The sequence below is a fragment of the Lolium perenne genome, chromosome 7, assembly GCF_019359855.2.
Source record: "Lolium perenne isolate Kyuss_39 chromosome 7, Kyuss_2.0, whole genome shotgun sequence".
Taxonomy (NCBI): Eukaryota; Viridiplantae; Streptophyta; class Magnoliopsida; order Poales; family Poaceae; genus Lolium; species Lolium perenne.
The window spans coordinates 164,469,456-164,541,544 of NC_067250.2; the positions used below are offsets into that span (position 1 = coordinate 164,469,456).

Sequence of the window (72,089 nt, forward strand, 5' to 3'; positions counted from 1 at the left end):
AGTCGACTCGCGCGGGCCCTGGACACAGCGATCCAGGTCTTCTATCGTTGTTGCGCGAGTATACGCGTTGGCGAAGTGCTGGATAAATGCGGCACGGGCTTTTTCCCAAGAATCGATGCTGTTGGCGGTGAGGGTGTTGAACCAGTGGCGATTGACGCCGTCCATCATGAGAGGCAGGTAGCGTGCCGCGAGTAACTCAGAGTGGCCTTGGATGCCCATTGCCATGGCGTACGAATCGATCCAGACTGTGGGTCGATGTGTGTATCGTACTTCTCGATGTCGCGGGGACCCTTAAACCTAGCGGGGTACGGCTCGCCTCTGATCATTGGCCCGAAGCAGGCGGGGCCGACTCGAGTGAACGCGCTTTGGCGCGGGGCTTCAATAGCGTAGCGGTCATTCAGCTAGTTTCGCGCCCACCATTCTTGATCGTTGACGATGTGGGTGCGCGCATCGACGGGTTGCCCATTGGCGGCGACCATCACTCGCGTGGGGCGCGGCTCGATTCGGTTGTTGGTCGAGTGGGCCGCACGCGGTGCTGGCGGTGGATAGTTGTTGGCGTTGGCGACTGCGCGGTTTGCCCGCGCCGGAGGACGCCGCGCGACTAGCGGATGTGCGCGAATAAAGTCGCCCTTGCGAGTCGGCGGCGACGTGTTGCTGCTCCAACGCCTTGGCGACCAGGGCCTTGGCGTGCTGGACAAGGATCGCGCCGTCTCCCGTTTCGGGGAGCCTTGCAAGAACGGCTTGGGCGGCCGCAACATTGTCAGCTGGAGATGAGTGTAGTGGCAGGCCATTGGCATCAACTTCCGCCCGAGGAACTTCAGGTGGTGGTGGTGGTGGTGGTGGCGGTGCTCCATGTGCCGCCCTATCGGCGGCGAACCGACTTCCTTCCGGGGCGTCGGGGTTCTGGACTCGGGCGATCCGAACTTCTCCGTCCGGATCGTCAAAGTTGAGACGCGCGCTGGGGAAGTCGTGCGCGCGGACACGCTCCATGCGTAGGCGATTGCGCTGCTGGCGATAGTGGGACACGGCTTTTACTTCGTCTTGCTCGAGGCGAAATTTCTGCCGTTAGGCGAGCTCCTTTTTCCTCTGCTCTTCGAGGGCCGCCCGGTGCGCCTCGATCTCGGTCGCGGTGGCGGTTACAGGGAGGGGGGTGGTGAAGGCGTCGATCGGAGGCTCCTCCTCGCCTCCTACCATGAAGACGGCGGTTGGGTAGCGGTAGCGTGGGGCCTCAACGGAGTCCGAGTCAGAATTGCTGCCGAAGAGGGAGAGGACGGAGTCGTCCTCGAAGTCGCTTGGGTGAGAGACCAAGTAGATGGAGTCTTTAAACGACGCCGTGGCGATGGAGCCGGCGGTCGGGGACATAGCGGTGGACCCGGCGACCGATGCCGTGGCGATGGAATCAGCGTCTAACGCCGCGACGCCGGAGTCGGCGGCTGGCGTTGCAGCGATGGAGTTGGCGGCTGACGCCGTGATGATGGGATCGGCGATCGGCGGCACGGCCGCCGAGTCGGCGTCGTCCTCCAAGGCTGACTCGGCCTCCGCGTACACCTCGCCGGTGACTGGGCGAGTGGCGGTGAGGAGTTGGCCCGGCGCGAAGGGGTCGTGCGATCGACCGGGGCGGGGCTCGGTGGGGTCGCTGACGCCGGTGAGCCCAACAAAGAGGTTGATGGAGCCGATCGGCACCATCCAGGCGTGCTTGAGGGGTGACGAGGCGGGCCGGTACGTGCTTGGCTGGATGTGGAAGAAGCTGCCGGTGGCGATCATCCTGCCGGAAGCGACCGGCCGCCGTACTGGCGAGTAGGGCCTCGCCGCAGCTCGGAGGCTTGATGTCCCATGCCCCACGGTGGGCGCCACTGTCGTGGATATGACCACGGCAGATGCTACAGGGGGTAGCACTTCGTTGATGTGAGGGCAAGGGAACATCGCCATCTGCGGGTCGAGGTGCAAGGGACGCAAGGTTTTACCCAGGTTCAGCCCCTCCGGAGAGTAAAGGCCTACGTCCTGCTAGATCTTATTGCTCAGTGGAGAATTACAATGGGGGGGGGGGGCTCAGTCGGAGTGGATCCAAGAGCTTACAGGGGAGATCGGATCTCAGATGTCGTCCCCTCTAGGGTTTAGCCCGGGGGTTTATATATCCACCCCCGGTCTAGGGTTACAAGGAGATAACTCCGAATCATATCAGTTGCTACTAATCCGGGATACATCACCCTTCTACAAGCAATCTTCTTATCCAGCCGTGCGGATCTCCTCCTTGGGTCGTCGGCCCAGTCGCCTTCAGGTCCAGTCGGCTAGGCGACTGGCGGTCTTCCTGGGCCTTCGTCCTTGTGGCGAGTGGGACTGGCGATCCACCCCCTATGGGCATATCCCCATCACATGATGAGGAGGGAGTAATTCTCCCCCGAGGCTGAGGGCTCTACCGTAGCTATGTGGTTCATCTCTCTCTTTGTGATCTAGTTGAATATCATCTATGTGCTACTCTAGTGATGTTATTAAAGTAGTCTATTCCTCCTCCATGATGTAATGTTGACAGTGTGTGCATCATGTAGTACTTGGTATAAGCTATGATTGTGATCTCTTGTAGATTATAAAGTTAACTATTACTATGATAGTATTGATGCGATCTATTCCCCCTTTCATAGCCTGACGGTGACGGTGTGCATGCTATGTTAGTACTCAGTATAATTGCAATGGTCTATCATGCACTCTAAGGTTACTTAAATATGAACTCCGGATGTTGTGGAGCTTGTTAACTCCGGCATTGAGGTGCTCTTATAGCCCTACACAATGAATGGTGTTTGTTATCCAACAAGAGAGTGTAGAGTAGTTTCAGTTATGTGATCAATGTTGAGAGTGTCCACTAGTGAAAGTAGGATCCCTAGGCCTTATTTCCAAACATCGAATCTCCGTTTATTTACTGTTCTACTGCATGTTTACTCGCTGCCATATTTATTTCAGATTGTTATTACCACTCATATTCATCCATATTACTTGTATTTCACTATCTCTTCGCCGAACTAGTGCACCTATACATCTGACAAGTGTATTAGGTGTGTTGGGGACACAAGAGACTTCTTGTATCGTGGTTGCAGGGTTGCTTGAGAGGGATATATTTGACCTCTTCCTCCCCGAGTTCGATAAACCTTGGGTGATCCACTTAAGGGAAACTTGTTGCTGTTCTACAAACCTCTGCTCTTGGAGGCCCAACACTGTCTACAGGAAAAGAAGCGTGAGTAGACATCAAGCTATTTTCTGGCGCCGTTGTCGGGGAACTAAAGAAAAGTTACACCACAAAGATTTCTAACTCCCACGTCAACTGCACGCCAGCAAGCTATTTTCTGGCGCCGTTGCCGGGGAGGTAAGGTAAAAGGTATTCACATCCTCCGACTACTAAGCTATTTCCTAGCATTGTTGCCGGTGTGTGAGTGCTCGAAGCTATTTCCTTTAGATCCTGCAATTGCATCTTTTTGTTTCTTGTTTTTATTTTCACTAGTTAAGCATAATGGAAAACAACAAAAAAATTAGTGAGCTTTTTAATCTTTTTCCTGAGTTAAGACATGAATTGTTTGATGCGAAAATTAAAAAACCTATGGAACCTTATTTGCATGCTAGTAGCAATGTTATTAGTATGAACACAATTACTGCTAATGCTATGGAGAAGTCTAAGCTTGGGGAAGCTAGTTTTTATGATCTTTTTAGCTTCCCATCTTTAGGGGAGAAAATTTGCTCTGATAATACTTTATCTCCCATATGCGATAACACTAATGATGCTTGTGATATTTTAAATCCACCTACTGCAAGTACTGCTTTCAAGATACCCATGAAAATTATTGAACGTGTTATGGATAACCGTTATGAAGGGGATGGAACTGTCCATCCTGGAGATCATTTACTGTTTTTGCATGAATTATGCGGGTTATTCAAGTGTGCAGGTATCTCTATGGATGAAGTGAAGAAGAAACTATTCTCTATTTCGCTGTCTGGTAAAGCGGCGCATTGGTATAAATTGCTGAAGAATAGTCATTCTCTTGGTTGGGAGGAAATTGTACCTCTCTTTTATTCTAAATTTTATCCTCCTCATGAAGTGCATACTGATAGAAATTACATTTATAACTTTTATCCTCGTGATGGAGAGAGTATTTCCCAAGCATGGGGGAGATTGAAGTCACTAATGCTCAAATGTCCCATTCATGAGCTCCCCCGTAATGTTATTATTAATAATTTTTATGCAAGGCTTTCAGGACACCACAAGGACTATTTAGATGCCTGTTTGGAGGGATCTTTCACAAGCAAGGAGGTTGAAGCTAGGTGGGATCTTCTTGATCGGATTGAGGAGAACGCTGAAGATTGGGAGAACGACAAAGGTAAAGAGTCAGGTATAAATTATGATTATGAATGCATTGAAACTTTTATGGATACCGAAAAAAATTCGAAATATGAGTGCTACTTATGGTCTTGACTCTCAAGTTGTTGCAAATCTTTATAAAGCTTTTGCCTCTCATTTTGAATTGCCTAAGAAGAATTTTGATAAGTATCATGAACCTTTTAAAGATGCTTGCATGAAGGATGAAATTGTTGTTAATGATTGCAATAAACATGTTCAAACTCCTAAGAATGCTATTTCCTATAAGCATGTTAATTTTTGTGGAATGCATAGACCTTGTGGAATTAATCAAATCGAAGATGAATATTGTATCCATCATATTAATGAAAAAACTAGAAAGTGGTCTAGGGCTCTAGATGATCTTGGTAAAAAAGTTTGTGACATCTATCCTTTTATTTGTGAATTTTGCCATAGAGTGGGTCATTTTAATTTTCAATGCTCCTCCAATGATAATTCGAACCCCATGAGTGCTGCAAATTTGTATTGTGATGATGAAATTACTCCTAATCAGCATGATGAACTTACTTTATTTTTGTGGTGTGAAGAGTTATCAAGAAAAATCTCTTTGTTACATATGAGTGATCTTGATATTGATGATGTCCTGCATGGGTGTCTTTCTTATTGCATTAATAATTGCCATACAAATGCTTACATACAAAATATTTTAGAAGATGACACGTTGCCAAAATATGATAGGACCGCTGTGTGTTTTGAACTTATTAATGAAAAGGAGGAATCCTCCCAAGTTTCTTCTATTGTTTCTGGAAATAAATCAGGTTATGTGGAGAAGCCTCCCTTCAAGCCTCTTCCTCCTAAAGAAGGGAACGAGGAGAAGGAAGAGAAGAAGAAGAAGAAGAAGAAGAAGAAGAAGGGAACGCAAAAGAAGAAGAAGAAGGGGAATAAAGAGAAAGAGGTAACGGCATACCCCCGCGTGTATGAGATAACGATAGGTAACCGCAAGTATGTTGCTCCTAATGATTATTATGATAATGAATATGAGTACGATGATCTTCCTATGCCCTTTACCTACATTAGTGATCATGATTTGAAAGAGCACACTACTTTTGATATTGAAAATCTTTGGGAAACTAATTCTGAAAATGATGATGTTAATAATTGCCATAGTATCAGTACTATCCATGCTTCCTCCCATAATGATATAGAAAGCTCTAAGCTTGGGAATGAGGTGTTTGAAAATCCTTTTGCTACTGATCATTATATGTTTGATACATCTCCTTCTAGTAACAATGATGGTATGGTCACAGATGAACATACTGTGAAAGATAACTATTCTATTTCTTATAATGACACTATGCCTCCAATCTTTGATGATTATTATAAAGAATGCTATGATATAGGTTATAACTATCCTTATGAAACTTGTCATAGTTATGATAGGATTGCCAAAAACAATTCCCTTAGTATGCAACTTGTTTACCATGTTCAAATTCTTGATAATAATCTTGCTCCAATTACTATTAATGAGAAGAACTCTTCTTATGCCAAAATTAATGATACTTTTATGCATATGAACCATGATAAGAATGTTTTAAGTGATGGTTATATTGTTGATTTCATCAATGATGCTACTGAAAGTTATTATGAGAGAGGGAAACATGGTTATATGCATCTTAATAATATTAAGTTTCCCCTCTTTATGTTGAGAATCTTGAAGTTGAGCTTGTGTTGCCTTCCTATGTTTGTCACTTTGTTCTTCATGAATTTGTTTATTCACAAGATTCATTTTCATAGGAAGTGGGTTAGGCTTAAATGTGTTTTGAATTTGCTTTTTGATGCTCTCTTTTGCTTCAACTCTTATTTCTTGCGAGTGCATCATTAAATTTACTGAGCCCATCTTAATGGCTATAAAGAAAGGACTTCTTGGGAGATAACCCATGCTTTTTATTTTACTACTGTTTTGTTGTGTCTTGGAAGTTGTTACTACTGTAGCAACCTCTCCTTATCTTTATTTTATTGCATTGTTGTGCCAAGTGAAGTCTCTAATAGAGGGTTGATACTAGATTTGGATTACTGCGCAGAAACAGATTTCTTGCTGTCACGAATTTGGGCAGGGTTCTCTGTAGGTAACTCAGAAAAATCTGCCAATTTATGTGCGTGATCCTCAGATGTGTACGCAACTTTAATTAGTTTGAAGTTTTCTCATCTGAGCAAGTTTAGTGCCCCAGAAAAATTCGTCTTTACGGACTGCTCTGTTTTGACAGATTCTGCCTTTTATTTCGCATTGCCTGTTTTGCTATGTTTGATGGATTTCTTTGTTCCATTAACTTCCAGTAGCTTTGTGCAATGTCCAGAAGTGTTAAGAATGATTGTGTCACCTCTGAACATGTGAATTTTTGATTATGCACTAACCCTCTAATGAGTTTGTTTCGAGTTTGGTGTGGAGGAAGTTTTCAAGGGTCAAGAGAGGAGAATGATATATGATCAAGAAGAGTGAAAAGTCTAAGATTGGGGATGCCCCCGTGGTTCATCCCTGCATATTTCAAGAAGACTCAAGCGTCTAAGCTTGGGGATGCCCAAGGCATCCCCTTCTTCATCAACAATTTATCAGGTTCTTCTATTGAAACTATATTTTTATTCGGTCACATCTTATGTACTTTACTTGGAGCGTCTGTGTGCTTTTATTTTCATTTTGTTATTCTCTGAATAAATTCATGCTTGTGCGGGAGAGAGACACGCTCCGCTCGTTCATATGAATACTGGTGTTCTTAGCTTTACTTTTAATGTTCATGGCGAAGGTTGAAACTGCTTCGTTCATTGTTATTTGGTTGGAAACAGAAAATGCCTCATATTGTCTTGAATAATTTGATACTTGGCAATTGTTTTGATCTCTCAAGTAGATCATGATTAAGCTCATGCACCATGTAGTTTAAACCTATTAGTGGAGAACTACCGTAGAGCTTGTTGAAATTGGTTTGCATGATTGGTCTCTCTAAGGTCTAGATATTTTCTGGTAAAAGTGTTTGAGCAACAAGGAAGACAGTGTAGAGTTTTATAATGCTTGCAATATGTTCTTATGTAAGTTTTGCTGTACCGATTCATACTTGTGTTTGCTTCAAACAACCTTGCTAGCCAAAGCCTTGTACTGAGAGGGAATGCTTCTCGTGCATCCAAAACCTTGAGCCAAAACCTATGCTATGTGTGTCCACCATACCTACCTACTATGTGGTATTTTCTGCCATTCCAAGTAAATACTTCGTGTGCTACCTTTAAACAATTCAAAAGTTATTACCTCTTATTTGTGTCAATGTTTTATAGCTCATGAGGAAGTATGTGGTGTTTTATCTTTCAATCTTGTTGGGCAACTTTCACCAATGGACTAGTGGCTTCATCCGCTTATCCAATAATTTTGCAAAAAGAGCTAGCAATGGGGTTCCCAGCCCCAATTAATTAACCTTCATAATTTTGCAAATAGACACTCCTCCATGGTATGTGAAATGTTGGAAGGCAGCCGAGGATTCGGTTAGCCCTGGCTTGAGAAAGCAAAGGTTGGGAGGAGTGTCATCTCTAAATAAAACTAAAATAAATAGACACTCCTTCATGGTATGAGATTATTGGAAGGCACCCGAGGATTCGGTTAGCCATGGTTTGTGAAAGCAAAGGTTGGAAGGAGTGTCACCCAAAAATAAAAATTTCATGGGAGCCGCTCTTTGAAGGTCTGTCTGGCAAGGGGGTTAGAGTGCCCACTACCATTCGTTGACAACAACAAACACCTCTCAAAACTTTACTTTTATGCTCTCCATATGTTTTCAAAACTTGAAAAGCTCTAGCACATGATTTATCCCTGCTTCCCTCTACGAAGGGCCATTCTTTTACTTTTATGTTGAGTTAGTTTACCTACTTCTTTCCATCTTAGAAGCAAACACTTGTGTTAACTGTGCATTGATTCTTACATACTTGCTTATTTGCATTCATCATATTACTTTGCGTTGACAATTATCCATGAGATATACATGTTGAAAGTTGAAAGCAACTGCTGAAACTTAAATCTTCCTTTGTGTTGCTTCAATGCCTTTACTTTGAATCTATTGCTTTATGAGTTAACTCTTATGCAAGACTTTTGATGCTTGTCTTGAAAGTACTATTCATGAAAAGTTTTGCTATATGTTATCTATTTGTTAGCAACTATAGATCATTGCCTTGAGTCACTTCATTCATCTCATATGCTTTACAATAGTATGATCAAGATTATGTAAGTAGCATGTCACTACAAAAATTATTCTTTTTATCATTTACCTACTCGAGGGTGAGTAGGAACTAAGCTTGGGGATGCTGATACGTCTCCAACATATCTATAATTTCTGACGTTCCATGCTTGTTTTATGATAATACCTACATGTTTTGTTCACACTTTATATCGTTTTGATGCGTTTTCCGGAACTAACCTATTGACGAGATGCCGAAGGGCCAGTTGCTGTTTTATGCTGTTTTTGGTTTCAGAAATCCAACAAAGGAAATATTCTCGGAATCGGACGAAATCAAAGCCCAGTATCTTATATTTCACGGAAGCTTCCAGAGAGCCAGAGAGGGACCAGAGGGGAGCCCTGGGGGGCCCACACATGGTGGCGGCGCGGCCAGAGGGGGGGCGCGCCCCCCTGGTGTGTGGACCCCCCAAACCCCTTCCGACTCCGTTTCTTCGCCTATATAAGTCGTCGTGACCTAAATCTTCGACACGGATTGACGAAACTCCAGAAAACCTTCCAGAGCCGCCGCCATCACGAAACTCCAATTCGAGGGACAGAAGTCTCTGTTCCAGCACCATGCCGGGACGGGGAATTGCCCCCGGAAGGCATCTCCATCGACACCACCGCCATCTTCTTCACCGCCATCGCTGCTCCCATGATGAGGAGGGAGTAATTCTCCCCCGAGGCTGAGGGCTCTACCGTAGCTATGTGGTTCATCTCTCTCTTTGTGATCTAGTTGAATATCATCTATGTGCTACTCTAGTGATATTATTAAAGTAGTCTATTCCTCCTCCATGATGTAATGTTGACAGTGTGTGCATCATGTAGTACTTAGTATAAGCTATGATTGTGATCTCTTGTAGATTATGAAGTTAACTATTACTATGATAGTATTGATGCGATCTATTCCCCCTTTCATAACCTGACGGTGACGGTGTGCATGCTATGTTAGTACTCGGTATAATTGCAATGGTCTATCATGCACTCTAAGGTTACTTAAATATGAACTCCGGATGTTGTGGAGCTTGTTAACTTCGGCATTGAGGTGCTTTTGTAGCCCTACACAATGAATGGTGTTTGTTATCCAGCAAGAGAGTGTAGAGTAGTTTCAGTTATGTGATCAATGTTGAGAGTGTCCACTAGTGAAAGTAGGATCCCTAGGTCTTATTTCCAAACATCGAATCTCCGTTTATTTACTGTTCTACTGCATGTTTACTCGCTGCCATATTTATTTCAGATTGTTATTACCACTCATATTCATCCATATTACTTGTATTTCACTATCTCTTCGCCGAACTAGTGCACCTATACATCTGACAAGTGTATTAGGTGTGTTGGGGACATAAGAGACTTCTTGTATCGTGATTGCAGGGTTGCTTGAGAGGGATATCTTTGACCTCTTCCTCCCTGAGTTCGATAAACCTTGGGTGATTCACTTAAGAGAAACTTGCTGCTGTTCTACAAACCTCTGCTCTTGGAGGCCCAACACTGTCTACAGGAAAAGAAGCGTGAGTAGACATCAACCGTCATTACTGTCAACCGAACAACCTCTACTTTTGGATGCATTATTGTCTCACAAAACGTCTTCTTCTTACTCTTCCACGGTAAGTTCCACATATGTGTTCTGGACCGCCATTACTGTCAACCGAACAACCTCTGCTTTTGGATACATTATTGTCTCACAAAACATGTGTGCTACAAACACATGTATAAGTGAAGGAATACTTCTTTTCTGATTAATCCAACAACACTTTGATATTCAAAAATATTCTGAGACAACCCTAAATTTTAGCCTTTTGTGTCAAGCCCATGCATTGCCATGGAAACAGAACATGAAAAATGGTGATTTCATTTTGTAACAAGCATGATGACTTATCCTTCTTACTAACACTAACCGAGGACTACCAACATTTACTCTTTCTGTCCTCTCCTTTCTACCTTTTAATCGGTCATGTCTCTGCTTTGATAGTGATTTATCACCATGTTAGCTATCTTTCCATAAGATAATGACACTTTCATTGTTTAAGTATGTCCATGACAAAAATAGATGTGTTGATCCGAAATCGATTCCAAAAAAAGTGCAACCACACATAATGTGAAGCAAAATAAATATACAATCTCTCATTTTTATACAATGAAAGATGTTTTAGTAAGAAAATATTATGTAAGTAGCGTATACAAAACTAGATTGACAATTTCTTGCAGTTTGTTCTAAAACCTACCATTATTCTGTAGGGTAGCCAAAATCTTGATAAGATGGCTTCAATAAACCACTTGACTTTCATGGACAATAAAACTTGACTTTCACGTTACACCTAATCTCCACCAAACATATTAGACTATCTAGTATCAAAAAAGTATTGTCTATATTCTACCTAGTGTATGCTCTAGCTAAACCGTTGCATATTAATGAGGACCATTTGCCAAAAGCAACCAAATCACCACCTACATAGGTGGAACTCAAATTTCAGAGAAATAGAATCAAAGGGAAATCAGTCCTATGAGGTGTACGAATATTGTGCATAATACCAACACTGAACTGCCTGCATAACACCACTTTGTATCTCTCTGCCACCTCTTTGACAAATGTCCGCCAAAACATTTTTCTCTTCTTCTGATGCCTCTTCACCTGCAAATCACATACCACATTAGTGGGTCACATATCCTGAGCTCACACCCATCAGGCAGCTCCCCGCAATAGAGATGCAATAACCAAGAGGACTGGACATACATACTTAACCTTTACATTTGCAGCAATGACTGTCGTCCACAGATATCACATTGATAGAATCTGGTAAGGAAATATGAAGCTTATTCTAGGAGCTGAGTTACATCTTTGAAGTATAAGACTTCAGTGGAAGTTATCAGTAATCATGCTAGTGCCTAGAAAATAGAGATTCTGGTACAAAAGTTATTCCTCCTAATCTACATGGTTGAGAACATTTTTGTTGAAAAGCGGAAACCAAAATTAAGGCCCTCAGAGGTATAATATTGTTATGTTGTAAACTGTAAAAGGTACTTTCATCCATTTATCTTGTAACAGTTGCTCCCTATTTTATCAACCAGTGAATCAGTATATTTCCTATGGCCATTGTTTAAAATGAGGTATTTTCAAAACCTAAATGCTACTCTCTTTTCACAAAAGGAAAAAAAACATAGTGTTCCTGCTCGTTATGCGCACACAATTGAACGAGTAAGTAATGAAAATAGTACTACTATCGCAATTTTTAAATAGAACCAGTGTGTCATTGAACATGAATATGGATCTCTCCTTTACCGCTGTTAGCAAATACCTATACCCTGGAAATATACTGATTCACTGGTGTCTTGGTTTTCTTTGACAGGGTAATCAGATTGCGAACTTGATGTCAGCAAGCTGGATATATGAGACACACACTTTACATAAACTTCATGAAAGCTTCTTTCATGGATCAGCTCTACAATCACGAACGCGATATGAACAGAAAGAAATCAAGTGGCGATGGGTTTAAGGTTCTCCCTATGCAACATAAGGTTTTCTGTAGGCGTCAAAAATATCACACAAATAGTAGTATTTTAGAAATCAATATAAGTGAAAGAACACCTTCCTCTGCATATGCAAGTAAACACGAAATAGCTTCAATAATTCATCACTCTGATAGTTCAATCTAGCAGAGAGCATTCCCTCTTAAAAATTATGGTATAACCTTCTCTGAGCAAAGAACACTTTGAGTATATGAGTGTTTATGTAGACATGCAGAGAGAAGATGTGGTGAATCACCTTTCCGGGAGTTCTCAAACCCTTTTCTTGAGCGTCGAATATCATAATGATTCCTTTGGTAAAACAAAACGCAGCTAGTCAAGAGCATGTTTAGCTGCTCGACACGTCGATCAAGTGAAGGAAACAAAATGGAAAATTGAAAAATAAGGAAGATAATAGTTGATGCAACCTGTCCTTGATGTTGCAGCAGGCTCCAAAATCTCAAGCTTGGCAACAACAATGACGATCTTTTCATCGGCAAGGCGGCAGAACCGGCAGAACACAGGGAGCGCGAACTTTACGCGTTCCGGCGCCATAGGGAGAACTCGTCCGAAGGGCGCGACCTCTAGGCTATCCCGGCAATGGAGAGCGAGCACCCCGGCAGGGGCAAAGCCTCCACGATGTCCCACCAACGGCCAGCAAGCGCATCCTCGACAGTCTCCGCGAGCAAATGCGCCAGCTGAGGGCTTGACCTGATGAGGTCTAAGACCCCGTGTGTGGCCCGATCTCGCGGATTGACTTCGAAACCAAGGGGAGAGATGGGAGAACGCGAGGAACACGAAGGACACGACGAACACGAGGAACTCCGAGACTCACGCACGCACACCAACCCGATACACCCGATGCTTACCTCCGTGGCTCGATGGACCACGCCAATAGAATCTCCGAGGAAGAGGCACGTGGCAGAATTCCCGGAGAGAGATTGGGGTTGGAGAGGAAGAGCTTGGTGAGGGAGAGAGAGTAACTTGTACTAGAATCTCACTCAACAAGATCAAAGTCAACAACCAAGGTGCCTTGATTACAGAGGGATGATACCCAAGGGAGACTAAGCTCAAAGGTAGGTTTGAGTTCAAAACAAGTCTAAAGAGCAAATGAGGGGTCCAGGCTACTTATATAGGCACACATGGCCAGCAAGGGCGAACAGGTACGCGAATGGATAAGTTAAGGCAGTTTGGTGGGGCATTCCCGTCAGATCCGGTTTGGGTCCGGTCGGACCGGGCCAGTGACCGGGCTGTCCGGTCCTGGGTCCGGTTGACCGGGCGCAAACCGGAAATCTGCGAAGAGTCCGGTCCTGGGTCCGGTCGTCGTCCGGTACGAGGGAGCTGCGCCGGTTTGCGCCCGGTTGACCGGGGCGTCCGGTTGTGGGTCCGGTCTGACCGGGTCCTGGACCGGCCAGCGTCCGTCTCTTCCTTGGAGCGCTTCGAGCGACGTCGGCTTCGGCTTCATGATCATCTCCATGTCCAGCTGCTTCTCTCCCTCCCTTGACCTTGGCGTCTCCTCCTCTCCGTGGTCTTGATGCGCCTTGTACCTAATGACACATAGCACGTCGGCATGAGGTAGCAATCCATCCAAAGGGGTACCAAGATCAAGGGTGGCGAGGAGCGAGTTCACCTCATCATGTAGAGCTTTGACTCGGGCTCGTGTCATCGGTCCACTTGGGGGACTTGTTGGTCTTGGTGTAGCGACGTCGGTGAGCGGGGCTACATCATCTCCCCCCCCTTGGGAAAGAGTCGTCCTCGACTCTTGCACCTCCTCATCTCCATGATAGGGTGACAAGTCCGAGACGTTGAACGTGTTGCTCACCAAGTACTTGGACGTCGGTATGTCGATGACGTAAGCGTTGTTGTTGATGCGTTTGAGGACCTTGAAGGTGCCATCTCCTCTTGGCTTGAGCTTGGAGTTGCGCTCATGAGGGAACCTTTCCTTCCGGAGGTGGATCCAAACGAGGTCTCCTTCTTGGAATATTCTTGCCTTCTTCTTGGCGTTGATGCGGTTTGCTTGACGAAGCACATGTTCTTGTATGGTCGCTCTTGTTTCTTCATGTAGTTTCTTGACGGCGGCGGTGCGCTTGTCGAAGTCCATGTTGATGCGCTCGTGGAGGGGTAGCGGAAGTATGTCGAGTGCCGTGTAAGGTTCGAAGCCATAGACGACCCTGAAGGGGCTCCTTGATGTAGTCTTGTGCTTGGCGCGGTTGTAGGCGAACTCCGCGTGGGGAAGGCACTCCTCCCATGACTTCAAGTTCTTCTTCACGAGGATGCGTAGGAGGGTGGAGAGGCTTCGATTGACCACTTCCGTTTGGCCGTCCGTTTGCGGGTGCGAGGATGATGAGAATAGGAGCTTCACTCCAAACTTTGCCATGAGCGACTTCCAAAGATAACTCATGAACTTGACGTCTCGATCCGACACAATGCTTTGCGGTACTCCATGTAGGCGAACAATTTCCCTGAAAAACAATGAAGCAATGTGTGAAGCATCGTCGCTCTTATGGCAAGGTATGAAATGAGCCATCTTAGAGAATCTATCCACTACCACAAATATGGAATCATGACCATGCTTAGTGCGAGGCAAGCCTAGAACGAAATCCATGCTAATATCGGTCCATGGTGCATATGGAATAGGCAATGGAGTGTAAAGACCATAGGGGTTGGAGGTAGACTTAGCTTGTAAGCATGTAGTGCACCGGCGGCAAAGGCGTTCCACATCTCGCTTCATCTTTGGCCAATAGTAGTGAGTGGATAGCATCGCGAGTGTCTTGTCACGTCCAAAGTGACCCATAAGACCTCCTCCATGTGACTCTTGCAAAAGCAATTTTCGAAGCGAAGACTCAGGAATGCAAATCTTGTTAGCTTTAAACAAGTAGCCATCATGCAAATAGAAATCATCCACTCCTCGCTCAATGGAGCACTTCTCAAAAATTGGAGCAAAGAAAGAATCGGAAGGATAGAGTTCTTTGATCTCTTCAAGTCCCAAAACATGGACATCCAAACGAGTAAGCAAAAGGGTGTTTTTGCGGGAAAGAGCATCCGCCACAATATTGTCCTTGCCCTTCTTGTATTTGATCACATATGGGAAGGACTCAATGAACTCGACCCATTTTGCATGTCGTTTGTTCAAGTTGTGTTGGCTTTTCAAATATTTCAAGGACTCATGGTCGGAATAAATGATAAACTCTTTTGGCCAAAGATAGTGTTGCCAAACTTCAAGAACACGAACCAAAGCGTAGAGCTCCTTGTCATATATAAGATAGTTGAGGCGTGCGCCATCTAACTTCTCACTATAATATGCCACGGGTTTGCCCTCTTGCATAAGAACACCACCAATACCAAGCCCACTTGCATCACACTCAATCTCAAAAGTTTTTGCAAAATTTGGAAGAACAAGAAGGGGAGCTTCGGTAAGGCGTTTCTTCAACTCATCAAAAGCATTTTGTTGGGCGTTGCCCCAAACAAACGGAACATTCTTCTTGGTAAGCTCATTCAAAGGGCAAGCAATGGTGCTAAAATCTTTCACAAAGCGGCGGTAAAACCCGGCAAGTCCATGGAAGCTTCGGACTTGACCAACATTTGTAGGAGTAGGCCAATTGTGGATGGCCTCTACCTTGAAAGAATCAACTTCAATCCCATTAGCGGAAACCACAAAGCCAAGGAAAACCAACTTGTTTTGAGCAAAGGTGCACTTGGGGAGGTTAGCATAAAGCTTTTCATGACGCAAGATGCACAAGACCTCTCTCACATGTTGCACATGGTCCTCGAGACTTTTGCTATAGTTGAGAATATCATCGAAATAGACAACCACACTCTTGCCAATGAGAGGTCGCAAGATGTGATTCATGAGGCGCATGAAAGTAGATGGAGCATTGGAAAGACCGAAAGGCATAACGAGCCATTCATAGAGACCGAGTTTGGTCTTGAATGCCGTTTTCCATTCATCACCAATAGCCATGCGGATTTGATGGTAACCACTACGCAAATCGACTTTAGAGAAAATCGTGGCACCACTAAGTTCATCAAGCATGTCATCTAAACGCGGAATGGGATGGCGGTAACGGACGGTAATGGCATTGATGGGGCGACAATCCATACACATCCGTTGCGTCTCATCCGGTTTAGGCACAAGAATCACAGGAACCGCACAAGGGCTAAGGCTTTCGCGGACATACCCTTTGGCGAGGAGATCTTGAATTTGGCGTTGGATCTCCTTTGTCTCTTCGGGGTTGGTGCGGTAGGCGGCACGGTTTGGAAGCGGAGCGCCGGGTATGAGGTCGATGCGGTGTTCTATGCCTCGGAGTGGTGGTAGTCCATGAGGGAGCTCGTCGGGGAAGACGTCTTGAAATTCCTGCAAAAGAGACAACAAAGAAGGAGGAATGTTGGTTAAGTCGTTAGTCGCCGACGAGGGTCCCTTGCATATGAGCACGTAGTGCAATATGGTGGATGGGTTCTCTTGGAGCTCTCTCCACTCACTCTTGGTGGCTAGAAGGACACTCTTGGACTCACTCATATATGGCTTGTGGCGCTCACTATCTTTGTGGTGGGTCGCTCCCTCTCCTCTCATCTCACTATGGTGGGTGCGGAGTTGTGCCCTCGCTAAAGCCTTCGCATTATCCGCGATGATTTGGCTAGGAGTCATCGGGCGCAACTCGAACTTCTTGTCGTTGACCTTGAAGGTGTATGTGTTGGAGAGTCCATCATGTATAGCCTTCTTGTCATATTGCCAAGGGCGGCCAAGCAACATGTGGCACACCGTCATGGGTACCACGTCACACTCGATAGTGTCCTCATAAGGTCCAATCTTGAAAGTGACGGTGACGGTATGTTGTATCTTGACGTTGCCCTTGTCACTCAACCATTGGATATGGTAAGGATGAGGATGCTTGCAGAGAGTGAGGTTGAGCTTCTCACACAACTCGGTGCTTGCAAGGTTATGGCAACTTCCACCATCTATTATAACCTTGATCGATTTTCCACCAATTCCGGCACGGGTTTGGAAGATGTTGCACCGTTGGTCTTCCATAACTTGAGGTTGTGTTGTTAGCACCCTTGTGACCACAAGTGAGGGACTTGGGTCATGCTCACATAAGAGAGGATCTTCTCCACTTTCTTGCTCATAAGCTTCTTCACTTTCCACGGCGGCTTGCACAAGGGCCTCGTATTCATCTTCATCTAGTGTCTCGATGTCACCATTCTCCATAGTGATCATAACCTTGGTGTTCTTGCACTCAAACGATTTGTGACCTTGGGTGCCACACTTGAAGCAAGTGACACTAGAGGGTCCCGTGGATGCCTTAGAGGAGGCGGTGGAGGAGACCGTTTGCTTCATGCGACTTTGGATAGTCGGTTTCTTGGATGTTGTAGAGGACACGTCGGCCTTGGCACTTGTAGCATGAGGAGTTGATGTAGTAGGAGGAGTCGATGTAGCGAGCTTGGAGGAGAAATAGGTCTTGGCCTTGGAGTACTTGATGTCCTCAATCACTTGGCGCTCGGCCTTCGATGCTTGGTGGACCAACTCAACCATGTTGGAGTATGGTTGGAACTCGATGATCCTCTTGATGGGGTAATTGAGGCCATTGAAGAAGCGAGCAATGGTTTGTTCCTCGGACTCTTGGATGTTGGCTCGCATCATAGTGAGCTCCATCTCCTTGTAGAACTCCTCAACGGTCTTGGTGCCTTGCTTCAACTTTTGGAGCTTGTTGAAGAGGTCGGTCATGTAGTGCGTGGGGACAAAGCGAGCATGCATCTCTTTCTTCATCTCTTCCCAAGTGTCAATAGGCGGTTCGCCCTTTTCTTCCCTAAGAGTGAGTACTTGCTCCCACCAAGTGTTGGCGTAATCCTCAAACTCAAGCGATTCCATAGCCACTTTCTTGGCACCGGAGTAGTTGTGGATGCGGAATATCTTGTCAACCTTGAGTGCCCATGAGAGATATGCCTCGGCATCTTCTTCACCTTTGAACTTCGGCATGGTGAACTTGAGTCTTCCAAACATGTTTTCTTCATCCTCCAAGTTTCTTCTACGAGGAGGGGCGACTTCATCTCTTGCGTCTTGAGGAGGCATAGGAGGTCTTCTACGGCCAACCATAGCATTGGGTTGGCGTTGAAGATGAACGCTTGCTTCACTTGGTTCACGGTGAGGATGTGGTTGAAGATCTTGTCGCGGTTGTGGACGATGCTCAATGTTGGGTCTCTCATCTTGATCATGGTGTGGCTCTCCTCGTCCACGTTGGTCATGGCGAGGGTGGCGGCGGAGATCTCGCCGAGGTTGATCTTGAGGACCTTGGTCTTGGGGTTGGTCGTCACGCCCATGGTGGGCATGGCGATCCGCTTGGTGACGATCTTGTTGTAGGACTTGGTCTTGTGGAGGTCGCTCATGTGGACGAGCATGGCGATGTATTTCTCCACGCCTAGAGTTGGAGCGAGAGTCTTCATGACGAGCTTGTGGGCGATGAGGTCGATGATGGTCTTCATGCCTTGAGGAAGAGCTTGAGGACGAAAGGCCACCATGAGAGTAGTAATCTTGTGGCGAGCTTGATGAAGAGGAAGTAGAGCGGTGTCGGCGATGTCGACCCAAGTTGGTGATGGCGCGCTCGAGGCTATCCATGCGCCGCTCCATGTTTGCATCATTAGCCGCCATTTGGCCATTCAAGTTGTCCGTAGATTCACGAAGAAGAGCCAAGTCTTGGTTCACGGCGGAGAAGTTGTGAGCCACCTCATCGTATTGCTCATCGATGCGCGTCTCGAAGAGGGCTAGTTGCTCCTTGAACTCTTGTCGATGCGTCCATAGGTTGTGTTGAGTCACCAACCTCTCGGTGTTGCGAAGGACTTCATCATCCCTTGAGGTATCTCCGTTCCTATCCATGATGGAAAGACAAGAACTATGTTGTGTATGTTAGTGGAAGGAGACTACCTCGCACTCTTACCAAGGTAAGATAGTATTGAGGCAATCCACCAAGCCGAAAGCAAGATCAAGTGTATCGGGACACACGCAAAACCACACGCAAAAGCTAGCAAATATGGTGTTAGGCGAGTGTTGTGGAAAGCCAAATGACAAATCCAAGATCGAGTATGTTGTAAAAAGTGGGTAAGGTCCAAAAATCCAAATGTCAATGTGAAGATCACTATTAACACAGAAAAGTTGTGGAACACACACACGAGATAAGCGGGGTTAGTGCAACCAAAAGTGAGCGGAAAAGTGTATGTATAAGTGCTCGGTGTCACACTAACACAAGGAGAGCCAAAGCTTCGGTTGCAAAGGAAGAGACAACAAGATTCACACGCGGCCTCTCTTCTCCTATCTCTCTTTGCTTAAAAGCTTTTTCTCTTTTGTATATGGTGGCACTTGCACTCGTTTGTATCTTTGGTGGCACTTGGACACTTTTGTATGTATGGATGTATGGATGTATGGTGCTACTCGCACTCTTTTTGTGTTTTTGGGGCTTTTTCACGCACTATGTTAGCGTTAGCCTCGCTTTTGCTATCTTGCCACACGAGTGTTTGCTTGGATGCCTTACTCAACGCGACACACACACCTCACAATGCGGGGCCACGTGCAATGTCTCGCAACACTAAACAAGCAATGCTCGATGGGATAGATCGCAAAAGGAAGAGGGGTTACAAGGGGAAAGCTGCAAGTTATACCTGCGATGATGGTGGTGGTGGTGATCGCCGGAAAACGAGCTCGAAGGAGGGCGCGAAGATGCGCCCGGTCTGGGGTCCGGTTGGACCGGACTGAGGACCGGCTGGTCCGGTTGCCGCCCGGTCGACCGGGTTCTGGACTGGCTCGTCCGGTCTGGGGTCCGGTTGACCGGGTTCGAAACCGGGTTTCGCGATTTGGAGCTTTCTCTCTCCTGTTCTTCCCCAAACCAAAACCAAAAGAGCAAATCGACGGGAAACGATGGAATTGGAGGCTCAAAGTTGGGGAAATAGTAGATCAAGCACAACAACACCAGATCCACGGACCAAAACCACTCAAAACGCAACCAAATCACAGATCGGTCAAGAGGCAAATTGGGGCTATTTTTGGGGATTTTTTTTGGAAAATTTTCTAGAATCGAAATCGGGTGGGTGGAGGGTCAAATCCGCGGTAACCAAGAGCTGCTGATACCATATGATGAGGTCTAAGACCCCGTGTGTGGCCCGATCTCGCGGATTGACTTCGAAACCAAGGGGGGAGATGGGAGAACGCGAGGAACACGAAGGACACGACGAACACGAGGAACTCCGAGACTCACGCACGCACACCAACCCGATACACCCGATGCTTACCTCCGTGGCTCGATGGACCACGCCAATAGAATCTCCGAGGAAGAGGCACGTGGCGTAATTCCTGAGAGAGATTGGGGTTGGAGAGGAAGAGCTTGGTGAGGGAGAGAGAGTAACTTGTACTAGAATCTCACTCAACAAGATCAAAGTCAACAACCAAGGTGCCTTGATTACAGAGGGATGATACCCAAGGGAGACTAAGCTCAAAGGTAGGTTTGAGTTCAAAACAAGTCTAAAGAGCAAATGAGGGGTTCAGGCTACTTATATAGGCACACATGGCCAGCAAGGGCGAACAGGTACGCGAATGGATAAGTTAAGGCAGTTTGGTGGGGCATTCCCGTCAGATCCGGTTTGGGTCCGGTCGGACCGCTGACCGGCTGTCCGGTCCTGGTCCGGCTGACCGGGCGCAAACCGGAAATCTGCGAAGAGTCCGGTCCTGGGTCCGGTCGTCGTCCGGTACGAGGGAGCTGCGCCGGTTTGCACCCGGTTGACCGGGCCTATGACCGGGGCGTCCGGTTGTGGGTCCGGTCTGACCGGGTCCTGGACCGGCCAGCGTCCGTCTCTTCCTTGGAGCGCTTCGAGCGACGTCGGCTTCGGCTTCATGATCATCTCCATGTCCAGCTGCTTCTCTCCCTCCCTTGACCTTGGCGTCTCATCCTCTCCGTGGTCTTGATGCGCCTTGTACCTAATGACACATAGCACGTCGGCATGAGGTAGCAATCCATCCAAAGGGGTACCAAGATCAAGGGTGGCGAGGAGCGAGTTCACCTCATCATGTAGAGCTTTGACTCGGGCTCGTGTCATCGGTCCACTTGGGGGACTTGTTGGTCTTGGTGTAGCGACGTCGGTGAGCGGGGCTACATCATGACCTCTGCTGTCCTGGCGAGCGGTTCCCTGGCCAGGCGCGCGGCCTCCACCTGAATCCAGTGGTGTCGAGCGAATACGGCGGCGGAAACATACCATGCATTACAGAAGCAAATCTAGGCGAGGAGAGGATCGAATCCAGGCGGAAGCGAGAGGAATCCGGCCGGTGGCGGCACTGTTTGGGCGGTGGCGGAGCGATTCCAGGCGCACGGTGCGATTTCGGGTTGCGGCAAATCGCGTTTGGCACCGGGGTTGCAGTTGCAGCGTGCGTTGGCAACTTGCTGCCGAATTTTAGGCTTGCGATCAAGTGTTTCAATTCACAAGTACGATCAACATGGCTATGGGATGGATAGAATAATTACCTTGACCAATTCATAGAGCTTCTTTTCCCAGGATGGTATCGCATCCCATGGAGGAGACCAGCGGATCTTATGGAGGAGGAGACCAGCGGATCTCATGGAGGAGACCAACATGCAACAACAGAACCTTGGCCGGGGATGAGGCAGTCATCCAGCGGAGCCGACGTGATCTAGGCGGTGATATGGAGGCAGACCGCGTCGGAGACTGCTCACCTCCCCCTCCTTCATGCACCAGCTTCTAGCGGCGGAACCCTATGTGCCGTCGTGCACGAGTTTGGTCGGCGATTTCGTTGGAATTGGGACGCACTGAGGAGAAGAAGAGATCTTTAGATTGACAGGAGGGAGCTCGGTAGGGCATCGTTTGGTACGGAATTATCGGGAGGCGGTGTTTGCGGGATAAACAAAGGACTGGCACTTAAACAGTCAAAGAAAGGAAATGAGTACCGTGACATTTGTCTATATTATGTGATTTGGTGGGAGGGTAAAATAGTTATATAAAAAATATGTAAGACGAAACCTCTGAAGAAAAGAGAACAAGTTCCTTTTTAAATATTACCTCTGTTCATTTTTAGATGTCAAAAATTTATTTAAATTCGAATGTATCTAGACATTTTTTTAGGCATAGATACATCTAAATTTAGACGAACCACTGGAAACATCTATTAACGGATGGAGGTAGTAGTAGAGATAGAGATAGAAATAGAGATTTCCATTCACGAACACGCCCTAAGATGGATTTCTCTTCTTCCGCCTCCCCCGCGGCGGCGGAACCTGCTGCTGCTACGGACCGGTACACGTTCAGCCCGAGGCTGCGGTGGCAGCCCGAGGTCGAGGAGTACTTCGCCTCGGCGTACGGCCGCGACCACTTCGCCCGCATCTCCCAAGCCCTCGCGTGAGCTTTTTCCTATCACATACTGCTCATTTTCTTCATTTGGTTAAAGTCCTGCTAACCTTAGGGTTCTTGCGTGTTCTTGCTTTGAGTTTGGATGAGGCTAATGGGAATAGATCCTAAGGTCTTTGCTAGGATAAGCTCGAAGTTTTTGCTGCGCGCGGGCTTGGCCTTGCGCCTGTGCTTTTTGTGTACTTTGATGTTCTACCGAAGAAGCTGTGCCGATTAATCTTTTTTCTGAGAAAACTCACAAAGCTTTGTGTCTGGATGCACTAATCGAAGAAAAGTTATTTACAAACCTAAGGTCCATACTTCGAATTTACAACGCTGCAGACCTGCAATCCTAGACAGTGCTGGAAGAACCCACTGCCTATGCATCCGTCCATAGACAGGCCTCACGTTTGATCGTGTGGAGCAAGCTGGCGATGTTGGGCTGTGTGTTTTTGAAGAAGGCAGACATGCACTGCTTCGAGATCCACCATGCTGTGAGCATGATCACGGATTAGGTGCCCTTTTTCACAACTTCTTGCACCAATCCACAAAGTTCTCTCTCACAATTGGCAATCAGGTGGTTGATCGAGTCCACTAGAGGACCTTGTGTCATAACCGCGGAGAAGAGGTGCTGGTGAGGAGGTGGCCATGCCGCCATGGTCTTGTCCAACTGGTCGCAGATCAAGCACCTTGGGGCATGTTGCAACCCAACTTCACCTTTGGAGGGGCCCAGGTTTTTTTCTCAACTTCCAAGATCTGGAGACAATAAGGGCCTCGTAGGTTAGAAGAATTTGAAGGATTTAAATTTCCCTACATTGGATGATAGGAATACTTTGGTTTTCCATGAAATCTAAGAACTCCATGGGAATTAAAACATCCACCTCAACGGCTCTACCTCTTTATTACAATCCGACAATCAAACAAGCTCAATGATTTTCAGTCCTTTATTTTGCAGTGGCATTCATATCATATTACTTTGTAACCGGTTCATGCGAATCAAACTGACAAAACTAACCTGGAGAATATTCTAGCCTAAGTCATTCAACTATGATTCTGTACTAATCATGACATGGCAACAGCTGTGCACAAACAGAAACAAGCTGCTGATATAACTATGGGAGGTCCATTTTTAAATATAAAGGCTTAAAGACTACTAGAACTACTATTTCAAGATTCCGAGCTACTTGCTTGGACTTTAGACCTGCTACTTGGTTGTTCTGATGTTTGAAGGAAAAAAAGTCTAATTGCATATTAGTTAGTTAAGCAATTTTGTGAATAAGTAAAGGCTTAGGGATCTTTTGATTAGGTTTAAGGATGAAGAACATGAACATTTAGCTGGAGAAATGTAACTCAAGAAGTGGTCTTCAAGAACAGCAGTGTGCTATTAGTTAGTCAATTGGGTTCGAAGTTCATCTTCACATCACCAGTAAAGTTTATTGCTTGTCCAGTTTTATGATCCCATGAGTGGCTTTTTCCAGACAAGAGTTGAAAAACAAGATGATTTGAGGTTGAGAGTTAAAGTTTGTGATGTTTAATCTTTCTCGCGAAAACGCAAAAAGCTTTGTGTTTCAATGCATTGATTTGAAAAAAAGGAGGTTTACATATTTACAACCTCAGGACGAGCTAACACCGCACCATACAACTCGACCCACTAGATCTGAGCAACGGCCGGATCAAGGCACTTAAGCCAATCCCGCCTGTGGCAGCCCAGGATTGAATCATGCCGAGGAGACACACGTGTTAGGAGGCGCGTTGTCGAAGATGACCGCGTTCCAATGTTTTCAAATCCACCACGCCCGTGAGCATAATAACCGACGAAATTCCCTTGCACATAGTGCGGGTGTTGTAGATGTGCCAACTAGGTGTACCACAACAGGTTCTCAATTCCGGCAAGCCCGGATGGCCCACAGATGGTGGTGAGGCCTATGGCCCAACCGGGCGGCCCAGTTGCTGGAGAATCAAGATGGAGGAGTCTAGCCTGGAGAAGGAGTAGTCGGATCTGGCCCACAGTAGATGTTAGTTGGATCCTTGACGTGCACATCAAGATAATTAGCTTAGCTTAGACCTAGTCATATCCGGTTGGATCTTTACCATTGTAACCCTAGATCTGGACGCTTTATAAGCCGGATCCTGGGAGCCCTAGAGGCATGACACATATCATTGTAATCTTACACTTTTTGCCTGATAATTCTAGACAAGCTGATGTAGGGCCTCGCCACCGTCGTGAGGTTTTTGAAGCTGGGTAACTCGTGTATCCCTGTCCCGATGACTCCTCGCCCCGTGGCTCCCCCTCTCTTTCCCCTCTGTGAGGCACCCCTCACCGGAGTAGCGTTGAATATGCAATGACAGCTGGGGTAGATCCAGTAACCATCGACAACCATCCCACAAAGTCATCCTCCGCATCCGGTGGTCCAGCCATGTATCAGATCCAAGACAACTCCTCATACCAGATTGTCCTAGACAGCCGTGATTTTTCTTGAAGACATTATTCTGTGTCCTTGGCTTCTTTCGCATTATACTACATTTTTTTACCATGTTTAGTCGTGGCTCATGACTTCAGCATCCAGTCTCCATAAGAGTGGCTGGGTTTTTTTACGTTGGCTCGCCTCGCCTATCACAACCCTCCTCCTTTACCCGGGCTTGGGACCGGCTATGTTGAGACAACATAGGCGGAGTTGACTTCAGCATCCAGTCAAGTAGAGTTTTTTTTGAAGGCTGGGTCAGGTAGAGTTTTTTTTGAAGGCTGAGTCAAGTAGAGTTCGGTGGTGGCAGTATTAAAAGGAGCTAACTCTGGAGTTTTGTGCGGAATTTTCCAATAACTAACGGTTATTGATGTTTTCTTATGACTATGTATAACTTTCTTGATCAGGCACCCGTCTTGTTACTCTTGTATCCGTGTGAATACCCTAAAATCTTCGACTGATGTTGTCATGCAAAAACTGCTCAGTTTGGTTAATCAAAGTGAACTTTGTGGTGGAATGGGTGGTTTGGAGATAGGTGAGCAGAATGGTGAAGAGCAAGCACATGAAGGGAGTTACCTGGTGCATAAGTGCCCGTATTCTGGCCTTGAAAATGTTTTATTCATTCAAGGTTCAGGGCCACATGTTCTGCACTGCGATGGCCAACCTGGTCAATCTATCAAGGAGATAATTGTTAGTCGAAAATGTGCAGAGTCAGTTCTTCGAGGAGCCCAGGTATGGTGTCTTTCTCCCTCTCTGTCCCTCTCAGCCCACCAGTTGTTGGCCACAACCTATACCAAATGTTGGGCCGTTGGGCGCAGCCTTCTCACAATCTCTCAGCTCATTCTTAGTGCAAAAACTGCTCAGTTGTCTAGGAGAACAGATGAGAAACAGGGGAGAAACTTGCTTGAGCAACAAATGATCTTTCACCATAATATAGCAACATATGCTGCATCTCATACAAACTCAGCAACTAATGCCTTACAAGCAACACATAATTGACATGCAACAAATGCATTTATATGAGGAGCTACATCCTGCCACTAGCTTACACACATATGTATGACACACATACATATGTGCTTCAACCTGACACACATGCTTTCTACCACCTCTTGGCTTGCAACTGGTTTCTCTCCATATGGGGTGCCTATCCTTATATAGAGGCTTTAGGTCGGCGCTACAGTGACCGTGTGCTACAGTAACTGACCTAGGCAACTAATGTCTAGATGGCTTCTACTGCTGCTGCAAACAAAACCAGATTTAGACTACTGCACCTAAGCTGTCACACAACAAGCTTAGAAGCTAAGTAAAGGCAAACCGACCTGTCCTACTATTATTACCTATTAAAAGGGACACAAGGATTGTAGCTAATGCCAGTAAGGGTGGAAGTGGGAGAGGGCCTTCCGTGATTCCGCATAATACGTCCCACTTAATGTAGCATGCATGTGCCCTAGGATGTACAATGAAAATATGCGGGATTCGTTGGTCGTCCCGCTTGGCCCACATCGTAACCCAATTTTTTCCGTGTGGTTTGCCTAGAGGCATGATCTACTGGCTTCTGCAGTGATTCTTGTATGTTGCATTTTGTTGGGCACAAATGCAAACAGCCAGCTACAACAATTCGGTGCTCGTGTCTCATGCTTTGACTTGATCTGTTGATCATACGTGTCAATGGGCATTGTTGGTTGGCAGGCTACCGCAAATACCTGCATAATACATGTGGGATGGTGCGGGTAGTCCACAATTAGTCCCACTTGCACCCTGAGCCACCATCATCTTCCAAAAGGCAGCTGTTGGTTATTCTTTCCGTATCTACTCAGACGCTTCAACTTGATGTGATTTAGGACATTAGACTTGATATATGCCATTCAAGTCTTAAATGAAGTCCAAGATTTGCGTTGTCACCCCCAGCCCCCAAATTTACCCGCCACATCTTTTTTGTGCATATTTATGTACTTCTCGGTAAGTAAAGCCATTGTATTTTACTGTCACAAATATATGTACGATGCACAGGCAATACCTTTTATATTCTACTAGACTGCCCTCAACAAGCTCGGAATGATTATTGTTGCTTTTCTACAATCAAACTAATTTATTTCCTTTTTTCTAATTAAATGTAATACACTTATATTGTTATTTCCTCAACTGACCATTGCATTTTTTTTTATTTTCTTGTGATCTTCGGGGAAACCTCTGGAATTCTCATTCATCCCTTGCACACTGCATGTACAAATACAGTAGACTGGGCCTTTTGGGAACTTACACCCATACACACTGCATGTACACCGAGCCCAACACTAGAGCTTTTTGATCAGCGTGGATAAATTAGTGAACGAGTTCTCTGAATACCTTGGTGCTAGGCAGTATAGTGTACTTTAATCTTCAGTGTTCTTAATCAAAAAAACATTCCCCCCTTTTCATGCTGAAAATTTCACTGCTATTCCCTCTTTGTATGTTTAAAATACCTCACTAGATTTTATCTTACTGCGAGTTCACTGTCATCGCAACGCTCACACTCCTCTTTATGCATGTTTTGACCTTTCCTGTTCATTTACTTTTATCTTCAGGTGTATGTCCCTGGTGTTTTGGCTTGCAGTTCACATGTTGAAAAGGGTGATAAGGTTGCAGTCTCAGTCGCTGTTGAGCAACCTGTTAAGGATAGTGGTTGGGCTGTTGGTATAACACGAGGAATCGTTCTACAGGGGTTGCGGTCAGGTGAGCTTTTGTAGTGGAAGTCTCCAGTTCTTGTTGAGTCCTTATTCGATAACATACATATTTTTCCAGGGGAAATCTAAATAGCATATGCATGCAGATCTGCTCTCCCTTGTGGCGTATTCCATTGGGGCTTTGCCCCCTATAGGTAGAGGAGATGCATGCATGCAAGAATCTTCCACCTCATGCTCGCTTCGTCATTAATTGCTAAACCTGAAAGTCCAAAATGATCTCACAAACCGTTGAATCCAATTAGGGATTTGTCTTCACTGCTGAGTTCTTTTCACCAGGGCTTCAAAACAAGATCCTATTTTGTTATGTTTCGACGATAAATTCGTTGCCACCAGTTGCCAGGTTAAGATTTATAGATTTATATGTTTATAGGCACTGCGATATTATGTGAAGCTAGAGAGTGAACATTCAAGTGTTACCAACAAGAGATGGTATCAGACCATAAAAGTAGTGTCATGCAAGTCTTACATGTGTAGAGGGTAACATACTAGTAACCAAGGTAATATGACCTGTTAACCAAGTGGCTATAACTTGTCAATAACCTGCTGATTACTGACGAGAATTTTTTGTTGAACCATATCAATATGAGATCTAGTTCTGAAGATCTCGTCACAATTAGGCCAATGGTGAAATAGGACAGTTTGAGAGAATAGTTTTTGAACATTCAAAACCAAAATAATCTTGTTGATGTGCTTGCATGCATTGATCTCTTTGGTTGCATGTATTTGAGTGAGAGAGAATGGATAGGTGCGACATGGGAAAGCTGTCCTGTCCATTTTATCAAAATATTTGTTTTCATTATGCCATCAAATAGATGGTTGAGTTGTATTGTTATAGTTTGGAGTAGAAAGTTTATTTTCCCTGATCAAAATACAAGGTCATAAACTGTAAAGTCTACTCAATGTTACAGATGCACATTATGAAGAGAGAAAGGGTCTGTACATTGGTCAAGGGATCGCTGCAATGTCAAGGGCTGGAATTTTTCGTGTTCTTCATGGAGTTGCAGTAGAGATGACTGAGAGGGTGTACAAACTCCCATCTTTTAATGGTACATTTTTCCTATTTTTTGGTATACTTTTTTATATTTTGCGGCAAAGAACCTTAATATCTTAAGTACCCATTCTGTTTTTTCACACTTTCAATACCAATGTAAGAACTGTCTAGTTGGCGAACAAACTTTTATACTGTAATGCCGCACGTGACCGCTTATGTAACGTGGCAGAACTTGCTGATAGCTATTGTCAGTTTTTTTTTTTGTCTAGGATAGTGAATGTACTTTGTCATGTCACTTTCTTGATCTTCATTAGTAACAAAGTGCAATTAGCCATAGTTTTTGCCTTTTTGGTTACCTGTAAAACCTTTTGTGCAATTCTGTAAGAAAAGTACCGAAATACATGGGGAGGGAGACTCTCCAGCAACTAAAACACAAGAGATATTAATCAAGCAGAAGAGCTTTGTTGCAACGGAGTTGAACTCTATGAGTGAAGAAGAAAGTTGCGTTGAACCTCATTTTCCACCAAGGGAAGACAGCTCATTTCTTTGTAAAATTTCCCACTGTGTTCCGTCCAAATGTTCCAGGCCATAAAGGCAAGAATCTCCATGAAACATATCTGGCTGAAAGCTAACTTTGCTTTTGCAATCTGTGGCAGCGAGTAGTGCCATTGATCCCCACGAAGTTCCCATTAGCCATAGTTAGCTTCCATATTTCCATCTGTTGTTTCACTGTAAATCATGTCTGTTGTTGTTCACAAGTAACCAAATGGTCACTATTTATCAGCTTGATTTGCTACTTCGTGGCTATATTCTGTGGCAAAGCTCAGATATGTGATATGGTGTGGATGGTGCTTACTGCTTTAATTAGTTCAATTTATTGGCATGCCCTACTTTTGAAATCCATTGAGCTTGGCTTCAGACCTTCAAAGTCATGACCAACTAACTGCACTTATCTTTTATTATTTAGATGTTCTTGAAGGTGAAATATTTCTTCAAAATTTGCCAAGTATTGTGGCTGCTCGTGTCCTTGGTACGATATGTATTTTTTTCTACAATTTTTTTCTGTTGGTCCATCTCTTAACCAGAAGTGTGATTTAATCTGAAGAATTCTTGCAATTGTTTGCTTTTACAAGTACCAAGTCACTTTATCTGTTATTGTGGTCTTTATTTGTGTGTGTACAATACATTAATGCGCAGTATCTGAACTGAAGCTGCTGCTTGCGTTCTATCAAGTTAGGGTTAAACACATGTAGTGGATAAACACTGGAATGATTACAACTAAGAATATATAAGTAGTTATAGGATGGTGGGGCATTTGCTAAATAAAAAAAAGAAATAGTGGTGAACTAGAAGAGAAGTATATTCCATTTGAACATGTGAGTCTGCTGAGTTGATCAGGTTCTTGTACTGAGAGAAAACTAGGGCCACCTTGAAGTTTCATATTCCCTCTGTCCTGAATTAGATGTCACCGATTTGTCTAGATTTGCATGTATCAACTAATTTCAGATAGAGGGAGTATTTTATATAACTGAAACAATTTGGAAGCTGCTGGTTGGAATAGTCTACAGATTTACACATCTGGAAACAAACCAGTTGAAATATTGAATCTTGCGACATCTGAATAATTTTTACTCCTAGAAATACGCTTGTCCACATATGGTTGACCTACACGACATTACCTGCATTCTTTAGAATTTTGCTGCTATAATTATACTGATGTTTTTCTTTATGCAGTAAACATATTAAACTTTTTTTTTTGCCTTTAAGCCTTACGTTATCCTTGTTATGAATATTTTTTTCTTATTGACTACAATATTTCCAGTCTGATTTGTAACATACTGGATATGTGTGCAGTAAACATGTTTTTTTCAATTTATTCAATAGATCCCCAGCAAGGAGAGCGAATACTGGATATGTGTGCTGCTCCAGGAGGAAAAACAACAGCAATTGCTATCCTTATGAGGGACAAGGGAGAAATTGTTGCCCTTGATAGATCTCACAATAAGGTAATTTCATTATGTCAGATTCAGCATATGAAAGTTCCATCTGAACTTATGTGGTCATGTTTTGCCCCTGCATCTTGATGTCTAGGACATGGTTTGAATGCCTGATAATGCGTCATCAAATATTTGTTTTTTCCATGAAAAAAAGGCAAAGAGAAATTGAAGTGAGTCTCACGATCCGATCCGCTCACCCTCGTGTGCGCCAACGAGTCTCTGAGCTATTGTTGATTTGGAAAAGGCAAAAAAAAAAAAAACCCTGCTAAGGCAATTACCTATAGATTGAAAAGAGACAGCCGCTGCCCTTTTTATCCTAGTCTGGGTGATCCTGACTAAGACTTTGTAGTCCGACTTACTCCAGGATAACTCAACCCTAACTCTATCCTTTCCTCCTTTATCGTCTTGTATGCAACATGGTACTTCCTGTTTGCTTCTCCAAAAGGCTAAAACTTCTAGTGATCTGGTCTTGTTAGACCTCACCCCACTTCTAACTCGGAGTCTCGGACTCAGTGATCTGGGTTCATCCTCCTTCAATCCTCGAAGTCCTTTGCTCAGTCCGCCTTTTCTCCACCTTGAGGCTTGGGACTGTTGCTACTTTAATTGGAAGAGTGACTGCTCCTTGGGACTGTCTTATTGTACCTCCGAGGCTCTTACATGTGTGACTGCAAAAGGAGTTCACAACATGAAGTGAGAGTAGAAGAGCAATTAAATAATGAAAGAAAGCTGAAAATTTTCAGGGATCTTCAAGTCGCTAGGGTGCTAAATCAAGTGGCAATTTGCATTCAGTATCTAAGGTTTTCACCCTCAAAACAACGCAAATTATAAACTTTGTCTCACCAAGACATGAGCGCAAATTTCAAACCGTGTGAGCCAACTTCACCAAACTTCGCATATATGTTTGCCTAGGTCCCTGACTTGTATTTTTTTTTTCTGAGAAAACGCATAATACTTGCGTTTCATTTCAGTTTCACTGAAAGGTGGAGTTTTTTTTTGTTGCAAACCTCCTAAGGGGCACACGAATAGAAAACAAATGACAGCTTTAGTGCACATCCCAGGTCTGTGGCAGGACAGGCCAAAGTTTATCAGTGACATGAGACAAAAGAGATAATAAAATAAAGTAAAACCGAACTAATATCTAGTACTAGCTTCTACACACTTCTACTATATTCTAGGTAATATGGTCCTCTAGTTACATGTGTTGTAGTGGTTTCCAGAGTATTCTAGTGTAAGTTGTAGCTAGAATATTTGTTGTAGCTTATGTAGTGTTCTCTAGAACACTCTAGTTGTAAGTAGAGCTAAGTAGTGGAAGGCTCATGTAGCCTATAAATAGAGGTCCAACATCTACCTATGTATTCGACTATGTACCCCTACCTATCAAATAAATGGAACCTTGTGTTCTGTCTTAGATCTTGGACTAGATCTTGTGTGTTGAGTTTTGGATTGAACTCTTGACAACCCCGCCCCTAGAGCGATATCTAGCAACTGCCCATTGAGGAAATTTGTCAACACAACAATCCATGATGGCAAAGACGACGAAAAATATGAATCCGAAGATGTAGAAGGACAAGATGTTTGTGAAGAGGAGAAGAGGTGATATGCATGATTCAGCCCCTCATGTGCTCAACACCACATCCCGACAACACACAACGGTAGAAAATATTTGAAAGAAAATGCTCGGTGAATGGCAAGGTATGCAAAATAGTGATTGATAGTTGCAGCTGTGAAAATCTTATCTCTCAGAATCTGGTGAACCATTTAAAGCTTGAGACACATGATCATCCAAACCCCTACACTATTGGATGGATTAAGAAAGGAGTGGATATGAGGGTCACCAAACAATGCAATCTGCCACTCTCTTTGGGCAAGTACTATCGTTATGTGATGTTGTTAATATGGATGCCAGCCATGTTCTTCTTGGGAGACCTTGGCAATTTGATGTGGATACAACACACAAAGGGAAGGAAATTCTTACTCTTTCACTTGGAACAAGCAGAAGATCATCATTCTACCAAACCAATCAAATCGTAATAGCTCCAAGGCGAAGGAGAAAAGTGCCTACAAATGGAGGCTAAAATCATTCCAAGTTGGTGATAAGGTGATGGTATACTACCGGAAAGAAAGACAGCCCTTAGACATTAAACAGAAACTTAGACGGCGGAAATATGGACCATTCTCTATTCTAAGGAAGATAAATGATAATGCTTATGTGATAGATCTTCCAACTGAGATGGGAATCTCCAACACATTTAATATGGCAGACTTGGCTCTTTTTCATCCAGAACAAGCACTCTATGAAGAGAACTCGAGGTCGAGTTCTAAACAACCAGGGGAGGATGGCGAGGGACAAAAGAGAAAATAAAATAAAGTAAACAGAACTAATATCTAGTACTAGCTTCTACACACTTCTACTACATTCTAGGTAATATGGTCCTCTAGTTACATGTTGTAGTGGGTTTCATAGTATTCTAGTATAAGTTGTAACTAGAATATTTGTAGTTCTTTCCCTAGAATATGTAGTGTTCTCTAGAACACTCTAGTTGTAAGTAGAGCTAAATAGTGAAGGCTCATGCAGCCTATAAATAGAGGTCCAACCTCTACCTATGTAATCGGACTATGTACTTCCTACCTATCAAATAAATGGAACCTTGTGTTCTGTCTTAGATCTTGGACTAGATCTTGTGTGTTGTGAGTTTTGGATTGAACTCTTGATAGCCCCTCCCCTAGAGCGATATCTAGCGCAACACGTTGAAGCGGTTCCTTCAACAATTGTGCTGTCCATGTTGTAGCAACACGATGGAGTTGTTCCTCCACAACATTGTGCTGCTTCAATCAGCCCCTGCCTTGGCCTAGAGAGCTGCTTTGTCCTTGATGCGTGCAATGAGATTGCGGATTGAAGGTTGGGCGCCCTCTAAGACGCAGTCATTGCAGTGCTTCCAAATTATCAAAGGAGTGAGTAGGGGCTGCGAACGCCAGGCCTTTGTGCATGAGTTTTTGCTTGTATTGAAGACATCCTTCAGAGGACGACAATCAGTGAACACCTCATATGCGGAATTCTGCTCAAACTCTTGAAATAGGGAGAAACCTCCGATATGGGTCAACACCTCAGCATACATGTCGGTGTCCATTCCCAAAGTGTGTGCATCAGGACCATCCTGCAGAAACTGTCGCTGAGCCCATGGTCTTGGTTCAGCCTGTACTTCCTGCTGAACCAATGCAAGAAGAATGGCAGGCTCCAATGTTTGAGGAATCTGTGTGCTTCAACAGATCCACGAATCTCAGCCTTCAAGCCCCGAATAAACTGTGAGACATAGAATTGTTCATCATAATGCGGGTTTTGAATCGCAATCTGGTAAGACAGCTGCTCAAACTGCATCTGATATTCCTCCACTGTACCCTGCTGCTTGAGTGCCAAAAGCTGCTTCATGAATCTGCGGTGATCATCGGTGCCGAACTTCTCTTCCACTGCCAGCATCAGTTGCGGCCAAGTGTTGATCTCGTGACGAAGACGATAGGCTTTCAGCCAGAGTGCGGCATTTCCTTCCATGTGCAAAGTAGCTGATACAAGCCAGAGAGCAGGATTGACATTAAACAGACGAAAATAGTCCAGGCACTTCTCTTTCCAGATGCGTGGTTGATCACCATCAAATCGGGGAAACGACATCTTCAGGTTATGCTTTGTGGATTGGTCGCCAAAGTTGTTGTGTCTACTGCCGCCAACGCCTCCCTGCCCAGTACCTCCGAGCACACCGCCACTTGGGCCTCCCTGACCAGTACCTCCGAGCACACCGCCACCAGCGCCTCCCTGACCAGTACCTCCGAGCACACAGCCACTTGTGCCTCCCAAACCACCGCTGCCCGGAAAACCAGCGCCAACGTGAGCCATAGTTCCCGTTGCAGCAGCGCGTGGCGAGCCGGGGCCGTCCATGACGCGAGCTCCGGTGGTGCGAGCGGATGAAGAAGCGCCCTGCGTGTTGCCTGCCCACGCAGCGCGCGTGGTGCAGACGGTGCCGTGCCCCATGGCAACCCCTTCGTCAGGGTCAGGGTCATCCTCCTCCGGCGACGGGTATCGCACCCTCTCCAACGCGTGCGCCGTAGTGCCGATGCGCAGATCAAGCTTGGCGAGATGACGCAGCGTCTCCGCGTTCGCCTTGGCGCCATCCTGAACTGCGTGGCGATGAGATTGAGCTGCGCGACGAGCGACTGCTGCGTCGTGTCCATGACCGCAACGCGCCCATGCAGCAGGTCAACTGCCGACCGGATCTCCCGTGAGCGCGGCCTCCGTGGTAGCCGCCGCTTCCCCCATTGCGTCGATGACGTGCTGCGTCTGGGGAGACGACTTTCCTTGCTTGACTGGCGCCGTCGCAGCTCCTCACCGTCGAAGCCCAGAGATCGATGGGTTCAATCGAATCGGGAGGATGAGCGATGAAATCCCCCCAAATTCATCCCGCTTCTCTGGATTTGACAGCTCCAACACAGCGAATTGGGAACCGAACCTTGCCCCATGGATACGATCTGAATCTGATACCAAATGTCACACTCGCCCTCGCCCCCTTGCCGGTGTGATTGCCGACGTGAGGTCCTCGATTTCGACTGACTTGGAGGAGAAGAAGAAGAACAGAGAGAGGGGTAACGAGTAGAGATTTGCCTTCTGTTCCAAAGTTCAGACTTGATCGATGCCATCTCCGAATGCCGCTGCTTCTCTTGTAGTCCCAGCCGGCGCTGCCAGCCCATGACCACCAGGCCCATGGTCCCTGACATCCAGACCCATCTCTTCTATGGCACCGGGTGTGACAAGGAGGCAGGGTGTGTGGTGTTAGAGACCATGTCGTGCAAGGTGGTCGGCGGTCCAAGATTGATCCTGATCTGCCAGCCTGTGAAAGAATTTCACCCTTGGCGGCGCCCAGTTCCTCCAGATGAACTTCTAAATCTTCTTTGTATCGATCCATGGAAAGTGGCGAGGTAACCTGAGTGTGCAAAGTAGGTGCCGCTCATGTTCCACTTCCGGGTTAGGCGACCTGGTTCCTTGGAGGATGGTGTGCATGATAGCATGCCATAGTTGGATGTACTGCCCAATCTCGTGGATGCAAATGATGTCATGGATTCCCTGAGCCCATGCATTGGCCATCGGTAACTGTTCCTACGTTCTGGTGCGCTTAGGGATGCGGTTAAAGTTGTGGCGCGATCTTGCGTATCGGCCGCCGATTCAACATCCTCCCAGAAAGGCAGTACGGCCATCGCCCACGACCAGTGTGGTGGAGGCGAAGAATAGGGTGTGCTCCTCGGCAGAGAACTGCCCTCTCTTATAAAACTGGAAAACTTAGATCCAGAAAGCTCGTAGGTTTTCTTGATTTAGGATCAATGGTGATGTTTCACACTGGTCACAGCCCTGCTAAGCACACAAAAGAAAGCCTTCGAGAAATGTTTACCTCCTCCAGCCAAAACAACTAAATGTTGCATAGGTGTATCGATATACAAACACATGACAACAACTTGTCAATGGTTGGGTATATTTAACTGTTTTTCAGGATAAATACTCTGTAATAAGCTACAACGTAGTTTCAAAGAATCGGTTCTAAATTAATCAAGTAAATCTGTTGATATTGTAGTGCATATCTAGGCTCCTCCATGAGCCTTTTTTGTAGAGGTCAGGGGTTGACGCCAGTTCTCACTTGGTCCTAAGTCCAAATGGGCCTCCATTCCCACTAAGACACTTATACTCACACCCATCCTCACAGATGTTCAAACTCTGACTTCAGTGAAAAGTCGTTCAGCCTTTACATTCACAATACTGTTGCCCTAAACAACTACTTTTAGCTCATGGATTTTTGAGGATTTTGTGCTTTTCCAAAATTCTCGTCAATTTCCTTGATCTTCTCTGTTCACCTTTACATACTTTACGTTGGGCTCTTGACACGGGGGCTCCTAAACTTCACCAACTGGATGATAACTAGCTACCAAGTAACACCAAACATGCAAGCCTTTGGGAGAAAACAAAATAAATCAGCTTAAACTCTTAAATTGAACCACTTGTTGATCGAGTTGAATCTAGAGGAAAGATTGAATAAGTTGGGGAGTTCATCTCCACGAGGAAGGTCTTAGTCTTGGAGGAGCAGGCACATGGCTCTGAAAGGGTAAGGATCAATTCTAACTCTAAGGGAAGGAGGGGTGACGAGGGAATACCCAACCGGGTAGGACCAAAGGAGTGGGTCACTAATCAAGACTAGGGTGGGCTAATCCAGTGGCCACCTCGCCAACTCATTCAAGATTATCGTGGTGAACAAGCAAATGAATCAATGGTGATTAGTCAACTGGGGTTTAGATGACTAGCCCATATGATGTAAACCCAGGTCAAGTTATCTATATAAGGTTGGCCTGGATAGAGTAAAGGGAAATTTCTATTCGCCCTCATAGCCGCCATAGCTTTCATAGCCATCATCTATGCTTCCGGCAACACTGTGAACATATAGACATCAATATACTCAAGCAGAGTAGGTCACCTGGGTACATATTTTGTCGTGTACCAATCTCATCCAGGTGATCCAATGTCAGTATGTCACCATCGTCAACCATCTCATCTAAGCTACCCCTGCAGCATCTGTGTCAACAATACATCGACAATTGGTGCCTACCATGTGTGTGTGTGTGTGTGTGTGGGGGGGGGGGGGGGGTGGGGATGTTGACATCTGGAGCCGTGTTCCTGGCGTGATCCCTCCCACCAATCGCCGATGACATCTCGTTCATAATTGGAAGCTATGGCGTAATCTCACGTCATGGACTCATGCCCGATCGTTCGGCACCTGCATGCGACGTAACAATGGCCGCCTGCCTTGTTTCACAGGCTACATGGATGGCTCGGTACCACACGGCATCACCCTCAACACCTGGAGTGCGACGCCGAGTTGATCCAATCTGCGTCCGCTGTCGAATCCAACGATTCTGACTCGATATAGCTAGCATCGGACTACGAGTCAAATTATGGCAAGAAAGGATCTGGGTCAGCAAAACAAAAGCACTAGCTTCGCTCTCGCTTGCTCCTTCAGATGGAAGCAACGTAGCCTACCAGGTTTGCAAACCTGTCCATGGGTAAGTCTGACCTAGAAACTAAAGGTTTTGTTACGCCCGCCAACAGATCTAGAAGCTGACGGCTTCGTTACGCCTGTCCAAAGATACGACCCATAGAGAGACCTGGTAGGGTGGATCGACGACTACGCCCACGCTATGCATGTGCAAAACGTCAACGAGCTAATTGCTGCCCGCTACTTCCCTCTATTGTTGGTAGGACCAGCCTGAAGTTGGCTTGACAACTTGCCTGCCAACAACATCAATTCGTGGGAAGAGTTGAGAAGCACATTCATCAAAAACTTCTCGGCCACCTGCAAGCAGCGTGCGACTATTGAAGACCTGCGCTGCTGCACACAACGACTAGGCGAGCTCGTGACTGGCTGCCACGATGGGCGAAAGTGTGCGACTATTGAAGCGACTATTGAAGACCTGCGCTGCTGCACGCAACGACTAGGCGAGCTCGTGACTGGCTGCCACGATGGGCGAAAGTGTGGAACTCGTCCAACGACATCAGCATCGATGCCGCCCTCTTCATTTTCAAGGAGAACTACAAATATGAGCCTCTTGTGGAAAAACTCTCACAGGTTAAACAACTGATTACCTCCATAAGCGAGCTCATGGACATCGCAGGCAGGTTCGCGAAATCGGACAAGAGAAAGGCGATCAAATTGGTGACCCAAATCAAGGGCTCACCAAGGAAAAGAGCAACCCCTCATAGGTCCTAGTTGCTCACGCCAACAACAGGGCTAACGACGGAGGCAACAACCGAGCTCGAAGAAAAAACTCTCCGCTCAGCATATCCTCGACGAGCGATGTATCTTCCACAACCAAGGTCGCAGGAGACTAGCTCACTCCACGGGCGAGTGCCAGCAGTCTCCTCAGACGCGAGCACCAGCTAGCATGTAGGGGAGACAATCGCAATATCCAGTGTGCTTTCCACACCTTCGTGGGAGTCTCCCGGAGGGAGTGCAAGGTTCTTATGCGCGCCGTCAATGCCACCCCGACGTTCCTCAAATGGCTGAACTGGTTCGAGCATGTGATGCAATGGAGCCGAGAAAATCAGCTGATGTTGCCCCGACAAAGGTCGACACTACACCAAGGCCAAATAGTCCCCCAAGTGGACCGATGACACGAGCCCGAGTGAAAGCACTACACGATAACGTGAACTCAATCCTCTCTACAGTCTACCTCGACACAACCTTGGATGGATTGCTACTTCATTCGAATGTTCTTCATGTGATTAGGTACGAATTCGGAGAAGTAGCGATAGGAAACACTCAAGGTCCAAGTGAGCAACAAGGAACTAGCTTAAGGGAAAGAAGAGACGAGAAAGATCGAGGAGTAGAGGAGCTGCGGCCGGTAGCACCGGCCTTGGTACTGGCCCTGCTACCGCCCCCCGCGCATGCATACTGGAAACTAGCGATTCTTTTACCGGTACCATCGCCACTAGCGTCGCCGGTACCACCGGCCGCATCAAGAGGGCCTGAAGATCTGAACCGTTCATTTCTCCATCAATGACTATGATCAGTTTCGTTGTAATACCTAAATTACCCTTGACTTGAATGACTTGAATTGAGCTATATGAGCTCCTGTATCCTCATTTACTAGGGTTAGACTAAGAATTGAGATTACTCTTGAGCTTTGTCTCATCTACCTCTGGGATTTCCAAATCCTATGTAATTCAAGGCTACACATGTGGTTCAAACTTTGTTTATGAGTGATTCTTGTGCATCCCACTCGCTCACTCATGCTCTAGGTTTTGATTCCAACACCAATCTCTCACTCATGGATTCTACCTTTGGGTCTCTCCATGGGATGATTCTATTGGCTTAGTCTAACCAGCTAAGGGGGTTCAATTTGGTTTGTATCTAGGTTGTGTGAGTGTGTTTTTGTGTTGGAGTTCATTTCCCCTCTTTTCCCATCCCCTCATCCACCAAATGTGGGCCAATTCGTGAATTGGGACAACATCTCGAGGCTCAAGCCTCATCACCACCCACCTAGGGTTTCTTGTTGAGCAAAACACTAATGGATGGTGGTAGCAGCATGAACATCCTATACGAGGAAACCTTCAAACGAATGAGGATGCCACGTTCCATGCTCCACCCCACCACGACCGTTTTCTACGTCATCTTGCTGGGGCGAAAAGCTTCTCGCATTGGTCAAGTCAACCTGGAGGTAGCCTTTGGCATAGAGGCCAAGGAAATGGTGTGTTTTAAAGATGTCGACTTATAGAGCCCATACCATTGTATATTCAGACGCCTTTGCTAGATTTATGGCATGCCCGTGCTGCACATACAACAAAATCAAGACCGTGGGGCCAAAAGGACCTATCGTCGTCACAAGAGATGTCGACAAGGCCATGGAGTGCATGAACGGATGCGCTAAAGAAGCTGACGTAGTTGATAGTAAACCAGACGACGACACTCTCATTGTGGCCAACTCGTGACTCGGACTCGGGTGCCACATTCAAGTCTGCTCAAGACACCAAGAATATTGACTTGGTTGAGGGCGACTCCAGCAAACAAGCCGTCATTGGGGCCATTATGGACCCCACATATGAAAGCGCGCTCCTCGAGTTCCTCCGTGAGAACTGCGACATGTTTGCATGGAAACCTTCAGACATGTCGAACTCGCTGAGCACCACCTAAGTGTCGAAAAAGACGCGAAACCGGTCAAGCAACCGCTTCAGCGCTTGAATGAGGAAAGACGCCAAGCAATTGCTGAAGTTCATGTTAACATTGATGTGTTATAAAACTTTATGAGATGTCAGCACCTGAGCAACACAACCTATACCACTCCACAAATGAGCCTTAGCATGGCAAATATAAACATCACCAACATGGGGTACAAATACCACTGTATGGTCTCAATCCTTATGCAGTATAAAGTTCATCTAAGTTCATGTTAACATTGATGGGTTATAAAACTTTATGAGATGTCAGCACCTGAGCAACACAATTTATGAGGATGCACATGAAAGTGTGCCCTTGTTTATGTATTTAACATTTATTATGTACTCCTTGATGGCATATATTGTCATGTTGAGAATCATACTATTCGTTGTACTCTTGTAACATAAAGGTTGATTCCAGGTGATGGGTATTTTGAACTTGGCTGATGAGATGGGTCTAAGTTGTATAAAAGCTTATAAACTTGATGCTCTCAAATCTGTACGGAAGATGAATGAGGCAAGAAATCTTGGTGTGGCAGATAACTTCTCTGAATCTATTGTGACAATGGAGGAGAACTCTGTCCCTTGCCATACTACAACCGTTGCCAGGGTTACTAATGCAGGTGAAGACAGCTTAACTACAACAGTTTTGCAGACTGGTAAGCAGCATTTGTACCAATGTTTTCTTAAGTTTCTTCCCCCACATTTGCTCTATAGCTGTGTGCATCATGTTCCTGGGATCCTTTTTGTTCACTGGATGGAATCGGATGGATTTTTCAGAGCTCAGCGTCACATGGATGTTTTAGAGCTCCAGTACTGCTAGTTTAGAGTGAGGACTATGTCCGAGTTGTTTAGACACTAACCTAAGTTCTGGAATTACACAATTTATTTTTATAGATGACCCAAAACCAGATGCTGGAAGGTATGTTAGTAATGCAGACCTCAGGAAGAATTTAAGGCGTATGAGGAATGGAACAGGAAGAAGTAACATCTCTGGAGGTAGAGTTGAAGACTCAAAAGGATTTTTTCCAAGCAGCTTTGATCGTGTCCTCCTTGATGCTCCATGTTCTGCACTTGGGTTGAGACCTCGGCTCTTTGCTGGTGAGGTAAGATACTACTATATCTAAATTGCCTACATGGTTGATCGTCAGATTACAGTATGCATTCTTATTATTGTATGTTGCTATTGTTTTGCCTCTGAAAGAGCAACAAAAGGAATAATCATAATTCGTAGCTACTGATCCTACTATCTTTTATACATTAGAAAACTCAGATCTTTCATGTTTGACATGATATCTGATTACGCTCCAAGTTAATCATCATACATTAGCTATATATATGGACTATGGACAGCGAAACAGAAGGTGGTGGGCATGATGTTATGGTATTGCATCTAAGATTACTGGCGTGGAGATACTTTTGGGAAGTGGATAACAACCAAGCTTTATTTCGTTGCGAGGCCAGGGAAAAGAGCCATGGATGGAGGGAGGGAATTTTCTCAAAAATATGATACTTAGTTGTTTCACCTTGGTGGCCAATTGATATGCATTCTGTATTAAAGACTAAATAGGATATGCGTGGATCTGGTAGCATTCTCAAGAACTATAATGATCAAATTTTTGATGATGCTAAAATTACAGATTTTTAACATGTTCATTGGCAATTACCTTTTGAACTGTTGATTCAGAAGTTCAGATCATCAGTGTCTTGTGTATTTCTTTTGTGATTGTAGAGTATTGCTGCTCTGCTTCATCTGGATGGCTAATTTTACTTCAAGTTGTTGATGTTTCATGCATTGCATTATTACAGGAAACATTGGAATCCCTGAGAAAGAATGCAACATATCAAAGGAGAATGTTTGATCAAGCTGTCAAGCTAGTTCGCCCTGGTGGGGTAATTGTTTATTCCACGTGAGTCTATTCAAACATTTTGTATTGTTACTGGGGTAGAGGTTCAAAAACTGTGCTACACAGTTCTCTTAGCTGGTCTGGTAAATAGTATATTAAATGATTTTTTTCTTACTCGACATAGTCACATAGTTAAGAGATAGTGAGCACCTACTATAATTCACTGCGATAATCTGAATATCTAGGTAGTATCTATCTTATGGATATGTAGTATGAAGTATATACGACTATTTGGATAGTATAGATACAACCTTTTCAGGTCGTACGTGCAATTTTTCCACATACCCCCTCTTTTATGTATAAATATGAAGTTATTCCGAATATATAGTGCAAACTATGCGCCCACTTGCATTCTTTTCATGTAACTTGTTTTTAAGTATCTTACATACAGTATATGAATGTGCTCCCATAAAGTATCATACATATTTCCGTATGGTGGTATATGAGACATGGGTGTAACTACACCCATGAGTAGGAAGTATTTAATCAACAAATGCATAGGCGCTCCCGTGTGCTCCCTCTCCTAACAACGCAGTTAACACCTGTCCTGGGACCACCATTTTTCAGACGTATAATGTCTAGTATCGATTTTAGGCATGTTTTCGTCGGTCACGTATTCCCATGGATAGGAATACCATGGGTCACAGGCGCCGAGCCTCCTCGAGTAACAATGTGCACGGAATCCGGTAGTGCAGTCCAAGATGGGAGAGCTGGGGTAGGAGGCGGCGGTTGGATGGTGGAGTTGGTGGCAAGGAGGTGTGCGGCTCTTGGTATTAGGTTGGTGTTAGGTGGGTGGGAGACAATGGCCATGGGAGTTTCTCCATGGTAGTACACGGAATCGGAAAAATATGGGGATGAATTGAGGCGCAGATGCGTTGGCGTCAGTAATTGAGGAAGTTTCTCCATGGTAGTACACGGAATCAGAAAAATATGGGGACATTTTGTTACCTCCTACCGGAGGAGGCGCTGGGGCCATCCCCCGGTGGTTAGTTGCGACGCAGTGCCCATGAGGGCCGACATCACCAACTCCCGGCGTCCGCGGAACGGACCCGGGGGCTCCCTCCACAGGGGTTGGTCGAGGAGCCTGGAAGGCGCGGCCAACGGTAGCGGCCAGCTGCGAGATCTCAGTGCTGAGGCCTCCCTTGATGATGGCCAGGTCGGCGCCTAGAGCCTCTTGCACCGCCGCGAGCTCGACGCCCATGGAAGCTTGTACAGTCGCGATGGAGGCGTTAACGCTCGTGAACTGCTTGGTGGTGTCTTCAACGAAGGCCCTGACGGCGTCGAGAGATTCCTTCTTGTAGTCGAGGAAGCGGTTCTGGTAGGCCTCCCGAGTCTCCGCCATGAGGTTCTCGTAGATCGCCCGGGCCTGCGACGAGAGATTCTCCATAGCTTCCGCTCGATGTCTGCCGGCGAAGCGGGTGTGCTGGTGGTGTTTGGGAATTTCTAGGACGGTGGATCTAGGATCTCTAAGGGCATCTCCAACCGCGCGACCCAAACGGACGCGCTAGGCCATCCGTTTTGGGCCATTTGGGTGGCCGAGCGGACACGCGGACAGCGGCCCGCGTCCGCGTGTCCTTTTGGGTCGCGCCGTGCGCCCAACGCGCGGACGCAGCGCATAATCGGAGAAATAGCAAAACAAAAGAAAAAAAATGCAAATTTAAACGAAATTTGATTAAACATATGCCCTATTTTGGGAAAATTTGTCCATAGCCCTATTTTGGGCAAATAACTAACAAAAGAAGCCCCTATATGGGCTTTAAAATTTAAACCAAAAACCCTCTATTAGGGTTTGGTCGGCGGCGCGGTGGCCGCCGGTGCGCCGCCTAGCCGCTGTGGGCGTCGTCGGCGTCGTCGTCGTCGTGGACGACGTCCCCGGCGGCGAGGCACCGTTGTGGCTCGACCGCGCCGGGGACTCCGGCCACGGAGACCATAGGGCCTCCTCCTGTGCCGAGCGGGGTCCTGAGCCACCCGAGGTAGCGGCGGCGCACGGAGCAGAGAGGGAGCAGCGCCTCGGCCTTCCGCGTCGCTCCTCCTCCGCGCGGCGCCGAGACTCCCGCCGCCGCTCCTCGCGCCGCCGCTTCCTCCGCGCGGCGCGTGGCCTCCTCCCGCCGCGCCGCTTCCTCCTCCCGTCGCGCCCGGCGGGCCCTCGACGCATGCCTCCTGTGCCTCGGCTTCCTCCACCGCCGCCGGCCGCTTCCTCCATCTCGGAGGTGCGAATGGCCGCATGGAGGTGCGGCCATTTCGCGTCCTCCTCCGCCGCCGAGGTGAGCAGCGCGGCGCGGAGGTCCGGTCCTCCTCCGAGGACTCGGGCTTGGGCTCGAGCAGCCAGCCGGCGGCGGTTGCGGCAATGCCGCGCGCCGCGGGCGGCCTCTCCGATGTGGAGGCCGCCTCGGTTTCCTCCGGATGGCCGCAGCGCCGGCGGACGACGGCGGCTGCTGCTCGCCTCGTCGTCGTTGGCTTCGGAAGCGAACCGTCGCTTCGGGGCCATGGCGGCGGTTTCGCTGCGGGAGTGGAGTGGGGACTGGAGTGGAGGGCCAGATCCCGTCCAGTCCCCATTTAATAGCCTCCCGGGTCACCGACAGGTGGGCCCAAGGGAGACGAGGCGACCAGCGCGCTCGCGTCCGGCGCTTGCCATCCGCGGCCACACAAACCTAGCCCAGATTTGGGCCGGGTTTGCATCGTTCCGGACGCCGCGGCCGTCCGCTTTTGCGGTGCGTCCTGATACCAGATATAAGATCCCTGCGGATTCCTAAGAGTATACGAGCAGATCACAGGAGTAGAGATAGGAATTAGGGTTCCATTGCTCTCCTCCCAACCTTAGTTTTGCCCGCGTGCGACGCAAGAGGCATTGTTGGTGGAGTGGAGCCAGAGTGGATCCAGGATTCAGGGGAAGGGAGCCATGGGATCTCTTCTGATACCAATCCCCTCATCCCGTAGTCTTCCGTGGTGGCTGGTTCCTCCGGGGAGCAGGATGCTTACCTCCCGTGGAGACTCCTTGCCCCGGGCAGAGGTCGAGCCTGGGAATGATGTCGTCTTCTAAGGTTTTTCTAGTCGTCCTCAGGTCCCCAACCCAGGGTCGTGGGACGTACGACGGGGGCACTAAGAGTGCTGCCTCGCCCGCCGCTTCCCAAGTTGTCCTCAACTTGCCTCTAGGACGAGTAGTCCGAGGAGCATGCGCACCCGGGTGACCTTTCAACTGGCCGATGAAGTGCCCCTTGTCCTTCTCAGACGGATCCTCCGTCATCCCCTCGGTCCTCTTCCTTGGAAGAATGGCAGGTGGGACTTCGAGGGCACGTGCACGTGAGGGTCACATTAGGGATGCAGGCGGACGCCCGCCAGCATCAAAAAAACTGTCCGCCTCATCAGTTCGTTATTAATCACCTTTCACGTAATTAACTAAGTTGTTCCTTGCACCTAACCTGGCGGACTGTCCGTCAGGTCCGCTGGACCGTCCACCTGCATCGCTAGGTCACATGTCTTGTCTCCATCTTCCTAACCGTGCTGTTGTCATGACAACCGGGTTCCCATGGAAGCTTATCTACTGGGGAAGGAGTCGTTCTTTCATGGTGATGCCGAAGTCTAGGCTAGCGCCTCCAAGCTCCCTCTGGTGGGGGCTCCAGCGCAGGAAGCTAGTAAGATGCGCGTCCACCTAGGGTTTTGATTACCCAGTGAACTCTTCTGACTTGTCCTTCTAGTTCTCCTAGCAATGTTCGCTGTCGTGGATGCCCCCGGGCAGGTGTGCACCCTTGCCTGAGACGTCCCAGGAACAAAGCCCAACATCGATCCTTGGTTGGCGGAGAGTTGCGAGAGCTCGGCCCAGATCTTGGCGTCTTAGCTTGCGGAGCTGGCCTCGATGGTAATGGATGCCACCATGGCCGGGCAGGACTGGGAAATTGTCCTAGGCCCTGGCTCTCCGGTCACAGCTTGAGGCCCGCCAAAGGCCCTAGTCCCCTGGGGATGAACAACCCAGTTTGGTCGAGAAGACGACTGAGTTGGAGGAGGCCTTGAGGGTTTCCGTGACTCTAGGAGCTGGAATCCGTGGCCCGAGCTGAAGTCCCGAAGCATCAGCTTGACACACTTCGCTAAGGGCTCCCCATCTTGGAGGAGAGGGCCCTTCACCTAGGGGACCAGCAGTTGAAGGCCAAGTAGGAGGATGATTGCGCGTTGCCGGCGTTCCTTTCCTAGAGGGAGGCGCGCGACGCGCAACTGTCTCTGTTCCTCCTGGTGGCCTCCTAGGTGAATGGCCAGCTGGCTTCTCTTCAACTGCGTCCCATGGATCCCTCTGATCCCCATGAAGACGGCTGCTCCAGTTTTCTCTCTGCCTTGCTAAAATGGATCATCTTTTACCTGTCGACGCGCTGCTATAGGAGGAAGCCAGTGATGTGGCTGCGGTGGTGGCCTGAGTTTTGAGTGGATCATCTTTTACTTCTGTGGGGGCAACGGTGGTGGCCTGAGTTCAGGTAGGCATACCGGTATTGACTTGTATTGTAATTTCCGAGCCATTTAATTTTCCTTATACTTAGGTCCGTCTCAAAGCCATTGTGGGAGTTAATGGATGTGGTGTCCATGAGCCAAAAGTCCGAGTTAGAAACACTATTCAACACCCACGCTGCATAAAAGTTATTTTGCACGCAACATATTTTTGTGTTGTTACAATCATAAAATATGTTTATGTTAAGCTCGTATTGATTGACAACAAAAAAAATCGACATAAAAACGCACTATATGAGTCATTACATTGTAAAAAACACCAAAAATATGTATTTCACGTTGTATTTTTGTAAGTATGTAAACAAAAAAATGTGCCCTATCTATTTTCTTTTATGTTCTACTCGACCTCTAAGGTAAGAAAAAAATTTGCATGACTTCTAAATCATTCACGGTAGTATATTCCTACCATACGGAAGTATATACCAACTTTATCAGTTTGAGTATGTTCGTACATTATATCTAAGATACTTCAAACCAAGTTTGGTGTGAAAGAAATGTGGTAGTATATACACTACTATGTAGGTACTATGTAAATTTTTAAGTATACTTACTTTCTACGTATAAATATGTATGCATTTTAGATATATAGTGCAAACTACGCGTTCATATTTTTTTCACCAAACCGATAAAGTATCGTATATACTTCCATATGGTAGTATATTAGACATGGGAGGGGTAGGAAGTATTTATCCTATAACACGGAGCGGATTTTATGAACTTTGCAGCTAGTGATCTATCAGAGATTTATTGTCGTACATACAATATTTTATTGGCAGCGATTGAAATGACCAACTTTGTTCCATATACATGTATTGCTATTTGATGAAAGACCTTGATATTTAATTGTAGTTGCTCCATAGATGGCAGAACTTGCATAATTATTCTATCTAGAATCTGGATGTCATTTATGCCGATATACCGTGTAGATGATATACAATTTAAATGTTACCGTCTATACCTTGGTTCTTTTCACTTTTCCAGGTGTACTATTAACCCAGGAGAAAACGAGGGTTTGGTCAGATATGCTTTGGATACATACAAATTCCTGTCACTAGGATCACAGGTAAATTCATTGATTTGCATATTGTGGTGTCTTTGCGGGGAGTGGATTAATCTATGGGAAGATTCTGTTTATGGCACTACATGTGCACGTAGTTTGCTCTTTTTGAAAATTATTAAATAAGCAATGTGTGTCTATTTGATTCCGCTTTAAGTGGGATCGTATCTTGTTTTAGACATTCCAAGTTTCAACTCCCTTCTATTTTTGCCACTTGCATAGCTCCTTGTAAGCTCAACGACTGTATTTAACTAAATCTGGAACTGGATCAGCTTAGTCCAATGGATATTGGACTGAAATTTGGTGGATCCAATTGGACTAGACCTCAACTAGGCATGGATATCAGTTGGCATTAGGTCCAACAATATTGAACACACTTTGGACCTAAATATTGGACAGTCCAATATCCACTGGATTCATGGTCTTTTTTCGGACGAACGCGGTCCTATTCGCCGCCTAATGTGACCCCTATCTAGGGTGCTGCACGGTGCGTGGGGTGTTCTGGGCTGGCCCATTTACTTCCTGGGATTCTTCGAGCTGACATCTTTTTTTCGCTTTACTTATTCTTCTGGTATTCTTGTTTTTCCTCCTTTCTATGTTGGAAAATCTACATGGAAGCGCCACACTCCTTGTCTACCGGCTGCAATTTGCATGTCTTTTTCTCTATAGGGAGAGAGTGCATGCATGCATGCAGAATCTGACGGCCTTAACATGACATCATCGCATTAATTGCTAAATTTGTTGATTAAAAATATTTTATCTTCTAGACCGCTAATCCGATTGGTGATCTGTTTTCACCGCCAAGTTCGTCTCGACGAGGGTTGCAAAACTAGATCCCATGTTGTCGTGTTTCGATGAATTTTTTTCCGTCACGTCAGTTGCCAATTAAGTGACCACGACTGCCAGATTAGAGGCAAACAATTAGCATGATAATTGTTTTTATAGTTATAGATAATGTTTAACATACTTTTGAACATCCTAATGATCTAAATTGTTAGATAGCATTCTCTAGAGTGTGTCAAACAGCATTCTTTAGAGTGTGTTAAACCACCAGGTGAGGGGTGACTAAGTAGTGCATAATTCAGAAATATGTGTCGACAATATGGAAAATACAATTAAACAAGTTATTATTAATCTGGCAACTATGTAGTGTTAACCTGGCAAGTACGTGATAGTAACCTGGAAATTGCTGGCGGAAAAAAGTCGTCAAAACATAGCGACATGATATTTAGTTTCGAAGATCTCGTCGCAAAAAAGCTAAGAGTGAAAACGGATCGTTAATCAGGTTAACGGTTTGAAAGATAGATCATTTTTAAATTTCGAATTTGAGAGAATCTTTTGGCTCACGTGTATGATTTTGCATGCAAGAGAGGGAGATGGGGGCACGGATTGAAATAAATGCGGCGCCACTAGGTAGTACTGTCCTTCTATGTTTTTCCCGTCAGCACTTTTGAACATTTTTAAAACCTAAACATTTTATAAATCTGAACAATTTTTAACTTAAACATTTAAAAGTTTGAACTTTTTAAACTTAAACATTTTTAAATCTAAACATAACGAAAATGAAAAACTGAACAACACGAATAATACAAAACCAAGAACCGGAATACCGATCGATCGTAGTCGCAAGTGAAAAAGTGAAGTAGGCCAACGACCGTATGGGCCTAGCCCATTTAACCTATTCGGGACGAAATCATGAAGCGGCCCTGAACAATTTCACCACTTAAAGTGGTGAATAGGAGCTTCCAAGACTGACGAATACCGCGTACACACGTCCCGGTGGAACCATCGTTGTTGCCATCTGTCTACGCAGCTGCTCCACCGAGGACCATTGAGCTCACCGCTGACATCTCGGTCATCGTCGCTGCTGTAGTTAGGCCCGGCACCGACCTTCGCCACTTCACCAAACTTGTTAGCACGGTCGATCACTCCCTCCGAGGCAATCAGGCGGAGGATACTTCGGTTAAGTGAATCGTAGCCATCTTCCTTACCTCCGGTCATTGTTCGTCTCGGTGACTCGACTCCGTCAATTGCATCGTCTCTGTCCCTCCCCATGTCCTTCATGTTCCTATGCCACCCGAGATCTCCTCTCCCCTCCTGCCCCATTCTCCGATCTGGTCTGTAAGGCTGCCGAGGCATCCGTCGCCATTGAAATGGTTGCCGCCGACCACTCCGGTGAACATTAGTCCCCGCGCTACCTCCTACTAGTGCGACACGACCTGGGGCCATGGCCGTCCCTCGTTACGGATTCGTTGACCTGGAATCTGATTCGGGAATGAGGTGTGGTACGGTACGGTTTGATGGACGAAACTTGTCCCTGGACAGTCGGTACTCAACCCAGGTTCAGCGACCCCCATATGCTAGGTTCTCGTTTTGAAAAGAACAATCTGGCATGGGACGGAAGCTAATTCACGGGAGTGTTGGAGACTTGCCTGGCGACTATTGTGTTCGTGGGCCCCTAGCTGTCGACCAAATCACGCGTGGATATGCCACCGGCCGGATTCGAGAAGTCTATGGAAGAAAACGGGGTTTCCCTCCAATTGTATCCTCCATCTGCCTCGATCCATCGTATCGTACCGGGTTCGTCTTCCCAAAATCATCCGAGTCGCGTATCACCTATAGAATGATACGTTCCAGTGATGTATACCCTTGCCGTTCCCTATTTTTTGGCAGCCATGATTCTGGTTACTCGTACCCGCCATCTCGGAAACTTGGCAACTATGCCTGGGGCACCCTGCGCACTAGCTAGCTGGAGTACAACGTTCTTTTTTTCACCGCACGAGCTCTGGTGGGCAAGCTGGGCGCGGTCGAGGTCTGGCAGCCGAGCCCCATGATCCGTTTCTTTTCTAAACTCCCCCTAGTTGACCTGGCTAGCATGGGAAAACTCCATGGAGTGGATGAGAGGAGGTTTAAGTATTAAGGTCCATTTGGGCCTTGGATATCCAGTGTTAAAATCGTCCTAGGGTAGATGGATTTGGACGGTGGGCAACTAAGTGTGGACTGGACATGGACGAGAGCGCATTTAGGTGGATATCTGTTGGACTCCTGTGTACTGGATCTGGACACTGATCCAGTTCCTGTTTTAATCTTTGGTTGGCCTCTGCTTTTCTGTTTCAAATAAGCATGCATATAAAAGCTGAGTGCTTGTGTCTTGTGTGTAGTTAGAGAGAACTAAACCTATGACTCATGGCTGCATTACCGACACCATATGTATTGTTGAACTTTTTTCAGCACCCAAAAGTTGGAGGACCTGGTATTATTGGCTCGTGTAAGCTGCCCGACAAGGCATATACTGAGTAAGATATGAAGATTCTTGTTATGTCTTTGTTTCAACTTGCTTCTGAACCTGATACCTGGATTATGGTGTGGCACACTATTTGGTGATTGCATGCCAAACTATCAGGGTTTTGTGTGAGGATAATAACATGATGAAGCGTTTCATGTAGCATCAGCAATCTACATCAGTTTCTTAAGCTGTCCTTGTGTATAAGACTATTGGAAAACATAAAGTGGCTGGTGTCCTTTTATAATCCTGGATTTTCTTAAAATATCTTATGGTCGATAATATCAACAATTTATTTTATTAGTTGTTATGTTGTCAGGCGTTAAGATTAGTAGTCCGCAGTTGGCTTAATAAGTATATGTTTTTTTCTTACTACGTGTAATATAGTCATGTAGCTACCTTTTACTCATGGCACTTATATGTCGCAAGTGTGTGTAAAAGTTGCCTGACAACTCTAAAACATATGCCCTTACAGGGAGTGGTTGACAGAGCATGAAGCACAACTTGTCCAGAGGTTTGATCCGTCATCATCGCTGGATACTATGGGTTTCTTCATTGCGAAGTTCAATGTTGGAGAAAAGGAGGACTGAGCAAAAAGTCTTTTTAGCTCTACATTGTATGCTACAATTTTACATTAAAGATCGTTTCCCTCCCAGACATATTCAGTGGTCAACAGCCTCACAGGCAGGTATTGTACCTGCATTTCTGCATCCATAGGTTTGCTGAGGAATTTTGTTATCTGTGGTCGCAGGTTCTAGTGAAATCACTAGACGATTATGGTTTGACCATGTGTAGGTATGATGTGACATGAGAACGTATCCAGTGAAACGCCCCAATTCATGCACCAGCTGCCATCTATTATGGATCTTTGGATAGAAAATGAAGGGACATAATCTAGCAAAAGGATAGGATGCTGGCATATTTACAGGATGAACCTCGTAATCGATCGAATTGTCCTAAATGATACCTGCCCGTGTCTCCACACATGCACAAATCCAATCGTCTCTCTACCATAACTACTGTTCTGTTTTTGTACTTCTGCAGCAGATCTGTTGCTAACTAGAGCCAGCCAAGCTTGCCCTCAGATTTGAGGATTTCTGATGGAAAAGGTCAGGATTGTATTGTATTCGGATTGGATCTCGTTGAATCTCAGCTAGCTAGGGGTATTGGTGATTTCTCATGGGAGCTCGTCAGATTAGCCGAGTAAATGATTTCAAAATATGGAGCTAACAAGGATTGTTGTTTGACTAAACATTCTCCCCTTCCACCTTTCTTGTTTGATCCTTGTTTAGGCGTCTCTTCTTGTTTAGGCATCTGATAGCTCATGAATGAATCCTGTCGTGGGGAGCCGCTGCTACACGAGAGGGCAAGGGAGAGATGATGGAATTGAACATTACATTCAATGTAATTCCATAACGTTACAAGGTTGACTTTGTAAAATCTACCAACAGTTCTTCTTATGGTAAGATCTGATACCTTTATTTTCCATCAAAAGGTCCACAACCAATAGGTGCAGCAGGTGCATAGATTCCTTTGTTTCATAGGATATGTCGATGTGACATCACCTGAGGTGTTTGATTGCTGGATAATGGGTGGAGGATTGGAACATAATTAAAGAACATTGTTGAGTGAGTCTTTGCTGAACAGGTGCCTAATTGTGCCATCGTTCCTCGAGTAGTATTATTTCCATAGGACTAGCAAAAACGTCCGGCTTCATTTTATTTTTGTATAACATGGTGTCGTGTAGCAGTTGCCGCCTAAAATACTTGCCTTAAAATGGATCGACCCGTATTACTTCAGGATCAGTTTGCCCTTTCTCATTATCTCCTTCAGTATCAGTTTGCACGAGCGATGACTTCTCTGCTTATAGCAAGTCTAATTGAAAAGTAAACATTTGTTGCTTCGGTTTGCACTCAATATTTTGAGGGAATCTTTAATTCTCACCATGGATTTCATTGACCCATGATTTGTAAAATTTCTTGTAATTACCCAATTGATATAATGCAACAATACACACAAACTCCAATAAAAATTCATATACACAGATAAAAAGGTACAATAAATTTAGACAAATCTAAGACATTTTTTTGTGGCAAAGAGGAATGGAGGGAGTGCACGAAATTTAATCATTAACACTTAAAATATTTCCTAATTTAATTTAATATTAGTTTTCTTGTAATTTGCTATGGCATCTGATAGGGCAAAGGTGTCCGATCTTTCGATGAGATGGGAATATTTCGATTTGTTGGTGGAGTTCGTGCTTGACGATCCGACTACACGTGCAAAGCTCGTGCGCCAATGCAATCGCTAGGACAATCTTCGGGAGTTACTGATCTTGCGGGAGCACGATCAGCCTGACCAGCAAGGGTCTTAATTCCTACCTGAAATCGAGAACAAGTAAGAACTAAAGATGCAATCAGAATATTGCGAATAGAGATGAAAGCTTGATTGATAATGGTGGGATTCCGAATAGTCGGTCTTGTTCTGGACGTTGGCCTCAAAAGAAGTACACGAAGTTGCAGCAATTGGCTAACTTTTAATCTAATCAAAATCCAAGTTCTAATGACGGCTACAGAGGGATATATATGGGGGAAGTGAAGGGATTTTCGTCCAACCAGCTAGGGTTGGCTAAAACACCCCTAAATGGGCCTTCCTCCACTTATATGGCCTCTTAAAATCCCCTAAAATACCTAATTGAAAATACCTAATCTTGAATTCAAGTCGTCCTCGACGAAAGCTCATCTTCCTCACCAAAGTATGGCTTCAAATCTGCAATGTTAAATGCGGGACTAACCCCACCAAAATCTGCAGGTAACTCAAGTTTATATGCATTATCATTGATGCGCTCTAACACCTTAAATGGACCCGCATCACGTGACATTAACTTAGACTTGCGCAATTCAGGAAAACGGTCTTTGCGCAAATGCAACCAAACAAGATCACCAACATCAAACACCACATGTTTTCTTCCTCTATCTCCAGCAGTTTTATATTTAGCATTCATGCGCTCAATATTATCTCTAGTTGTTTGATGTAATTTCAGAATCAGTTCAGCACGTTGTGTAGCATCAAAATTTGTTTGCACCGAAGATGGTAATGGCAATGAATCAATTGGTGCACGAGAAACAAAACCATACACAACTTCAAAAGGGCACAACTTAGTAGTAGAATGCAGCAAACGATTGTAAGCGAATTCAATATGAGGTAAACAATCTTCCCACATTTTCAAGTTCTTTTTAAGCACATCCCTAAGCATAGTAGAAAAAGTTCTATTGACTACTTGAGTTTGTCCATCAGTTTGGGGATGACATGTAGTACTAAACAGCAATTTAGTCCCCAACTTAGCCCATAAACATCTCCAAAAATGGCTAAGAAACTTAGTATCACGATCAGAAACAATCGTATTTGGCACACCATGTAAACGAATAATATCACGAAAGAACAAATCAGCAACATGTGTAGCATCATCAGTCTTGTGACATGGAATAAAGTGTGCCATCTTAGAAAACCGATCCAGAACAACAAAAATACTATCCCTCCCCTTCTGTGTACGAGGCAATCCCAAAACGAAATCCATAGAAATATCCTCCCAAGGTACACTAGGAACAGAAAGAGACATATATAAACCATGTGGATTAAGTCGAGACTTAGCTTTTTGACATGTAGTGCAGCGTGCCACAAATCTCTCAACATCTCGACGCATACGTGGCCAAAAGAAGTGTGCAGCAAGGACATCCTCCGTCTTCTTGACACCAAAGTGACCCATCAGTCCTCCTCCATGCGCCTCCTGCAACAACAAAAGACGAACGTAACTATCTGGGATGCATAGCTTGTTAGCACAGAACACAAATCCATCATTGAGGACGAATTTGTTCCATGTTCTACCATCTCTACAATTCAGCAACACATCTTGAAAATCAGCATCATGCAAGTATTGTTCCTTTATAGTTTCCAATCCAAAAATCTTGAAGTCAAGTTGAGATAGCATAGTATATCGGCGCGACAAAGCATCAGCAATAACATTATCTTTACCCTTTTTGTGTTTGATAACATAAGGAAAAGATTCAATAAATTCAACCCACTTTGCATGGCGACGATTCAACTTAGCTTGACTACGAAACCAATTCCACTAGCATCACATTCAAGCTCAAAAGTCTTATTGAAATCAGGAAGTTGGAGTAATGGAGCATGTGTTAACTTATCTTTCAATATGATGAAGGCTTCTTGTTGTGCATCGCCCCACACAAAGGGCACATCCTTCTTTGTAAGCTCATTCAGCGGCGCAGCAATGGATCTTTCACAAAGCGCCTATAGAAACTAGTGAGGCCAAGAAAACTCCTCACTTGTGTGACCGTCCTGGGCTGCGGCCAACTCTCAATTGCCTCAATCTTGGATGGATCAACTTCAATACCCTGCGCAGTAACAACATAGCCAAGAAACGCAACTCGATTGGTGAAAAAGGTGCACTTCTCAAGATTACCATACAAACGTGCATCACGTAAAGCATTGAAAACATCACGTAAATGATCCAAATGATCCTCCAAAGATTTGCTATAAATCAGAATATCATCAAAGTATACCACCACAAAACATCCAATAAAAGCACGTAAAACTTCGTTCATCAGTCTCATGAAAGTACTAGGTGCATTAGTTAAACCAAAAGGCATTACTAACCACTCATATAAACCGAACTTAGTTTTAAACGCTGTTTTCCATTCATCTCCTAATTGCATACGAATCTGGTGGTAACCACTACGCAAATCAACTTTACAGAACATAATAGAACCAATCAATTCATCAAGCATAACATCTAAACGAGTTATAGGATGACAGTATCGAATGGTAATATTATTAATAGCTCTACAATCAGTACACATGCGCGAAGAACCATCTTTCTTAGGCACCAAAATAATAGGAACAACACATGGACTAAGAGACTCACGAATGTAACCTTTATCTTGGAGAACCTGAATTTGTCGCTGAATTTCTTTGGTCTCTTCAGGATTGGTACGATATGGCGCACGGTTCGGTAGTGAAGCTCCTGGAATCAAGTCGAATCAAGTCAATCTGGTGTTCTATACCACGAATAGGTGGTAGTCCAGGTGGAACATCTTGTGGGAACACATCAATGAATTCCTGCAAAAGGTTAGCAACCGCAGGTGGCAAAGAAGGAGGCATATCTTCAAATGAAAACATAACTTCTTTGCAAATAATAGCATAGCATTGAGTAGTGTTCACATCAAGTTCAGCAATATCAGATTTGCTAGCAAGCAAACAAGGATTTTTCAAACGAATTTCAGTAGCATGGTTTGAATCAGATTTAGTATTAGTCTTATGTGGCACAAAATCTGCAACAACAATCTGATTTTCACTCTTATGTTTCTCCTCGTGTTTTACTCTACTAGCTCTAGCAAGATCATCTTTTACTATTTGTTCAGGAGTCATAGGTTTAAGACCAATTTTCTTTCCATCATGCATAAGAGAATACTGATTAGTTCTACCATTATGAACAGATTCTCTATCAAATTGCCAAGGTCTACCAAGTAACAAAGAACAAGCTTGCATAGGTACAACATCACAATCAACAAAATAAGAATATGTACCAATAGTAAAATGCACACGTGTAGTTCTTGTTACCTTGAGCTTCCGAGAACTCTCAAACCATTGAATGTAATATGGATGTGTGCGCTGTCTTGTAGAGAGAGAAAGCTTCTCCACCATGTCAACGCTAGCCAGATTATTACAGCTCCCTCCATCAATGATGATCCTGATAGCTCGCTCTTTGACGACGCCTCTTGTTTGAAACAGATTGTGGCATTGATCATGCTCAGATTTGCTCAATTGCACGCTCAACACACGCTGTGCAACTAAGCTCCTGTACTGATCAGCAGTGTCAGCTTCCATTACCTCCATCTCTCCCTCAGAATCAGAATTGGCACCATGACGTGCAGCAATAAGGGCTAATGTGTCTTCATCAAAGTCCCTTGCAGAATCATATTCTCCATCTTCACGCACCAACATCACACGTTTGGTTCTGCATTCTCTATGTGTCCAAATCCCAAGCATTTGCGACATTGAATGTCGCACGTCTTTCTCGTGGAGGCCATCGAAGATGAACTCCGAGGAGGACCAGCAGATGGTGGTGGAGTAGCAGCCGATGGTGCTCGTGATGCAGGCGCAGTGTACTTGGAGGTAGTGGACGCTGGTGCAGCCCCACGAGATGGTGGTGCGGATGGTCGCGGAGACCACGATGATGTACAACCTGCAGAAATATTAGCTCTTCTCCATGGTGGTTGACGATCCTGCACTTCACGTTCAGCTTTGCAAGCAAGATGAAACAAGCGAGTAATAGTGTTGTACTCCTTATAATCTAAAATATGTTGAATCTCTTTATTCAAACCACCAAAGAAACGTGCAAGCATAGCCTCATTATCCTCTACAACACCATAGCGAATCATGCCAGTTTGTAATTCTAGTCTTATACAGAATTTTTTCCTCGTTCTAAGCGAGACAATTTCTTAAGCAAATCACACTGATAATGTGGAGGAACAAAACGAGTATGCATAGCAAGTTTTAAACCAACCCAAGTAGTAGGAATAGTAGCATGATGTGCTCCACAATGTTCAGACCACCAAGTAGAAGCAAAATCTTTAAACTCACAAGTAGCAGCACTAACACGCAAGTGATCAGGGTATTTTAAACATGCAAAGCGTTGTTCTACTTCCAATTCCCATGTAAGATATGCATCAGGATTATATCTACCCTCAAATGGCGGAATATTCAGTTTCAGCTTAGCAACATGATCATCATCATTACGTACCGGACGTGGAGGTGGGCGAGCGTTGCGGTTCAGTTGTCGTGGGCGACCAGGTGTAGGTTGTTCAACTTCCTCGCCGTCCAGCACGTTCTCCTCGACCTGCTCATCCGCGTCCCCTTCGTAGTCTTCGTATCCCTCATCAGAAGGCGCGTCAGGTGCGGCTGCTGCAGCAGGAGCGGTACCCGCCGGCACATCCGCACAAGGAACACGGCGTGCGCGTCATCGCATATTGTCACGAGGTGGCGGCAACCGAGTCAAGAGCTCCTGGAACTTGGCGTTGAGCTTGGAGTTGAAAGCTGCCTCGAGGCCATCCAACTTGTCCAGCGCGTCGGTGAGTTTGGCATCCACGTCACCAATGTGCGCATCGGTGTCACGTGCATGCCCGCCCAAAAGGTGGGTGAAGTGAGCATGCAACTGCTCACTCGTCATCTTGGTCGGGACAACAGTGGCCGGTGTAGGTCCTGACATGGTTAGTACAGAAAAAGCACAAATGTATATGCCTACAAACTACGGAATATGGTGGTTCACGCGCAATTCGTCAAGCAAAATACAAAGCTCTTACAAGTTCTTACCAAACAGGAGGAAGGTGATATAGCAACCAACAAGGATCATTGTCTCCAAAGATTGCCAAAGCGAGTACCAGGTGTTGACACAGTGCACGTGGAGAAATCTGTGGAGCTCTGGGAAGGCAAAGTATAGTGATATGGTGGCACAATAATCAAATCAGCGATGCAAATTGAGTAAACGCTCAACGAAGGTACTGTGCTGGTCCTAGGCTAGATCGTATTAGAGACGCGGGCCTAAATCACCAACGAGGTCACGACGCGGCACAAGATGCAAGGGGCAGCGAAACTGGTGCTGAAGGATAGAGCCACCTAAGGTAAGGCGCAATTTTTTTTTCCGAGGAATCTACCTTGGCGCTAGACCACAGAGGTCTCTATGGTCGGGCGACCAGATTTTTTTTTTCGGGGAATCTACGTTGGCGCTAGACCACAGAGGTCTCTATGGTCGGGCGACCAGAATTTTTTTTTCCGGGAAATCTACGTTGGCGCTAGACCACACAGGTCTCTATGGTCGGGCGACTAGAATTTTTTTTTCCAGCTAGATTGCTATCAGGATTCCGACGGAAAACGCGAAATTGACCAAGAAAACGGATCTAAAACCCGGAAAAACTCAGAAACAAAGATCAAAAAAGACCCTACGATGATGGGAACCAAAAGGGCTCAACAAAGAGTTGATGGCAGATGTGGCGGAAGTATATGGTGGCGGTGATATGGCGAGGACTGCAAGCGGAGATGGTGCGGCGGCAACGCGACTACTATGACCAGAACTCGAAACTCTAACGACTCTAGACGCTAAGACCAGCACGCGACACAACGATTGCAGACAAAGACTCAAAAAGCAAAAACTGAAAAGATCATGCAATGGCTTGGCAGGGGCTATGGGACGGATGATCTAAGCCTAATATATTTTTGTGGGGCTTTTTCTGGGTTATAGGTAAAAACAAATCTACACTAGGAAAACTGTAAATCTCACCGAGCAACCTGAAATCTGATACCACTTGATAGGGCAAAGGTGTACGATCTTTCAATGAGATGGGAATAATTCGATTTGTTGGTGGAGTTCGTGCTTGACGATCCGACTACGCGTGCAAAGCTCGTGCGCCAATGCAATCGCTAGGACAATCTCCGGGAGTTACTGATCTTGCGGGAGCACGATCAGCCTGACCAACAAGGGTCTTAATTCCTACCTGAAATCGAGAACAAGTAAGAACTAAAGATGCAATTAGAATATTGCGAATAGAGATGAAAGCTTGATTGATAATGGTGGGATTCCGAATAGTCGGCCTTGTTCTGGGCGTTGGCCTCAAAAGAAGTACACGAAGTTGAAACAATTGGCTAACTTTTAATCTAATCAAAATCCAAGTTCTAATGACGGCTACAAAGGGTTATATATGGGGGAAGTGAAGGGATTTTCGTCCAACCAGCTAGGGTTGGCCAAAAACACCCCAAAATGGGCCTTCCTCCACTTATATGGCCTCTTAAAATCCCCTAAAATACCTAATCCGAAAATACATGGGCCTGGCCCATTAAATAAGGTGACGCAACACCAATAATAACTCTTGGACGAATTTTATGACGGGGATACTTGTAGAATTCGTCCAAGCATCGTTGCTCCATTATGGTGGCTTCAATGTTCGGAAATCTCCACTTGCGGCGTCATCTTCAATCCTCAAATGCTTGCTGCCATCTCCTCCATGCGTGATCATGCTCCAATGCTTGTCCTCCTCATCCTAAGACCATCATTCCTAAGAGTAACAAACACATCTGATTCAGGCAGCATCATATTCTCATATATATGAGGAATAGTTCCAAGAAACGAAAGTACCTGATAGTTAAGTTGCTTGGCACGAGCTCTAGTGATTGGTCCTCGTATTTGTGTGGCTGTAGGTACAGCGGTTGTACCAATAGATGGGATGTCCTCATCAGCATCTCTGGTGGCGTGACCCAAACAGTCCTATCCCGTCTAAACAGGTTTGTGCTGATACGACGATTGACGCGTGTGTCCTCTCGTGCGAACAGTTGGCTCACATAGCAGAAGGATGACCAGCAGCGCTTACCATGACCGTGAATGTCGTTGCTAAACGATGCGCCGCTGCCTCAACTCCTTCACTGACATTGACACCGAAGGCGTAGGAACATGCGTCAGCATTGATGGACAGTGCTTCTTATACTGGCCTTGCGTTCATCTCGGTCCCCCACTCCCTCCGCCTACCCATCCATTCGTGAAGATGCTATCCTAGCTGAGGAAGCCGACGAGCGACCACGAGGCTGGCTTTTTCTCGTGCCGCCATCGCCCGTCAGCACCTCCACGCGCCCGCAATCTGCTGCCGCCTCCACGTGCGAAAGATTTCCTCTGACAGTAAGTGTTGTGCGGGTGTGGCACGTCACCAGCAGCCCGATCGGCAGGAGCACACCTGCATGTACGTTCCGATGCTAAAGTGCCAGCGGCGCTGGGCAGAAACGGACCCATGCGAGCAGAACGGCATGTTTCTTCCCTGTGGCTGGCACCTCAACAGTGCTGATGGTTGCAAGTACATGATAACCTCCAAGTGCAGAGGATCACCACAGTACAATTCGATAAGTATTTGAGTGTCTGAACCCACCAGGAGCTGAAGGTAAACTAACTATTCTCTAAAGCCTTATAACCCACTTATATGGCCTTTTATGCAAAGCTAGGATCTATAGTGTATATGTGTGTGAAGAGGTTTTTACTAAGAAACTACAAGTCCTGTGAAATTAAAATGCAAAAAAGTAAAATGCAAGACAAGTAAAGTGCAATAAACTAAATGGCAATGAGATGAAAGGAAGTGAAGTGGAGAACTCAAGAGAGCAAGTGTTCATGCAAATTGCTATTTTATTTGTGTGGTGGTCACAATTAGTGAAGCTCATTATAGTCTTTTTAGTGTTTCTTCTAGGGAGGAGCCATATATATATGTGTAGCCATTGATATGCGCAAATACACCCCTAGTGATTGATCCCCATAATTGGACCCCCCGTTAACCTGCATCTAAGAAACGGGACAAGGTTTCAATCACTCCCGATATCCCCACTCCCGATATCCCTCATCCTATCCACATGCAACGGTGATAACCATGCATCCCTTGACATATGTGTGCACTCATATATCAATACAAAAGATCATCATAGAAGATAACAAATACTTGTATACAACCAACATAAAACTATCTAACAATTGCCATGAACAATTCACTACTCAAACATCAACATAGAGACACAATAGATCATGAGACAAAAATATATTGCATCATACAACATGTTTGCCAAGAGATTACAAATGGGGATTGATGTAGCCCGACCTTCGGTCTTCGCCACATCATGTGCGTCAACGCCGACACGTCACGCAAAGGTGAATCTTCTCTTTTATGTGTGCCTACAATTGCTTATGTGAAATGGTATACTACTTCATACTCCGTCATATCCCTATGATAGGGATACATCGACAAGCACGGAGGGAAGGGAGGATGCCATGGATGCTCGAAGACTGAAGGCCGAGATCGTGGAAGCATGGAAGAGAAGACGGAAGAAGAGATGGCCAAACCGGCACCGCCGGATCGAAACCGGCGCCCAATCCGGCATGCTGAAATCCTCGCTGAACCAAACCGGCGCCCAGCCCGGCCCCATCGGTCTTACCGCCAGAATGCACCGCACTATGTACCTTTATCCCTTGTATGCCTAAACTACCCCTCCTTAGTGTCTCCCTATATATAGGCCCCCTCCCCCTTCATGGGTTAGAGTTGATGAAGTAGAATTAGGGTCATGCCTCACCATCTATTTGGTATTAGGGAAACCCCCTCCTTAGATTACCAAATCTATTGTATCATGACACTCCTTATATGATCCGTCTTTCAGACTTGTGATTCTACTACGGTCTTTCACACGTGTGACTCTACAGATCGTGTACCGATCTTTCTCTCGGGGATTCAACCTCGTGTCTTTCCCTCGAGAGATTCTAACGTGATAGTGGTTCGGGCAATCGTGAGTAAACCATAATTGTATCAGGTTGTGTTGCGTGCGTTCATCATGTTTTTCGTCGTGTTCTTCGTGATATCGGGCCACACAATCGAGGCTTAGTCCGCATCATATGGTATCAGAGCAAAGGTTGCCACAAATTTGACCCAAATCTTTCCATTTTTGCCAAAATATTTTTCCCAAAATATAGCTTGAAATTTTATCCCCGAATTTGTTGCGTTGTTTGTGGTTTTTATCCACAGATCTGATGTTACTGGTGTTGATATATAGTTCCTCTATTTTTCATGCTCTGATTTGCTCTATATCGTGCCAAATATGAGCGTTTCTTAGGCTATTTTCGTGTTCCTATTCGTTTCCTAAAAGAACATCTTGAGCATGTCCCGCACCACGCGCCCACGCCGGGCCCTGTCGGCCTCGACTTGCTCGCCAGCCGCAGCTGCGCCCGCTCCCTCCTCGGCGTGCCTCCACGCGCTGCTGAACCGTGCGCGCCTACGGGCCAACCACCCGCCGCCGCCCGCCTGGATTCCCATCTTCGCCCACCTGTGCAGCTGCACTGGCCCCAAGCTCCCACACCTCTTCCCACCGGCCAGGAGCGAAGATCGCCGCGCGCAGCAATTGCTACAGCTGGTCAACGCCTCCTGACCCACGCAACACCAGCCACCCGCGCCTCCTGCCTCGCGCGCCCACCTCCAAGTGCATACATTATGGGGGAGCTTGTCTAATATCTTATATGGAAACAATTGTTTAAGCTCATCATAATATTTTTATTTGACACTAGCTCGGTTTGTCATCGTTAACCAAAAAGGGGGAGATTGTATGGGTATTTTACCCTTAACTTTTTGGTTAACAATGACACCGGAGCTATTGTGCGGATTAATGGTTTCTCTAAGTATATACACAGGTTTAGTACGCATGTGGGATTGCAATATGGTGTGTGAACCCCCATTTGTTGTTCACAAGAAGCGACGGTGTTTTGGCTCTTTTCTCTATTTCTTTTATTCTTGAGTCATAGGAAACACCGCACTATTAAGACTGGTGGTCTTGATGAGCTCATTGTGGATGTTTCCTCAGCCATACATACACATCCTACCACCATTTTGATCCATCACACTTTTCGGAGAAGGTTAGTTTTTGGAGAAATCGCCATTCGAAAAGAGTCTGGCGAGTTCCGGCGCAGGTTCCGGCGGAACCGGCTCCACCGCTAGAAGTTTCCGGTCTGCCGGTTTCATTCCGGTTTTGCTGGAAAGCAGTACTGGAAGCATTTCCGGTTATTCCGGGACAGTTCCGGCGAGCCGTTCCGGAATCGGCGCACGGTCCGGCTGACCGGTCTGCTCGCCGGAAATTTCAGCAAGAGAACCGGCTGCGCTAGTTTTGCTGCCGGTTTGGCTCGCATGAGTTTTTCCAAACACTCGTTTTCTCCTTGGGATATATATACCCCTTCTTCCAGCTTGAGAGGGTTAGGTCCATTCATTTCATATCCTTGTGCTCTCTCTCTCTCTCTCTCACCATTGTTGAAACAACTAAAAGCTTGGATCTCTGTTTCTACCTAGCCAAAGCCAAATCCCTTTCGTAGAAAGCAAGAGGAGGTCCCGATCTATGTTTCCACCAAGCCAAATCTCATTCCCCCTTGACTTCATCGAGCAAGCTTGTTACTCTTGGGTTTTAGGAAACCCTAGGCGGCTAGGATCGCTCGAAAGCATCCGGGTTGTGGATTTGCTCCAAGAAGAAGTTTGTGAGGGTTTGGAGACTACCTTTAAAGTCTACCATGAGTAAGTGAGCTATTCCTTCGTGGGATAGGCTCCAGAGAAGAAGGTGAGACTTCGTGGCATTTGGGAAATCCTTCGTTGGATCCAAACCTCTCCAAACGTGATGTACCTTCCTCTCAAGGAAGGGAACACGGGAATACATCTTCGTCTCCGCGTGCTTCAGTTATTTCTAACCGATCTCTTTACTTGTGTTATTTGGTTGCGTGATAGCCTTCGTTCTTGAGTATCTTGTTTCATCATATAGGTTGCCTCACCTAGTTTGCATTAGGCTCACTTTCTATTCCGCAAAGCCTAAACTTGCAAAAGAAACAAAGAAAATATGTAGAAACTATTCGCCCCCTCTAGATTACCATCTCTATCCTTTGAATTGGTATCAGAGCTTAGGGCTCTTTCTAAGGGCTTCACCGCCTTAAGAGCGAGATGGTTTTCTCCGATGATGAGGATGAAGCTAAGACTTATTTGGTCAAAGAGATTCGGGAGAGGTGTGCCCTTGAAAAGGCTAAAGCCTCTACCGAGCGCGATGACCTAATGAGTAAATACTTTGAGCGTCTCAAGGTTCTTGAGGATAAGATTGCATTTAGTGCTCCTCCGGGAATTCCAACCTCGGAAGCATTAAGTGATGGGGTTGTGGGTGCCGCTTCAACTAGTGGTCATCCAAAACCTCCGGGACCTTATCCCGCTATTCCTTATGAGTACCCTAAAACCAATCCCATCATGCACCATATTAATCATTGTGGTCCCGCTTCTCACTTTGATGGAACTCACTTCCCCTTTTGGAAAACTTCTATGGAGTCTCATCTTCGCAACTGTAGCGAGGAACTTTGGGATGTGGTGGTAAAAGGATTCAGTGCCATCGATCCGGACAACATGTCTCCATGAGAGTACTATGATCGTCAACTCAATGCCACCGCCCGTGACAAGATCCGAAGTGCTATTCACCGGTCTCTCCACAACCAAGATAGTGATCTTGAGTCCGCCAAAGAGCTTTGGGATCGTATCATCATTCTTCAAGAGGGAACGTCCCTCATTCAAAGACCCATGTATGACGCGGCCAAGTCCGAGTTGGGCTTGTTCATGATCAACGAGGGTGAAAGTCTTTCCGATTGCTATTCAAGACTTGATGCTCTCCGTGTGAGGATTAAGGGACTTGGTTGTGACAAATATCATGATGGCTTTGATGTCAACGATGAGGTTATCAAGTCCAAGATCATCTCAATAATTGGTTGCGGCAACTCCGAAACCGCCCTCAACTTGTAACATCCCAAATTTTAAAACAAAGAAAAAATGAATTTCCTTTTTCCAAAATTGAGAACCAACAAAAACTTTTCTTACATTGGGTGCTATGCATAGTACTCATACTTAATCTTTGTGCTATTGCCATGATTATGTGTTCTTTGCTCTACACCCATTTCCAAAACCCTAAACCCTAACCTTCTCAAAAACAAAGTGGGTCAAATTTGAGAAACCAAAATAAAAGAAAAAAGACATATGTGGGCATATAGCCCTAATATGTAAATCTTGAACCCTACCTTTCTTACTTTACTAAATGGTAGTGGACCATGGTAAACCCCACTAAACCCTAAACCTCATCCCTCTTGTCACCAACCTTTGAAAAACAAAATAAAAAGAAATGATCTTAAATAAGAAAAAGGCATATGCAAGCCTATGGCTACTTTTTGCAAATGCTAAACTTTGCTTTGTATACCTTGGTAGATGGTTTGGAAATACCTCAACAAACCTAATTTAAGGCTTACCACTCAAATCTTGGTAAAACCAAAAAGAAAACAAAAATCAAATAAAGCATATGCATAGAGGCATATGTGGCACTTAGCCATAATACCAAGTCTTGACCTAGGCACCCACATTGTCCCAAATTAGTTTGAACCCTTTACCCAACTCAATCTAACACCAAATAAACCTCACCCATGCTTAAGTGAAGCAAAGAAAAAGAAAAGAAGAAAAAGTAGAAAATCACAAAACCCTCACATATGGCTTATGCCATTTTTGCAAATCTTTACCCTAGACCAATTTGACCTTCACCATTAGTTGTATTATGTTACTAAACACTTATTACAACTTTTTGAATCAAAGAAACACAAATCAAATCAAATTCAAACTCAAATTGTGATCACATATGATAATGGTCAAATCTGCCATTTATATTCTGGTCACTACTTTGAGCCCCTGGATTTCAAGTTTTTCAAACCAAACTTTCCCAATTCTTTGCACCACATCCAAGTACACATCAAGGTGAACAACTTTGGTAAAGAACACTATGCCAAATTCATCTTGGATCAAAAACTACGCTCATGCAAAGTTGGGACTTTTTATCAATTGCAACAATCTCACACATTGCAATTTTGCAATTCTTTTATTTTTAAAATTCCACCACCACTTGTATTTGTCTCTGGTCATTTGCAACTTATCCAAATGCACCATTTTCAAATTTTGGAATCCCTTGAACCAAACCCAATTTAGCAAAGTTTGCAAAATTCCAAATAGGCATCAATTCAAACACTATTCCAAATAGTGCTCTAACCCAACCTTGAGCACCACTTGACCCTCTCATGTTCCCTGGTCTCCCCCAGCACCGGTGCACCTAATTGGAACCCTAGCAATAGCCAAACCTAGCCATGGCCATGCCATGCCGGCCCCCTTGCAAGTGCACATGCCTCTCTCCCTCTCTCTCAACCCTAGCACCTGCCACCATGTCCCCCTGCTCCCTCACACCCTAATGAGCATGCCTAACCTAGCCATGGCCAGTGAACGACACGCCACCACCGGGAACGAGACGCGCCCACGACATCCAGGACGCGCCAGGGTGCGCATCGGCACGCCCTGGACGCCACAGAGCGGACACGTGCGCCGTCGACCCGGGGCCACTCTCGCCATATCCCTTCACCAGCTAGCTCCCCTGGACGACCAACGCCTGCCAGACAAGCCTCCCTGCTCACGCGTGCACTATCGCCGGCGACAGCATCGCCGCCCTTCCGCCATGGCCTCGCACGCGCCCGACACGGATAGACCCCGCCTAGCCTCGCCAACCTGCTCCTCAGAACCGCCTGGAGACCAGGACCCTACCGCGCGCGTCGCATTGCCCTGGGGCGACCTGGAACGCCATCGCCGCCGTCGACCTTGCCGCACCCCACGGTCACCTCGCACCACTATAAAAAGGGCACGCCCCTGGACGAGTTGAGCACACCCTTGCCTTCCCCTCTCCCTCCTGAGCCTCCCTGACCACCTCCCTTCGCCGATTACACCCTCCTCCATCACAATTTGGCCGGAGTTCGCCGTGCCAGTACCTCAGCAACGACGACGATTGGCGCCACCTCAGCTTCCCCCGCGACCACCGTTAGCTTCCTCGTCCACGACAACGCCACCGCGCACCCTCGCCGAGCCTCGCCGGAGCTCAGGTGAGCCGCCGGACCCAAACCCTCGCCGTGCCTGGCCTGCTCCTCGTCGACGTAGGCGACAACGGTGCATCGTTGGATCATCTTTTGATCCGACGGCCCGCGTCCGCCCGTACCGCTTCGGGTTTTTAAACCCGCTGACAGGTGGATCCCACCGTCAAACGGCCCACGGCGCAGGAGACGCGACACTGGGCCGGCCCACTTCGCTCTCTCCCTCACTGGCCCGTTAACCTTCCCTCGCAAGCCCAAGTGTTTGAATTCCAATTTTGGAAATTGAATTAAAATTCCTTGCTGATGCTTTTTCAAAATTAAATAGTTTCAAACCTACCTAACCAAATTTGATGAATTTTATATTGTTGGAAAGCTTATGAAAAGCTCTATCCAACTACACTGGTTTCACACCAAAATCTTTTGTAGAATTAATGTGACAAAAATAACAAATCAGAGACTTTTGCACATTCAAACAATTCTTAAAAATCAACCAAAACTGATATTAAGTTGATTTCAACTCTCATAGCTCACTTTTCACTTATACTAATTGTTTATGTAAAAATATGGCAGGGTTACTTTGAGTGATCATGGCCCAAATTAAATAAAGGACTATATGGCTAGTTTAGTCAATTGATATTGTCCAAAACTATTATGTAAATCATATGAAGTGCTTTGCTTCATTTAAATCTTGTCCCAAGTACTTTCTTATGAAGTTGAGACCCTGGTCAAATTACTCTCACATGAAATACTTGGTGATATTAAATCATATTTAGCTTTGTTAAATAGTATGAGGTATTCTACCTCATTTAAATCATTTCCCAAATGATGATGATGAATGGTTGAATTAGGTCAACATGATTTCATGTATGATGGTTTGAGGAAGTTAAATCTTAAGAAGATTCAATGAGAGGAAATTATTCCTCAAGAACTAAATGGAAACTATCATTTACATATGTAATGAGAGGAAATTATCTCTCTAAACACTAAGTAAGAAAACCCTAGATTTATTTTAGGTAGCAATGTTAAGTGATGATGTTAGATCTTTTGGAGTGAGCCATTAAGGCTAACTAAGGCTACCTAAGTATTGTTTGGTGATTGTATCCTCGTATTCGTGTATAGACGCTAGTACCGGAGAATACCAGGAAGAGGAAGGATTCTACCCAGAGGAAGAAGAGAACTTTGATCACCTCAACCACCAAGGCAAGCTAACACCAATGCAAGCTCTATTGTTGCAAGCTAATATTCTTGCAAAGTGCAAAGCCCTTTGGGGCAAGGCACCATTAGTCTTACCTTTCTTACTACAATCCTATCCAAAGTTTTTACCATACAAGTTTTTTTTACTTGTTTATTTAAAGAGTTACTTTTATAGTTAACTTTGGTCTAAGTTAAAGAAGGTTACTAGAGTAGCAAAGTTAGTCTCAAAGCTAGCCAAGCAAGATAGCACCCCTCATGATTAGTGCTAGTGCTAAATACTAAAACTTGACTACTCTAGATGGGAACATGTGACTTGAAATGAATTTTGAAACCTTGAAATGATGAGTCATTCCATTGAATGAATTTTGAAGGTGAATATGACTTGGAGAAGATGGTGATTTTTGATAAAACTGATATTGGTTTGCTTTCCAATTTTGAGTACCCCCACAATACCTGATTATGGGTAGGGCTTAACTGGAAATTTATGCATCTTAGTATGGGTTCCCTCTGAACACACATCATAGGGGTTATGCCGAGGCTGCCTCCATTGTTGAGAAATGATGTGAGTTGAGGTGAATTGTACGGCCAAGCCCCGTGCAGTTCCCAGGTTGACAGTTGGTCTTCACTGGGAGGCCAAGCTCATGGGGAGAGGTGCTCATACTAGGGTTTGTAAGTGAAAGGTTATGGTTGATGATCCGTGTACTGTGTTACGATGATTCGGGGTAATCCCGACAGATGAAATCAAATGTTGTGGCACAAGTGTGCAACCTCTGCAGAGTGTAAACCTATTCGAATAGCCGTGTCCACGGTTACGGACGGTTGGAAAGGCCATACAGTTTCCCGTGTCAGATTCTTGAAAATACTTGGTGAAGTGAATGGTGAATTGGTGACTTGTTTTTGAATCACAACTTGAGTTGTGGGAATGACACTAATGTTCCCACTTGAGTTAGTTAGCAGATGAGTAAGTCTTTTCTCACATACTTGTGATCTAAAATTGGCTTTATGCAAAATAAACTAGAGCTTAGAACCCCCTTACTAGAATTGTTAGTACTTACATTAGTATTAGTTTGCGAGTACTTTAAAGTACTCACGGCTGTGTCCCTGGCTATTCAAATAGCCAGACTATGAAGAGGAGCAGAACTATCAAGATGACGGCAACCAAGATGTCTACGACAACTAGGGAATCTTCTGACGTCAGACGTTGGCCTGTGGACTAGAGAGTCCCTTCTATTTACGCTTCCGCTATGAACTTTGTGTCCGTTGATCAATAGATCAACTATTTGTGTAATATTGGATCAAGTGATCTCTATTTGTAAGACGACTATGGTATGTAATGAATGATGACTTATGATATTCAACTGTTATGTATCGCAACAACAATATTCCTGGGATTGCGATGTATGACATGACAGGCATCTGGATTTAAAAATCCGGGTGTTGACACAACTTGACACTCTTCGATGCTGAAAGAAACTTCACTCCGGATGATCTTGTCTCATACTTTGTGGCCACAGAAAATTTGGCCAAGGAAGGAAAGAAGGTCAAGGAGATGAACCGTGTGTTGGAGGCCAACCATAGTCTCGCATTGAAGGCCAAGGTTGTTCAAGATGTCCAAAAATATCAAGAGATTGAAGAAGAAGAACAGATGGCCTCAACTAGTGATATGGATGTTGATATTGCTTTCTTAGCCAAGAAATGGAGGAAGAGCTTTGGAAAGAAAGGTTTGAGTTTCCCTAGTGAGAAGAAGCGGACTTGTTAAAATTGTGATAAAGCCAAGCACTTCGCCGACAAGTGCCCATATGAGAAGAGAGAAGACAAGCCAAAGTATGAACGGGATGCCAAGCAAAGATTGAAACCGAACCCCATCAATGAAAGATACAAGAAGAACACGAGAAGATATGATAAGGGCTAAGCCCAAGGGTGTGCCCGATCTTCACGGATTTGGGTGGAATTCATGGGGGAGGTGGAAGAACGCGATGAACACATAGAACGCGAAGGGGAATCGTGGGATACAAACTCACACACACACAAATCGGTTTGTCCTTGTTGGCCTGAACCACCAACTCGATAGAGGTTGCAGGAAAAGACCTTCCGGTAGAAGTCCCGCAAAGAGATCGACGAATCGAACCCGAGAGATCTAGAAGGGTTAAAAGACCAAAGTTGATAGAAGTGCAAGCAAAAGACCAAAAGGTAGAAGTGCAAGCAAAAGACCAACGATTGATAGAAGTCACCAAAGAGATCACAAAGGTTCGACAAGGATATCGAGTGATACAAGATCTAGGATCTATGGTAGGGTTTCCCACATGTGGCAAGAGCAAAGCTCAAGTTTAATTTCACATCAAGTCTGAATCTCAGATCTGAGCCAACAAGGCTATTTATAGTTGGTGGGGCGAAGGGGTAAGTTACATAAACGGGCTGTTTTGAGCTGACAGTCGTGCAAGCGGAAGTTCCGGTCACTCGGGGCGGAAGTTCCGGCTGGATTCTCTTCACAGGGCATCTGGGCGGAAGTTCCGGTCCTGGGGGTCGGAAGTTCCGGTCGGGGCAGATTTACTTCGGCCAACTTCCGGTCTAGTTCCAAAAACGACCGATTTCCTTGCAGTAACATCCAGGGGCGTTTTGGCGCATTTTCGGAACTAGGGCGGAAGTTCCGGTGGCCGGAAGTTCCGGTCGCTCGGGGCGGAAGTTCTGGCTGGATGCTTTTTCCTGGGCGTTGGATGGCATCTGGGAGGCATCTGGCCGAAAGTTCCGGTCCTGGGGGTCAGAAGTTCGGGCTGGAGCGCTGGGTCTCCATCTTCTTCATTTTCAGCTCCCTCTCCCTTGGCTTGGTCTCCATGGCTTGCGTCTTGACCGATGTACCTGATTGATCACAATGTATTTGCATGAAGTAGCATGCCATCCAATGATGTATCAAATGCATACATGGAAAGGAGCGAATTCACCTCTTGGTGTATGGCTTGGGCTCGAGCTCGTGTCACTGGGCCACGAGAAGGGCTTGTCGGTCTTGATGTAGTGTCGTCCTTGGGTAGGGCTACATCATCTCCCCCCTTGAGAAAGAGTCGTCCTCGACTCTATGTTCTCTTCATCTTCATGATATGGTGAGAGGTAGGACACATTGAATGTGTTGCTCACCAAGTACTTGGATGTTGGTATGTCGATGATGTAGGCGTTGTCGTTGATGCGCTTGAGGACCTTGAAGGGACCATCGCCTCGGGGCTTGAGCTTGGAGTTTCGTTCTTGAGGGAAGCGGTCT

The 72,089-nt window shown here is 45.6% G+C and overlaps 1 protein-coding gene across 7 annotated transcripts; it reads left to right on the forward strand.

Annotated features, from left to right (window-relative positions):
* Positions 1-22,270: 22,270 nt before the first annotated feature.
* LOC127300983 (rRNA (cytosine-C(5))-methyltransferase NOP2C) lies at positions 22,271-52,752 on the forward strand. 7 transcript variants are annotated; one of them, XR_007851755.2, is made up of 13 exons: positions 22,272-22,470; positions 25,328-25,652; positions 27,488-27,635; positions 28,555-28,692; positions 29,605-29,667; positions 30,522-30,643; positions 40,792-41,029; positions 41,268-41,476; positions 42,180-42,280; positions 47,750-47,831; positions 51,057-51,121; positions 51,584-51,796; positions 51,904-52,752. XR_007851755.2 is itself a non-coding variant. In XM_051331180.2 (13 exons), exons 1-12 carry the CDS (start codon positions 22,310-22,312, stop codon positions 51,696-51,698), a joined length of 1,767 nt encoding a protein of 588 aa, XP_051187140.1. In that variant the 5' UTR covers positions 22,272-22,309; the 3' UTR covers positions 51,699-51,724; positions 51,860-52,752. The 7 variants fall into 7 exon arrangements, 5 of the variants coding, with proteins under 5 accessions (XP_051187142.1, XP_051187144.1, XP_051187140.1 ...); XM_051331180.2 differs by having other exon boundaries at positions 51,584-51,724; positions 51,860-52,752; XR_007851756.2 differs by lacking the exon at positions 51,057-51,121 and having other exon boundaries at positions 22,271-22,470; positions 51,584-51,724; positions 51,860-52,752.
* The last annotated feature ends 19,337 nt before the right edge of the window (positions 52,753-72,089 follow it).

Coding starts and splice junctions, on each gene's coding strand:
- LOC127300983 (XM_051331179.2), top strand. CDS start 22,310: ATGGATTTCTCTTCTTCCGCCTCCCCCGCGGCGGCGGAACCTGCTGCT. Junction 41,477..42,179: donor CTCGGCTCTTTGCTGGTGAG/GTAAGATACTAC, acceptor GCATTATTACAG/GAAACATTGGAATCCCTGAG. Junction 47,832..51,056: donor TCCTGTCACTAGGATCACAG/GTAAATTCATTG, acceptor AACTTTTTTCAG/CACCCAAAAGTTGGAGGACC.